This window comes from Cucumis sativus, chromosome 4 (assembly GCF_000004075.3).
Source record: "Cucumis sativus cultivar 9930 chromosome 4, Cucumber_9930_V3, whole genome shotgun sequence".
In the NCBI taxonomy this organism is placed as follows: domain Eukaryota; kingdom Viridiplantae; phylum Streptophyta; class Magnoliopsida; order Cucurbitales; family Cucurbitaceae; genus Cucumis; species Cucumis sativus.
Genome location: NC_026658.2, coordinates 7,388,191 through 7,439,656, shown reverse-complemented (window position 1 = coordinate 7,439,656; position 51,466 = coordinate 7,388,191). Strand labels below are relative to the sequence as shown.

Below are 51,466 nucleotides of genomic sequence, written 5' to 3'. Positions count from 1 at the left end.
AATTATTAATAAAATAGGGATTCATTTCATAGAAAACAACGAAAAGAATATCGGTCATGTGTGTTTTTGTATAGTGTAAACTTTGTTCGTTTTTGAAATTGTTGGGTGGGAATATTTGATGGTTTGTTATATTTTAAAAACGACTCCTCCCAAAGCAGAATTTAAAAACCAACCCAAAATGTTCCCTCCCAACATGGGTTCCTATTTTGGTTAATTTTCTAGTGAACTTCGACTCTCAGCATCGTTCTCTCTTCCCTCTGTCTTTCGCATTTGGTGTCCCACTCAGCTGCCGTCGCCGTCGACTTCTCAGCTACCACTGCCGTTGACTCCTACTACCTCGGTTGAAGCTTTTGTTGGTAATTTTTTCAGATTTGTATTGTTTACCTTTTTCCCTTTAGTAACAATGATGAATTTATACGCTTATCGCATCACTCTACTTCCCCTCAACCTTTTTCCTTTTGTATTATTACTATTCGCTCTTGTATCTATCTATTCATCTATCAGACATCTTCTGCTTATTTCGTTTGCTGTAGCTTCTTCAAGTAGACAATTTAATTCCTAGATTGTAGGGTTTATTTATTTTTTTTAATTTCTAATAATATCGCTTCATTTTTTTAATGGCTAGATAGGGTATGTGATGAACTGGATGATTTTTCATGGCATGGTTTGTAATTTCTGAAGGAGTGAAGATTTGGGAATTTAATTCTGTAGGAGCACTAGGGTGCTGGTTCGTTTAAGTGTGAAAATGTTAAGCGTAGATGTTTAATTTAACTGGAGAGTTTGAAAACATGAGTTCAAGAACATGTGTTGGGTGCAAAATTTGGAAGCTTGGATTTAGAAAATGAAAAATGATGTGAAGAGATGGGTTTACGCTACTGTCTTTTTATTTTTTGAATATCTGTTGGTGTTCAAGCCAACTTCTGTGAACCTTGATTAATCTTACGAGACAACCTGCCTGACCTTACAACATCTTCGGTGCCAATGAAACTCATAGGATATTAATTCTTAGATAGGTGACTGTCATGAATTGAACCTATTCACTCTAAGTCAATTATTATATCTATGATGAATGACCCTTATTGACTACTAGACCAACCTATGATGGTTGGGCTTAGGATATTGTTAAAGCCATGAATTTGTCTGACAAATCCACATACTAGGCCTGAAAAACCCAGATGTCTCGAGCATCTTCCATCAAACACACCCAAATCCAAACCGTCTCCTTAAGCACTTTTGTAGAATGGGGGGGGGGGGGGGGGGGGGGGGGGTTAAGGCTTTTAAGTTTTCAGTGAATCAAATTGGTCTAGTATCACAATTCAAAATTTGTGAGAACGAAATTTAATCTTTCTGTCTATAGTTATCCGTATCAAGACTGAAACTGGTATTTTATATATGAATAACCTTATTTCCTTCTAACAGAAATGGCTGGTCAATCAGATCCTCACCTGAACCTATTTTCTGCAGAAGAGGTATCCCCTTCTTGCTCTGTTCAAATGATTAAGTCATCGCTAAATGACATTGATCAGAATTCTTTTGGAAATTCTTGTCCAGGTGGAGTTTGTAGCTGAAGATGAAATGGTGGAGATTATTCCCAATATGAGAATGGATTCTCTGCATTTGATCTGTGTATGTCTTCGGTTCATGTTGGCTTTATTGCAATTATATTTTGTTGTGTGTTTTCGGTCTTTTCTTCTTGCTAAAGTGCTTAGCGTTATTGATTTTCTTGTATTTTCAATAGGGGGATTATGGTCCATTCTATCCCCAAATAGCAACTGAAGTTCCATTGTGGCTAGCGATTGCTCTGAAAAAAAGAGGGAAATGTGCAATTAGGACTCCAGAGTGGATGTCAGTGGGTAAGTTTTGTTTGTTAAATAGGTTGAAGCTTCTTTTCTGTGTGTCATAATCCTTGAGCTTTTCATAGATAAATAAATAAATGAACAAAATCTTAATCTAATGCCATTTCAAGTCTGCATACCCACTTGAAGGTTGTAAGATCTATAGATGTAGAATTTGTGTTTTTCTTTAAAGAGAACTCATACAAAGTCCAGAAAGCAACCATACAAAACAAATATTTAAATTTAGAGATCTAGGAGTCAATACGTGCACCTAATCATCTCAACTAGATTGACACCCGATAGCATCTTCATAATTTTCGTTTACAAGATGAAGCTATTACACCAATAGACAAAAGACAAATTAGCTTGGTTACGATGAATTTTTTTTCCTTTTTATTAATGAGTGAGACAAATGCTTAAAGTACAAGAAAAATAAACTAAGAGTGAAAAGTACCAAAAGGACTAAAAAAACGATCAATACAAAAGACGAAACCAGTTCAAAAACTTCTATACCCTGAACAAACAAGAGAAAACACAATACAGAGGAAACTTAATTAATTATTCAAAACAAAGCCCCAATTCAGGTGAGAACTTGCACACTGAAAGCATCAAAATGGAAGAACAGGAGACACCAAGAAAAGGGAGGCAACCAAGCTACTCCAAGTGTTACACAACTGAGGAACCAACATCAGAATCTTGAGTCCTTCAGCTTTGCAAGAAAACAACCTCCAGATTACCACGTGCAAAAAGATCATGAAAATTTTGAGAGACTCATAATCTGCTGGGAAGCATCAACCAAACACTAACCTGCCATCAGCTACAAACGTTTTCAGGAGATCCAAAATTTTGGTGGGCTGAATTGATGATGGGCAAACCGAACACTTTTTGTCTACTTTTAGTTCATCTTTCATTTTTTCATTGATGTGAAATATAGTATTTAGGTCTGTTTCTAAGGGCTCCATTTGCAACTTCTCCTCCATTACTTCTGTTTTTTCAAAGGGTTCATATTTTTCACTACTCACGCTGAAAGGAGAATCAAAATTTGTCTCCCACTTCTTTTTGGATGGAATGACCAGAGTATGTCAACGAGTACCTCTCAGGAATTTCACCTTTGAATTAGGCAATGAGAAAACAGAGTACTTAAGTTGAGGAGAGTGAGATTTTTGGGAATCTGATTTGGTACCTTGGCTGAGAACCTGAACTTGGGCACAATTTTCTTCTAATAAATCTGGATTAACTTCTGGAATCAGCTTTGCCTTGGATATTTTCTTCTTAGTGATCACCTTTTTTCTCTTTCTTCAGACCAAATGTTTTGGAAATGGCTCGAAAGGAAGTGAAGCTATGTGTGCTTTTGACCTTTGCTTAACCCCAGATTTAGACCTAGCTCTGATCGAATAAGAGATGGTTGATGATGAAGTTGAATGAGAAGAAGAGGAACTACTTGAACACTTGCCTGCGGGATTATTAATGGGCTCTGAGACTGCAACTAAAGGAGGTGCTAATTGATCAGAAGAAACAGGGTGTAGTGATTAGCTGCTGAACGAATTTGGATTGGTTCGGTTGGACCCGCTTACCTTTTTGGGCTTCTTTCTTTTTCCTCAATGAGAGAGACTTCTTGACTTCCTTAGTGGTGCTTACGATTGAATTACACCTCATCTCCATCATTTTGTCTAAGGGATGAGATTCCTTCCCTTTTAGTGACTTCATCATGGTTTTGAATGTACAAAGATAAAAAAGCCCATTTAGTTTTTGAAAAATTCAACTCTTCCCCTTTGTCGATAAGAACTTTATTCAGTCTTGCTAGGTCAATCGGGTTGAAGAAATTTTTAAGAAACAATGCTTCTTTAATAGCTTCAGGATCTTCAGAAGCTCAGTGACCACGAAATTGAGAAATATATTACCACAATTTTTATTAGTTCAACCGTTGCTGGCAAAACCCAAAGAGGTTTTGATTAACCTTGATTTTAGTTGTCAAGCAATTTATTGAAAGGAGAGACAAAGAGCACACATCAATTTACGTGGAAATCCGAGTATCAGAAGAAAAACCACGATCTTTTGTTATTATTGTTTTCTAATGAATAATACAAAAGGGTACAAGAGAGAATAAATAGAGTATACAATGGAATAAAAATGGAAAAGATTTAGGAAATAAGGAAAACATTTCCATAATCTTCCTATAAATATTCTAGGATTCTAATAAGGAAAATATCTAGAAAAAAAGAAAAGGATCCAATACTCCCCCTCAAGTTGGGACGTAAATATCAATGAGGCCCAACTTGCTAACACAAAAGTCGAAGTTTGGTATGAGAAGCTCCTTGGTAAGAACATCAGCAACCTGTTGACTCGAAGGGATGTACGAAATTCATATGCTCCCACTGTCCGGTTTTTCTTTGATGAAATGTCGATCAATTTCAACATGTTTAGTTCTATCATGTTGAATATGGTTATTAGCAATACTAATAGCAGCTTTATTATCACAGAAAAGCTTGAATGGTGTTTCACATTCTTGATGAAAGATCTGACAGGACTTTTTAAAGCCAAATTTTCTCACATATTCCCAAACTCATAGCTCTGTATTTGGTCCCAGCGCTACTTCTGGCCACAACACTTTGCTTCTTACTCCTCCAAGTTACAAGATTGCCCCAAACAAAGGTACAATAACCAGAGGTAGTTTTTCTGTCAATAACATATCCTGCCCAATCCAAGTCAGTATATGCCTCAATGGTCTTTTTGTCTATTTTTCTAAACATCAGCTCTTTACCAGGTGTTGATTTCAAGTATCTCAAAATTCTGTTGACAGCTTTCATGTGTTCACAACAAAGGAAATATCAGGACGAGTAAGGGATAAGTAAATTAATTTACCCACGAGGCGCTGATATTGTTCATTATCAACTGGAACTTGATCGTTAGAGTTTCCTAGTTTACAGTTGAATTCCATAGGAGTGTCAGCGGGACGACATCCCAACATACCTGTCTCGATTAGCAAATCAAGGGTGTATTTTTTCTGAGACACGGAGTTACCTTCTTTAAATCTGGCCACCTCCATTCCAAGGAAATATTTCTGATTTCCCAGATCCTTGATTTCAAATTCATCACCCATTCTCTACTTTAGTTGACTGATTTCTGCCTGATCATCTCCAGTCGAAACACTGTCATCCGCATAAACTATTAGAACAACAATATTTCCAGTCTTGGAAACCTTTGTAAATAAAGTATGATCAGAGTGTCCTTGACTATACCCTTGGGACTTGACAAAGGTATTAAATTTTTCAAACCATGCTCTAGGAGATTGTTTTAGACCATATAGGGATTTATGGAGTTTACACACCTGCTGACCAAACTAGGCTTCAAATCCAGGCAGGGGCTCATGTAGACTTCCTCTACAAGGTCTCAATTCAAAAAGGCATTCTTAACATCCAACTGGTATAGAGGTCAATCTTTGTTCACAGCAACAAATAACAGAACTCTAACAGTATTCAATTTAGCAATTGGAGAAAAAGTTTCTGAATAGTCAATACCATAGGTTTGAGTTAATCCCTTTGCAACTAACCTTGCCTTGTGTCTGTCAAGTGTTCCATCTGCTTTGTATTTGAGAGTGAACATCCATTTGCATCCCACAGGCTTGTGTCCCTTGGGTAGAGCACAAATCTCCCAAGTGTTATTCTTTTCAAGAGCTTTCATTTCTTCCATGACAACATTCTTCCATTCAGGACACTCTAGTCTAACGTAGTGTGAATATTTTTCAGTATTGTGGTAGAGTCAAAGGCTGACAGTAAAAGCTCTGAACTGTGGTGAGAGATTCTTGTATGACACATAATTACATATGGAGTGCTTTGTGCAGGACCTTGTACATTTCCTCGATGCAATAGGAAGATCAAGAGATGAATCATACCTGCTACTATTTTCAGTATGTTCAACAACAACCTCGTTTCCAATAATTCTGTCCTCTTTGTCTATAATGGCCTCATCAATATTGCCCTGCTCACCCATATCTTCCAGAATAGTTGTCTCAGACCTGTCATTCTCACATGTTTTGTTATTAACTGAATCAGTCATACCTTGATCTCTTATTGGTTCAGAAACCTGCATTGGAGCCGTCTGAACAACAGGAGACTCAACTTCCTTTATGAGATTCCTCCTATAGTAGGTTTTCCAAGAAACTTGATTTGTAGGTAAGACTGTACTGTGAGGGCTATGGTCAGGTAAGGTAACCATAGTAGGATAAGAAGACTCTAAGGGAAGTATATAGTTAGACTCTTCACTCACATTCTCCCCCTAAAATAGGCTAACGGAAAAAAAAGGACGATCTTCAATAAAGGTGACATCCATGGTAACAAAGTACTTACGTGAAGAAGGATGAAAGCATTTATAGCCTCGTTGGTGTAGAGGATATCCAACAAACACGCAAGTCTGAACCCTAGGAGTAAATTTAGTTTGGTTAGGACCATGGCTATGGACATAGGCAGTGCAACCGAACACCCGAAGGGGAACATCAAGGATGAGATGAGTGGAGGGATAGGATTCTTTGAGGCAATCTAACGGTGTCTAGAAGTGAAGGACACGAGAAGGCATGCGTTATGAGATGAGCTACAGTAAGAATGGCATCACCCAAAAGATAGGAAGGAAGAGAAGTGGACAACATAAGGGAACGAGCAACTTTCAAAAGGTGACAATTTTTTAGTTCGGTAACTCCACTTTGTTGGGAGGTGTAAGCACAGGAACTTTGGTGAACAATTCCATTAGAGGATAAGAACTCATTAAGAGAGTGGTTTTAAAACTCACGACCATTATCACTTCGCAGAATTGCAATCTTTGAATTGAATTGCGTTTCTATGGTGTGATAGAAGTCTCAGAATGTGGAGGTAGCTTCAGATTTTTCGGAGATCAGGAAAACCCAAGTAAGACGAGTATGGTCATCAATAAAGGTCACAAACCATCATTTTCCAGAGGAGGTAGTGACCTTGGATGGTCCCCAAACATCACTATGGACAAGAGTAAAAGGTCAAGTTGGCTTATAGGGTTGCGAAGGAAAAGTGACTCGGTGGTGTTTAGCTTTTATGCATACATCACAAGAATAAGGAAGAAACATCAACTTTGGAGAAAAGATGAGGAAATAGGTATTTCATATATTTAAAGTTGGGATGGCCTTAATGGAAATGCCACAACATAAGGTATTTTTCAGAGGTTGTAAAGTAGGATGATAAAAGACTAGTCCTAGAAATACTACTAGAGGGGGCATCATCATCAAATAAATACCCCTTTTGTGTTGGGTAGTGCCAATCATCTTCCCCAAACTCAAGTCTTGAAAAGAAACAGAATCAGGTAAGAATGTTGCTTTGCAGTTTAGTTCACGAGTAATCTTGCTAATCGACAAAAGATTATATGAAATTCGTGGCACATGCAACACATTGTGTAATGAGAACCCGTCAAAAAGCGAAATCTGTCCTTTCCCGGCAATGGGAGCGAAGGAGCCATCAACAATTTTTATCTTCTCATTTCCAGCACACGGAATGTAGGACACAACGTGTTCAGAGTTGTGACATCTTCATTCTCATTACTATCACTACTATCAGCAATAGGATTGATTTATGCTTTATATTCTTGCTTTCGACATTCTTAAGTTCACAACAGGAAAGAGTCTTGGTTCCAATTGTCACAACTCAAACCTTATTATTTTCGAAGAATTAGACAAATCACTTGGTGCATAGAGATTTTAAGCCTCTGTGCATTTTCACGAAGGCGCAAGCCTCATTTATTAGAGGCGTAACCCTTTTCAGTCTTGAGGCTAAAACTTAGAGCATTGCTTCGAGGCGAGCCTCAATAGTTTTTTAAAACATTGGCACCGTAGTAAGTGGTTTAGGAAGTCCTATGTTTAATCTCCTCTCATGTTATTTCTTCTTCAATCAATATTAACTTCCACTTGTTGGGTCTTTTACATATTTCAAGCCCACAAGTGAAGAGTGTTAGATGATGTAATACTAAAATTTCTTTCACCCATTAGAGTTTTTGGGCCAATCATTGATTTAAGATTTAAAAAATGTCATAATAATATTATGGTGTCTCATAAGGGAGAAAGTGTTGTAGTTTGGTTGGACATAGAGAGCTGAATGGTTTATGGTGGCTTGGAGCACACAACTACTTTCTTGCAACTTGATTACGTATTTGTATAGGATGGATTGTTCAATAGTACATTAGAACAACATGATATTTTCTCACAATTTATTGCTTGTCCAAATATTTTGGATTCCTTCCTTCCAATGGGTGCATTTTAGGCATTTTTCCTCTTTTTTCTTTTTTGATTGATGATAAAGAGACTACAAGAAATATGGGGTAGTAAAAAGACTGAAAAAGAAGATAAGTATTGATATTTTGCAATCTCACTGTTTTTCACTTTGTGGACAGAAAAGTTGACACAAATTTTGGAGGCAGAACGAGATTCTCAAGGATCTTTCCAGATATTACCCTTTCATTACGTGGAAATATCAAAACTTCTTTTTGACCAGTAAGTATTGAAATCTTCAACATTATAAATTCTCTGTTTGGTTCTTAAAATAGTTGATGTTAGCTTAATGTTGTGGATGATAGTGCACGAGATGACGTTCCTGACATGTATTTGGTGAGTTAGGAGCTTTTCTGTTGAGTTCTGGCATGTAGTTCCAAACTTACAATAGTTTTCTGAGTAATATGATTGAGTTACTTTTCACAGGTGAGGTCTCTTATTGAAGATATCAGAGATGTTAGGTTTCACAAAGTTGAAACCAGCTTGGAGTCAATCGATACGCGCACATCTGCAGTGAAGGTAGATATATTTTTGTTTCCTTATATAATAACCAAATTGTTGACGCCACGGTGCTTTATTGTATATTATTTTAACTTCTATTAGTTCCTCCCCACTAGTTAGTCTTTTTGATTATGTGCTGATGTGATGGGGTCTTCTGGTTGTTCAATCCTAGATTAAAGATCTATCTGCTATGGAAGTGAATATAGTTCGACCTTTCGTCGTTAGAGCACTGCAAGCAATTTACAAGCATGGAAATCCAGAATTGGTCCCAGATCAAGATAGGATGACCAATATGCAGACACAAGGACAAGATCATGGACAAAGAGTATGTGCCTCTTTCGTAACTCTATGCATCAACCATTTCTTTTTAAGTTTGCAAGTGAAGCGATATGAAAATAATGATAAACTGAACTGGTTAACTACTTTGTTCCTACCTACTGGTAACACACTCCTTTTTACCAATATCTAAGTATTTGCCTAACATGATATTTTCTGATATTCTGTCTATTTCCTTTTCTTCAGCGGCGGCCTCTTCGAAGACGGTAGAATTTGAGTTGCTCTTAACAGGTACAATCTGATTTTACTCAGCAGTGTCAAATGAAAGCCAGGATGGATTCTACTTCGATATCAGTTAAAGGTTTCACTTTTTTCTTTTCTTATTTTAGTTAAACTCTCTTCTAGATCATTACTTTATTACTAGAAGGTGCAGAGATATAATGCTAATGGTAGATTTATTAGCATAATATGCGTACATGGGTTCATATAGTGATATTTATTTACAGTAGATAAAAGGTCAAAGATTCTATTGTTTTCTCCCTCTCTCCTTCCCCTCCAAAATTCCACTTTTCTATTTTGTAAGTCTCTAATTAACCTCAAATTATTTCTCTTGCTGATCTATTTTTCTGCTAAAGCAAGTATAACTCAACTGGCAAACGAGAATGTTATTGACCACGAGGTCTATGTTTCAAATTCATCTACATCTAATCACTTGAGAAGTTAGTTGGTGAGGCTGCCAAAATGTGGCTTACACATTTTTACGATTGAATTACGAGATAGTACCTTTAATTTAGATCCAATGCTTATTAAAGGGCAGTCTTTTAGAGGCAACTACATTGTGGCGGCCTCATTAGATAATTCACCCATCCACATTTCCTCTCCTACCTATTCATTTTTTCCTTTCAGTTGATGCACTCTCTTTCGTTGATGCACTCTTTCATTAATTGTCAACTCTTTCTCGCTCAACTCATCAAATTCATCCATCCCTAATGCTTTTGTTTTCCATATAGAATATAATATAAAGTCCTTTATATTATCTCCTTCATGTTCACAACAAAAGGTTAAAAGGTGAAAATGATATCACAATAGTTGCTCAAGCGAAAACAGGTGTGACATGATTGATTATAGAAAGAGATGATTCAAGGAACATTGTTATATAGTAAAATTGGTATTAGTCGACTAGGAGAAGAGATGATAAAAGATTGAATGGTTTACAAGGACAAGATATGAGCAGAACATGAGATGTAAATAGATTAGAAGATTTGAAGCAAACATTCAAATGATAAGGAAGAAGAAGAAGAGATGTGAATAAAGGTTAGAAGATGTTGATTATTGTATTGTATTGGTTGTATTATATTTTATTGTATTAGTTGTATATTTGCCAAATTTATATTTTCCTTCTTTATAATGGGCTGTTCTTCTATTCAAAAGAACTTTTTTTTTTCTTTTTTGTGAAATATAGAAAATAACATTATTTGGCATGGTACCAGAGAAGGTTTTTGAAAACCTAAAAAGAAACCTAATTTTTTTGAAAACATACAAAACCCTATTTTTCTGGAAACCTAAAAACCCCAAAACTCTTATAGCTTGCCAATGCCACCCATGTGCCTTGGTTGCCTCGAGGTTTGTCGTTGGTTGGCTCTACTCCTATTGATTGCTGGTGTTGGCCATAACTCGTTGGAAGCGCGTTTTTCTTACAATTTTTGTTGTATGTTGGCGGATTTTTTGTCTTTGCCATCATTTGTGACTGGTCCTTGCTGGTTGCGACTTAGTATCTAATGAGTTTGGTTTGCCTTTTCAGATATGTTTTCTCCGTTTTGTACCTTTGTTGCTTCAGGCATGTCAAATACTAAGTCATCTATGGCTAACATCAACATTTATATCCATTACGATAGCTCTACTATCCAAATAACCACGATCCGACTTAATGTAGACAAATTTCTTCGTTGGTTACAAAATGTTGAACTGTATTTTGTGGCCAATGGAAAATTGGCTATATTACTAGAGAGGACTGCCTCAAAACTAGATGACCCTTTGTTTGCTGCATGGGATGTCGAAAATTTCATGCTTATGACTTGACTTGTAAACTCCATGGTTGATGACATCAGTTGTAATTACAAGTGCTACTCCACTACCAATGAATTCTAAAGATAGTGTGACACATGTACTTTTATTTGGGCAATCAATCACATGTATTTGAGCGAATATCAAATTTGGAGATATACGATGAGGTAACTCGATGATGCTATACTTTCACTCCTTTAAAAAGATTTGGCAAGTTCTGGATCTCTTTGATTCATGAGTGTGAAAGTCTACAAATGATTAAAAGCATTACAGGAAAATTTAAGGTTATATTTACAAGTTCCTTGTCTACCTCAATATTGAATTTGATGAGGTTAGAGGTCAAATACTTGGGAAAACCACTCTTTGATCTATTAATGACGGTTTTTTGTGACGTTTGCAGAGAAGAAAGCCCAAGAATGCTATGGTTGGAAAAAAAAGTCTATTGATTTAGTAGAACTACGTTGGTCATCAAACAAACAACCATAAAGGTCTCTAACCACTCTAACAAGAGTGTTAAAAGCCTTGAATCTGGTGTGACCATTACAATAAACCCTGACATACATGTGAAACTTGTTGGAAGATTAATGAAAAACTTATGAATTGGAAAAATTATAAGCAAGAGGAGAGAAATTTCCACCTACACACCTTTGAATGCAAATGCTGGTGATTCCAACTCATCTAGCAAAGAGCAAATTACTAAAGAATACTTTCCAAAAACATTCTATGTGATGAAGTGGAGACGTGATCGCCTAGACATTCTACGCAAGATTCTTCGCAAAATAATGCGCATAATGCTTAGTAAGCGGAAATAAAGATAACCGTGAAAATTTTAGCAGAGAATGTGGACTTGGGTGAAATACGAAAACTTCACTAACAATTCAACTAACGAGGTACATTCAATACTTTATCCAACATGCACTAACACACTTAAACAACATTTAGACTCTCTTCTAAATATATCTCGTCTGACCACGCTTAGTCACTTGTATCCCGATAGGTAACCATTTGTGGCATTTAATGACTCCGAGAGGAGCAAGTCTTAATCATAAGTTGATTAAGCAAGTTATATCGCATCAAAGCTCTCGCATTGCTCAATCACCTTATAATGCATAGATCTTCCTTTGCAAGTTAGTTTGCAATTCCATCTCGCCATCTTTTAATCCTCTTTACAGAAGTCTCTAAGTGTACATAAGTAGTTATAGTTCGTGCTTACATTCTTTTATATTTTTTTTTTATATAAATCTTAATGTCTGCTGATAAGTAGACCCTAGAAATAAGCTTTGATATCAATTCTTTGTGTTCGACCTGGGATTATCTGGGTAAACCTACTGCTTCCTTATACTACTTAGTATTTATTTGATGAAGTGAGACATAATGATTATCTCGCAAGCTATGATCATGTTCAATGACTCATTGTATAGAATTAATTAATTGTGTACATAAACAACATTGAGTTCCGTTTAAGCACCTAACAAGCAAGAATCAACATGTGTATCTCCTTCACATTATCGATTTTTGTATCTTAATATTAATTTTGAAGTGTTAGATTACAATATATATTAAATAATATTTTATTTAAAATAAAGTTTGGTTCTAGTGAGATGGCGTGCCATCACTTCATAACCAAAAAGTCAAAGTGTTTGAATTTTGTATTTTGCAACTATTTTCATGAAATAGTTTTTGTTTCAAATATCAATAATTTTTTATACCAAAATATCATATTTCTTTATAAATTTCAATAATTTATTTTTCTCAAATATTAATTTTCTTTCCAAATTCTAGACTCCAAATTTGAATAATTTATTTTTCCAAATATTCCAAATGTCAATTTTATTGGCAAATTTCAACAATGTCATAAAAATCATTTTTTAAAAAGAGGTAAAAAACCTAACTAAAATAAAATCCTAACTTATTTCCTAGCTATGGGTAATTTAAACTTTCACTCTCTCAACAATATTTCATGAAAAATATATTATATTTTTTTTCGTGGAAATTGTCAAATTTTTCTTTATTACTACAAATGAAGTGAATGGTATTGGAGCATGAATGTGAGACGTTAAAATATTTTTTAATATTTTTTAGTGATTTATTATATAGAGTATATGTTTGATACACTATCTAAAATGTATGGATCCACCAGTAGTGACCCATCCCATTATTATTGGAATGTTCAATAATACTTGCATTATCAAACGGTGGCTTTAGAAATTGTTTTGTTTTCAAAATATACAATAAAGTTATGTTGCTTTTATTTATTTAATTATTTCATTTTGACAGCTTTTTTAATCATATATTATAATCATGATCTTTACCACGAGGACCATATATTATAAGAATTATGATCGTTTCAGGTGTGCAAAAGAAAAAAGAAAAATTGGCCTAATTTTACTTTATAAATAGGTACTGCACAAATCACATGGAAATTAAGTTTGTTTAATCCCACTAAATGATCTGTTTTTTTCTTCTATCCTTCAAAGTTTTCCCTTTTAGTATCTAATAACAAAAAGTGTAGATTACAAATGAGTATGATAGATTCTTAATGAGTGGGATTTCACATGTTTTTGTTTTCTTCTTTCAAATTCCTCAACATCTTTTGTTACTATATATATAAAACAATTGACGATGGACTATTATTATTTTATGTCAAGTTTATAGGTGTAATGAATTCAACATGATGTTTGTTTTTTTCTCCTTGAGTTTTATGTTGGGACTTTTCTTAGTAAGGAAGAATCTTAATTGAGACTAAAGAAAAATGAGAAAAAATGATCTCAACAAACTTTCCATCTAAGCAAACTAGAAGCATGGAGAGAGGATCGGATGTTAAATCACCCCAACATTGAAAGCCAAATCAACTAAAGACCTTTTACATATATAGCTTTTTCGTACCTTTATTTTTATTTAGTTTTGTTTTCTCCTCCCTTCAATTCAAACTTCAAAATATTCAATTTGTTAGTATTTTATTTAGTTCTTAAAATTTTGAATTTTACTTTCAAAATATATTACAATTTTATCCTTTTATACTTTTACCCTTTACTTTCTATCAATACTCACTTTCAATCAATTACATTAATATCTATTAATTAATTGAAAAGATTATAAAGTGAAATTTTAAATTTAGTTTTAATAGTGACGTGAAATAGTGAAATTTATTAATTAATTTTCTTTTAATTTTTAATTAATTAATGGACATTAATACTAAAGAAAAAATGTGAGTATTGAGTGAAAATTGAGATAAGAAGTGTAAGTCTGGAATACAAGAACCAAATTTAAACAAAACTCAAGGATAAAAGTGTAATGTTTGAAACTTAGGGGAGTAAATTGAAATCAAACTCAAAACTTAAAAACTGAATGTATAATATTTTGTAACTTTGAAACCAAATAAAAAATAGCCAAAATTGAGTCACTACAAGTTTTTTCTAAACTTTTCTTTGCTTTAAAAGGATTAGGTAAAATTACAAGTTTAAGTCTCTAAAGCCCTTAGCATTTTTCATTTGGTTTTTGTTTTTTGTTTTGAAAATGAAGTTTATGAAAGTTTTTAAAAACTTGTTTTTGTTTTAAAATCTTGCTAAAAATCCAACTCTTTGATTTAAGAAATGTGCCAATCATTATAGGTTTGTTTGATGCACAAAGTTGAGTTGAGTTGGTGATGAAATACCTTGAATTTGTTATGTGGCACTACGAACAACCCAGTGTGAGAATCTCGTTGTCCGATTTGGGAGTGAGTCAAGGTGTAGAAGTGTAATTGAGTATACAATTTTGACCTTAGGGTTTAGAGAAGTGTAATATATAAACTCTTTAAATTAGTGACACCGTATTATATTTTGAAACATTTTCTTTGTTAGTAAACCACATATATCTATTTGTCGATCTTTACATTTTTCGCATTGCTTAACTTTGTTTAAGAAGTTGCGATTAGAGTGTATAGTTGAGTTAAGTTAAATTATGTATATATTGTGCAGTTTTTTTATAACCTAAAAAAACATGTAGTTTGAAGTCTAAAGGTCATTCTCATTTGATTTTTGTTTTAGAAATATTGAACATATAACACTTCTTTCCACCTTTAAATTTATTGTTGTTGGAATTTATGTCACACCTCCTCTCAGATCAACTGCACTAGATCCGAAAGGTGACTTGATGTCAACTAAAATCATTCTCCTCTGAAACAATTTCAACTGATCCTAAACTTGAAAACATAAAACGTTTGCAAGCGAAAGTCTTTATACTTAGAAATAACTTAAAACTCTAGTGTAACCCTTTAGAACATGAAAGTTTCTAGTGTAACCCTTTAGAACATGAAAGTATAAACTTTTATAAAACACGACGATATTTTTAATAAATCGTTTCCTTTCATGACTGAAAACTAATTTCTTCTGGCAGCAGCACGTTCAACACACGGAGACTCACAATCTATAACTGGAAAGAGGAAAAACATTTTTAAAGAGAAAGTCAAAAAACTTAGTGAGCAACAATTTTGTAAAACAAGTTTTCAATAACAATTTAACATAAAATTGAAGCTTAAATAACATTAACATTAAATAGTCAATTCATAACATGATTCTTGAAACATTGAACTTTTGCATAACTTTTGGAAGACATGATCCATAGCCATATTGAGTATTAAATCTCTTCGTCCTAAGACGGAACATTCAATGGGAAATAGCTTTCACTCTAATCCTGCTAGCTCCTTCAAGGCTTAAAAATATACTCTTTTTGATGGCTCATAAACTATAGGCTCATCAACCCCTACCATCAATATGGAGTTAACCACATGTATACAATAGATCTCATAGAATATTCGGGCTAGGAGAAAACATATTGGAAAACATTGAAAATTTTATTTTGCTTTCATAACATGTCAATATATTAGTAAACATAGTATAGTTGTAAAACATCATTTGAATAAACAGTTTCATAAAACATATCTCGAACAATAACTTGAAAATCATGCTTTATAAATAACTTTTAAATCAATGTGTCACTCACTGTACTTAAGTTGATCTTTAGTTGGAAATTTCCTTCACAGTCTCATTGATCTGAAAAGTCCACATTAAATCCTTAATTAATCCATTGTTAATAAAAATATCCAAAAATTTTCTTAAAATTTCAAAAAATAACAAAATAGTCCAAAACAGCCTAAAAATGACCTTCTGGCGCTCAATGGCATGGTGGCTAGGCTTGGTTCACGTGCATTGCCTGGGGGGCCTTGCCGCATTTTAATTTTGTCGACGGGTGTCGTGCAACACGTGTTAATCTCACAATGAGGTGTCACATGTGTTTTGGCTGCAACCTAGAGAGCCCTTTACCGTGTGCCTTGTGCTCGTTGTGCAACGCCATGCCCATCCTTGCATGCTAACATCTCTGTGCATGGTCATGCGTGCAACATAAGCGCATCCCTTGCTGTACGGATGTGCCATGGTCTTTCTGTGTGTCTCAAAACTAGCTCAATAACCTCTATAAAATATAAAGTCACGTTCATCTCACCTAGACATGGATCAATGTTCACTTTGTATTTGAGACATACAAGGATCAACTTAAAGGGTCTATAAGTATAAGAATAAGGTTGGGTACCTTATCCTGGTAACACTATGGATACAAACGCAATGATATCTAACGTGTTCATGTAGGTGACATGTGATTGAGGATATCCTATGTAATGAATTTGCATAAGATCGGACCACGAAATAGTAACCACTAGATGTAACTCTGCTAACTAGTTAGAATTCTATTTCATTAGAATGACCTAGGTAACATAGTCTTAATCCTGAGTGTATTATGAACTCTTGTTCGCGACGGATTGTCCTTTAATTTTTACGGGTAAGAGTGACTAGACCACTAACTCAATAAGCTTATCATTTTGGAGACAAAAACGAGTGGGGAGGTGGGAACATAATTACACACGATGAAATTCACTCTTCCAGTACTTTAGGGTAAGTACATGGGTGTTCCCTTAAATGATGTCTCCACAACATGAACAAAGGATCCTACCCTCTCTATGACACGAGGTGAGGTTTCTGTTTATTGTTAGGACCATAAACATGTTGTTCATTAAAGAAACACTTGTATTTAAGGATAAGAGATAGCCTATGGGTAAAACGATAATTTAACCCAATTGGTGTTACGAACACTCGTGAATGACTAACTTACTGTTATTGCTCTATATTCGTGGACACAAAAATATATATATAGTGAGAAGACACACAATTAACAAATATTCATTAATGTGAATGAGTTTAGCCAATTAATCTCATATCGTTGTAGCTTCTAGCTCGTAAAGGGTAATAAGGTTTATTTATATTGGTTGTAATTTGAAATGTTCAAAATTACTTTGGAAATTAGTTTAATGTATAGTGATACATTATAATATAAATCTTATCAAACTTTATTATATAAATTTAATTTTGGATATGATTCAAAATTAATTTATGAGAGATAAAATATTTGAATGAGTTCAAATATCAATTGAATGTGAATTGGATTCATGTTAATATTATTGGTTATGAGAGAAATTTATATTTGAATATGTTTCAAATTTAATTTAAGTTCAATATAAGATATTTAATTTAACTATTAATTAATAATTTAGTTTTATTTTATTTAATTGATATAAAACTATAAGATATTAGAGAGATATTCGTTAAATAAGTTTTAAATGAAATATTAATTAAATATGATTTAATTAATTATTAACTAATTGATTAATGGTTAATTAATTAATAGATTTGAAGTTTCTATTAATTTAATGTTTTTTAAATTAGTAGAATCTCATGATTCTCTCGTACTCTTTTTTCTACACCAAGAAGGAAAAAGAGTTATAAATACCTAGAAGAAAACAGTTTTCTTTAATTAATTAATAAAAAAAAAGTCAATGTTTTTGCTCTCTGCAAAAAGAAAATGGTTTATCTCTAAACATTTTTTCCAACTCAATTGATCTCACAAATTAATCTCATCCTAGAGGATAGAAATATCTCTTACGGGTGGTGTCCCAATTTGGAGTTTTACTTTGTAGATTAAGAGACATAAACAAATAAGTTTTTTTTTTCTCTAATCTATAATTAGAAATCATGCTTATCCTTTGAAGTCTTAATAAGAAAACTAGTTTCTTAATTGTTTTTGCCAATGTACTGATATTTTAAGATTTGCAAATTAATTTGAGTAATAGTTCTGTAAAATCTTCCGATGTCATGGGCTTTTATCCCTTCATTCGTATGGTATAACAAGTATATTGACTTTATTATGCTAAAGATGAAGCTTGAAACTAATTTTTCTTTTAAAAAAAATGTTTGGATAAAACCATCACTCACTGATCTATTTTAACTCACTCTTTTCAAATGTTTTTCCTAGTTTCTAGGTAGAGATCGTGATATGAGGACCTGATCGTTGTCTTCAAATCTGTTGTGCAAAAGTTGTGATTTGTTTAGTTGCTAAGCGTCAGTTTTAGTTTAAACCTTATCATGTACATGGTTTTGCATAGGGTTAAGTGCAATTGTTTAATTTATGTTGGGTTTCTAAGTATAGTTTGTAATCAATGGCAACTAGCCTCGACTACTTGTTAAGAAGTTTGTTAAAGTTTGTTTCTCTTAGTTTTCGCTATGTAAGTCATAGTTTACTTAAGTTGCTTAGCATTATAAAAGATCAGTAGTCAAGGTCAATTGGTGTTATTTAGGAAATGAGCAATGTCGGTTGGCTTCATGCCACATCTTGAACCAAGCAAGTAAGTGCTCAGGGTGGGGCATGACACCTCACACTTACTATGTGTTCTAGTGTGAGATGTCTTATCTTTACTGTGAGATCTGGGATAAGTTGTCTTATTCTTGTTGTTTGGAATAAAATGCCTCATACTTGCTGTGTGATCTGGTATATATACAGCCTATATAGGATGTCATTTGCTTGTTGTGTGATCTGGCATTGAAAAATGTATTATGTATAATACGTAATGGAATTGGTGGTGGATTGTTATTGCATTGAGATCACTTTGCACAATCACAACCTAACAAAAGAGTGTGGTAAACATTTGAGCTAAGGAAAGGTACAATGATGAAATTAGATATAGAAAATGAGTTATACAATGTGATTATATAATGACTTATTGTCACACCCTAAATCGCACTATGAGTGAAAATGTTGAAGTAGTAGGAATATGATGTGAGTTTGTTACAACTTTGAAATTTTCTTATCGCAAAATATTATTCTCAACTCTTTTTATACTATCAACAAAATTTAAAACGCAACGGTGGTTAACCTAAATGCCAAATATAATAAATACTTACCAAAACGTTTACTAATAACCGGCGTTTGATACATAGTTACAATACTTCGACCAAACAACCAATGCTTTATTTTCAAATGTTTGGAGTCATCTCGCCGCAAATCCTTCAATTTTCTCTACTTGGCCTAAACATTTGATCCTAGAAGATGAATTTTTGAAAGAATGTCTGAAAGACTGAGGTTTTATGAGATCCTTTTCGCAACACTTTTTCATAAACATCATTTCGCATAAATAACATCAAATAATTCCTTTCACCAACTTCTTATCACCATGTGATCCGTACACCCCATGGTAGCCTTGACTATTTATGTGCACATTAAAGTTAGCATCATCTTAAGGAATCATTAAATCAAGCTTTAACATGATTTTTATAATGCTGGAATACACAAACTTCTCATTGAAATCTCTTTTTGAAACTCTCATTTGAAATCATATTTCAAAATAGTAAAGGGAACCACAAAACACTTAAGAAGAAAACCACTCACGACACTTTAACAAAAAATTCTCCTCTTCCTTTTGTTCTCGTAGAGAGGGAATAGACATTTTCTTAATCTAACACGTTAACCCTTGTTGAATTAGATTTGACATTTTCTTAGCCAGATCTCACTTCTCGTCTAACTCTATACCACAAATAACTTTAACGACAACAACTTTCATGAATAACTTTATTGCATAGCTATATATGTTTACAAGAAACCTTCCTCACGAACTAACCAACTTTTACTCGCTTACAACACTTATCACGAGTTTAAACTTCAAGGCTTCCTCACAGACTTCTTCATCACAAAACTCTTGGTTCTTATCGCGAAGACTACCCAAACCCCTAGTCATTTTAAAACTTACGGACTTTCTTCTAAGAGTGTTTAGACTTATAGATTATACTGCAAACTCTTCTTTTCTCAAAACTACCTCGCAAATTAAATTTTTAATCGCAAAACTTATTATACCAATAAAAGATTTTATCGCTTAATCCTTTTCATGCATATATTCAAAGGCCAATTTCCATAGTAGTTTTAGCCGAAATTTTACTTCATATACTAGAATTAAAAACGGGTCCCACACTTATGAAGAACATGTTTTTACACGAGAAGAGCTTTTATGCATGATTTAACAAGGAAATGATTTCCATATGGTTTGTAAGTGTTTAATGATGAGATTTGAATTGTGTTGATCGCCTAACACATTGAAATGGTTTACTTTAAACTCAATGTTTTTAATATTGAGACAAATACTATTTGTTAAATGATTTATAGTGTGTTAAGTTAGAAGTTGACTTATCAAATGTGTTGATAAAAGGCCCCCACTCACTAGACAATGTCGTATAATCTTTCAAATGTTTTGTTTTATCTCTCCCTCTCTCACCCCCTCCTTTAGGTAGCGAAGAACATCCAACGTTGGACTTGTAGCCTTGTTGCCTCTCGTGCTAGTGGCCACTTTCATCCCACATAACATGTAGAAGCTAGGCGAGGAGTGTCAAACTATTGTCCTAGAATTTTTTACTTCTGAAATTGAGGAAACATGTACTTGTATTTAATGTACTCTTGATCCACATTATCAACGAAGTCTTTGTCATTCCAATTGATTTCTCATTTCACATAAAATTTGATGTTCATTCATTCTGCTTACTAGACGTTGTGCGTTTTATCTCGCAGAGAGATTTGGGTAGAATGTCTAGACGATCATGTTTCCACTTGGTCGTATAGAGTGACTTTTAGGGCAGGGCATGACAGGATCTTTGACACGTACAATTGAGTTGAGTCGGTAATAATTGTATATGTTTAAACAGTTAGGAAATTGAACTTGAAGTGCATAGTTGAGTTGAATTAAATGATGGATATTTGGTGCACTTTTTTCATAGCCTAAAAAACATGCATTTTAATGGGTTATTTTTTTTTTTCATTTTTTCCTTTTTCTTTCATTAGTTTTTAGTTTATTCGTTTAAGTTTTGTTTGTTATTGCTTAACTTTTTATTCGTAGACACACACTAGTGTGTGAGTTAATCATCAAAGGTTGGCATAGAAGGTGGTCGTTAGAGTTGGTTGTTGAGATTCTTTGCAGATGGTTACTGAATGCAAAGGTGGTTGATGAAGCTTGGAATTAGTGTCCGTGTTTGTTATGGAAAAATGATCTTCAGAGTTGGTCACCAAATTTTAGTAATGGAAATTGTAGACGATGTTTGAGAGAGGTAGAATCATTGTACACATTAGAGAGTGAGTTCCCATTATTCTTAATACTTTTGTATTTTTTCACATTCTCCAAAATCATACTACAAAATTTGCTATATCCATACCATTTTCTCTTTCTTCTAGGGATATTTGACTCACCAACATGAGTTGAGTAAAATTCACATTTCAAAATTTCAACAAAGTCCTCTTTGAAATTATGCAACTTTTCATAAATGAATAATATTTTTAAGTCATAAAATTTTGTTTTAATTATCTACTTTGTTTTGTTTTTATACTTTTAAAACTTTCATGTTAACTCCTATATGCTTCTATAAAACTTAACTCAATACACGTTCTTATGCTTTGAAACTATTAATTTAGATATATAATAAAGTATATACATATTCTCAATATCTACAATTTTTCTTTTGAGTCATTTAAAAATATAATGGAGTCTTTTAAAAAAATATATATAATAAAGTGATAAAATATTTACTAGAACAATTTTGAAAATAGAAAAAACTTACAGACCCCCAATGAAAAATACAAAAAAATGTCTCACGATTAATAGACACCTAACGCGCAATATAGGTAAATGGTCATTTAGACTTAATCGTTTAAATTTGACTAAATTTTTTTTTTTTGTAGAAATCGTTTAAATTTGGTACACGATCATTTAGATTTGATTGTTTAAACTTGGATAGTCAAATCTAAATGATTTTTGTCAAAAAAATAAAAAAAAAAATTGGTACAGGATTGTTTAAATTTGGATAGCCAAATCTAAATGATTTTTTTTCAAAACTTTTTGGTATACGATCATTTAGATTTGATACACGATGTTTATAGTTGGTACATGATCGTTGTTTTTGGTATCGTTTGATGGTTATCCAATATCAACGATTTTTTTTCTCACAATCTTTTATTTTTAAGAGGAAGGGAAGAAAAAGCAATGAGAAGGAAGAGAAGAAGGACGATGAAAATAAGAACAAACCTATAATATTTTTAAAAACTAGCCAGCTTACTAACTTTTCCATTTTGTTAGACTGTAAATATTTTGTCGGTTTTTTATACTTATGAAAATAAACCAAATATAATAAGATTTGTTTTTTCATATCTCATATTATCTAATTTTAAAATGTAAATATAGATTAAGAAATACATTTGAGTTAGTGGTTTGATGGAGGAAGATTTGGGTGGTGACATAGAAAAATTTAAAGAATACATAAGAAGATTAGGAAAAATGAAGCAAATAATGATAATCAAAGGAACATGAACTATATGGAGCCAAAACCAAAGAAGAAGAAAGGGAAAGAAAGGATGAAAGGATATCTATGACTTGAAATTCATAATAAGCAAAATATATATACATATAAATAGTAAATTTAGGGTATTTTCTAACTTCAAACTCCACCTCCAAAAACTAAAATTTTAAGCCAAACTTCTCTTTAACATATTTGATATCAATTGTCTTATACATAAATTGTATTTAAAAATTATTGTAATTAAGTTATGTTTTGAACTTTATAAACACATATGTACAATAGTATCAAATTAATTTCAACTATAAGTTTTGTCTTTAATGAATCATCTCATTTCAGTTGTTTTTTCTTTTCTTTTATGGTAGGTTCTTGAGTTATAGGAAAAATTTCTTTTAAGATTTCATCCATCTTTGAAAGTTCTATTGCTATGGGATAATTTGGATCGATAGGTAAAATGAAAGTTTATTTATTAAGGCTTGGTAGGTCATCTTGCTCGGGCCTGCCTAAGCCCAAGCCTAAAGGAATGGTCGTAGTTTGGTTCGACCCAACTCAAGTCGAGCATAAGTTCATAAGAATAGGCTCGACTTAGTCGAGTTTGAGTCCAAAGAAACAGTTGCAATCTAGCTCAGCCCAACTCAAGTGGAGCATGAGCCAAGAAAAATAGGTCGACTTGGCTGAGGTCGAGCCCGAAGGAACAGTTGCAATTTGGGCGATCCAACTGGAGTTAAGCATGAGCCGAGAAGAATGCAAAAAAAAAAAAAAAAAGCATACATTGTCCTGTTCAAGATATCCCAAAATCGAGACCCGACAAAAAATAACATGAGATCCTAAGTCAACGAGGGAGAATAAGAAAATCCTACCAATTAAAAAGGAAAAAAGTGAGCTTAAAAAAAGTGAGCATAGGATAAGGTAACTTAAAAGTTTTAATTTCTTTTCTACATTTCATAAGTATTTCTTTTTACGTCCAGTACAATTGTTGTCAGGTGGAGATTTTTTCTTGACCAAAATTTGGCATGAACATGTATTATCCCAAAATGCAGATGCATTAATTTTTTTAAAAAACGTTGAATATACCCATTGTCTTTTAAAACAAAATTTGAAGGGAAAATGCGAAAAGAAATTGCAAAATTGACAAAATATAGCAAAATTCTAAATTATATTAATAAGAGACATTGATTGAATCGATAGACTTGACATTGACAGAAACTTAGAAGCCTATCAACTTTTATCATGGATAGAATATGCAAGTTTGCTATATTTTGGTTCATTTTGCAAAAATATATTAACTTTAAGAGGGTTTTTGAAAAAATAAATTAACGAAGCGGGAAAATATATACACCGTATAGAACAATTTTGAAAAAGAAAAAAACCTATAAGCTCACAACGTGAAATAACAAAAATACCCCGTGATTAATCTGTCACACACGCGTGAAGAAACAATTAAATACGATTTTGTACCCAGTCTAAATGATTTTGTACTCTCGTACCTAGTCTGAACGATCTTAATTGGTACACGATTGTCGTGCCTCACCCTGCACGCATCCTAAACCTTGCAATGCGACATGCAACACAACTTGAGTAGTCCTGACGCCTCAGATGAAACACGAGATGGTCAACTTAAAATCTTGAACTTAAGCTTAATCGCCTAGTTCAAATTTAATTAACTCGGTCATTAGGCAATAAGAGAATAAATGATACAAAACATTAGTAGCAAAGACTTCTTTTATTCCTAAATAATAAGCAACCCAAATATAAATATTACACACTTCCTTAAATACATAAACTACGAAGAAAAACTAGAACGCCTTGCTCAGCTTCCCCTTCCACACGTAGTAGTTCGCTTTCCTTATCCAAATTGGCCTTAATGCCTGAAAACTTGAGAGAGTGAAAACTTAAAACATATAAGTCAAACCTTAGTGAGGTGTGATAGTTTTGAAAACCTTTTTGGCATAAATCATTTTTAAAACATAGCTTTTATTGCTTTTTTCCATAAAACAGAAATCACCTATTAGCCTTTTGTATTCTTTTCTTCCAAGAACATGAACCATTCCCACACATAGACTACTGTGATGTCATTTCGATAAAAAAAACATCCCTTGGATAATTTCTTGATTCAAGTTTTCGTTGCTTAGACCGCTAAGCTCAGTAGGCTCCTTTTATGTATTGGTCGACTTCACTCCACCATCGATGGTTGTCTTTACTCCTTATGTGCACATAATAATTAGCTCATTGATAATAATAAAACTAATAGTTTATTCACAACATATCATACAATCGTTGAACATAACACAAGCATTCTTTCGAAATCATTTTTTTTCTAAATATTAATAACATATAAACAACGTTACAAATTAACAAGAAATTTAGAAGAAAAGCTTGAAAATCTTTATTTGGATAATCATTCAATACATCATTTCCCTTCGTCAGAACGTCTAGTTCCTCAAATGATCTTTTTCTCGACCTAGTGGGTCTTTCTTTTAGTAGAGTAACCTCAAGAATTTCAGCATAACCACGTGTTCTACTAACCCTTCATCTTCATTATACTAATTGGATTAGTCATTCTAATTAATTTTTCTTTAGCTTGCTAGCTCCTACTTAAAGTAATACAAGTGTAAGTCTAATAATTTTCCAAATAATGCTTAGCTTAATCCCTTGCACGTGGTTAAGGAAATTTTCAACTCTCAACGCCCAACTTCAGCTTGTGTTAAACCTCAAGCCGCCCAGTTAATCTTAATAACCTTCTCCTTTACCTCGCGTTGCCATAACCCAATGCCCAACATCAAAATTCCTAAATCGTCGTAACTCTTTCTTCAAAATTCTTTACTTAGCTTCTTATTTCCCAAAATAAACCTTCTATATTTAGATATGAGTCTCACAACGGTCTTGCATCTTTATACCCAGTCTAAATAATCTTGTACCCCAGTACCTAATCTAAATAATCTTGTACCCTTGTACCCAGTATAAACGATCTTGTACCTAATTTAAACAATCTTGTACCAAATCTAAATAATCTATATGTGATAGTGATCTATCTATGTTTATCTGGAATAGACAACTGATAATTTAAATATTGGTGCTCGATCGTTTATATCCTGTACCAAGAAGAAAAAATGAAAATGAAAGTTGAAGAAGAGGGAAGAAATTTTGGAAGAGGAAATGAAGAAATTGCAAACAAGAAGAAGTGAGAATACGAAGAAGGAGAAGTAATAATATGAAGAATTTAATAATATGAAAAGAAAGAACTATAAATCGCAAAAAAGAAGAAAAAGAAGTGAAGTAAAGAATGGTCCCCCAATATAGTCGTAAATATTTTTTGGTTTGTTACATTTATGTAAGTTATCCTAAATTTAAACTTTGATATTTTCAAAATTAAATAACTTTATTAAAAAAACAAAAATGTAAGAACTGATTTGAGGGTTTTTAAAAAATATAACAAAACGACAAAATATTTACTTAACTCTATATAGAACAATTTTGAAAACGACAAAAGGCCACATACCCACAATAGAAAATACCAAAAATGCCTTTGTCATCATACGATTAATTGACTACACTCATGCGATCGTACATGCGATCGTATAGGAAATTATACACGATTGCCTACCAAATCTAAATGATATTGGTTTAAGATTGTGTACCAAAATCTTTCGTATTTGGTACATTATCTTGTAGTAATATTATTTAGATTTGATACAAGATCGTATACCAATATTCCAATGATTTTTATTCAAGATGTGTACCAAATACATATAATATGGGTTAGAAAAATTCATATAATATGGGTTAGAAAAATTCGAAAAGATAGTGGAAGGGCAAAAATGTAAATGAAATTGTTTGTGGAAGGGTAAAACTGTCATGTAGTGTCTATAAAGTGTTGTATTTGATTGTCATTCCATTACTTTTAAACTTTACTCTGTTCTTCGACTCCTTTAGATCTGACCCATCTTCCCAAATCTGCCTCTCTCTGGTAATTCTCTTCCGATTTTGCTGTAAGATTCTTTCTCATTTTCTCACAATTTCATTTCTTAATTAATTCCTGCTTCTCTCTCTCTCTAATGTAATTTTGCCTTCCCCCCTCTTTCATTTCTGTTGACTGGCAAAGGTTTCTGAGAATCTGTAGAAAATGAATGGACATGGAAAATTGTTGTTCAGATCAAAGCCTTTGAAAATAGAAAACGCCGATTGATTCTGTCGGTTCTGTTGCTCATTACTGGGAAATTTTGATTTGATTGTCTTGGGAACTAAGCTGGAAGGGTTTTGTTTCAATTTATGTTTTATTTTCTTTATTTTAGATCAAACGCTTCTAATTTGGCTTGAAATGCTACTTTACAATGTCCCTCTTGTTTCAATTTCTTAAAACACTTTTGGGGGTTTGATTTTATGTTCTGTAGACTTTGATTTATCATTTTGCAGATTACAAAAAGCTTTCGTATTTTTTCCCCAAATTGTTGGAATATTGCCCTTTCTTATCTCAAATATTTGAATGAATGTTCGATTGTTTTTATTCTTTACTTTATCTATTCAATGCATAGCATCGCTTACTTGTTTTCATGTTTACATTTTTCTTTCACTTTATTTTTAATCGTTAACTATTTATCATCTGTTTGGAAATTTATATTATTTTTCATGTTTTCGCAGGGTTGGTATTATCAGTTGTGGATGTGTTACCCTTACGTATTGGGAGAATAATATGCTTTGGTTGAGCCTATCAATTGATGTGTTTCGTAAAGTTGTGCATTTGAACCTCTATTGCAGGGTTATTTTGTAAATCACTTTTTGTATAGATAACACTGAATTATTCCTCCCTGAGTTCCTTCTTTCAATCAGCCATGGGTTCCAATCACTTCTTTATCATTTCCTGTGATATCTACATTAGCTGAAAAGCTTCCTGTCCCTAATCACTATTTTTCTGCCCCTTTGTCAAGGAATCTAGATACCTCAGAGAATTTCTCGTTTATTTTTATAACCTTTGTTCTCCAGTTAAATAGTTCTTTCTGCAGGGAATATTCTCCTATTATCTCCCCTTTCTCTGTTATTGGTATTTCTCTCGTGCCTTCTGGTATAGAAGAATAGTTGTTCGTTTAAGGTTCAGAAGTAGTTATGGTGTGCCAAGCTGCAACCCAGACAAGATTTCGGGCATTAAAACACGAGAATGGAATTGCAGGAAAACCAACAATTATAGTTAGAGTGATTGCATGCTTTCAACCTTTGCAGAATTGTCAGGTTTGTCAACTCAGTTCTTGCCTTGTGATTTTACTCGTTGATTAACAACTGGATTAATTACACATTTATTTTATTGGAATCCTTTTGTATATTTTTCCTCTGGAACTTGCTGTGATGAAACTTTTGGCATTTTTTCTGTTCCAGGCCAAGTATTTTCGACAGTTGCTTAAGCCAGTCACGTAGATTGAATATGATTTATTTCTCTTAAGCTGTACTCCGCGAACTTCTTTTTGTCTTTGTTCCTGAAAGCATTTAGCAGATAATTCCCATAGTAGACCAGTGCACAAAATTTTGAGGTAATTTTTTATGCTTGCTAAGTTTATTCTCCCTTTCATTATTTTAATTGTAACGGAGTAGTTATATTTCAAAATATTGATTAGGTGGTTGTTTTCCTGAATGGTTGGGACTGATAATTCTCGCCTTGATTTTGAGCATTTTGCTTGGCAACTGCACAATTATAATTCCATGAATGCATCAATAGAGACCAAGCAACAGGAAAGCTGCCAAACGAGTATCAACCATGAAAATTGCATATTTTCCAAATGTATGGGAAGGATGCAACGGTTTGCAATTCCACCATTACCCAGTTTTGAAGTGGAACAGCTAAATGTCATTCAGGGATCACGTCATTGCTTATCCCCTCATTTCCAGAACTCACGTGGTACTTTCATATCTTATCAGAATGAAAAGGAATCTATGCATTATGCTCATGCTGGACCTAGTGGGATGCCTGTGTCAAAATCAAATAATGGGTCCTATCCAAAAGGATTTCTTATCTTTGATCAATCTGGAAACCAAAAGAGATTGATGTATGCTCCTATGTGTCCTGTTTATTTTCCCTCAATTGTTACTGAAAATAAGTGTTGTGGTTGGCTTGAAGAAAAAGGGGCAGTTAGAGACATTAATTCGGTCAAGTATTCTCCAAATACTCTGTCCAATGAGAATTATGTAGCTGATGGAGAGAGTAGTGAAATGCATGAAAACACGGAAGAAATAGATGCATTGCTTTACTCAGACTACGATGGCACTGGTTGTAGTAGTGATGATGAAGTGACCAGCACAGGACATTCTCCAGAGATGATCAATGAGCATTGTGAGAAGGAAGAACAATGTCAAGAAACTACTACAGAAGTTGCTAGTTCTGATGTCCCAAGGAAAAGGCAGAGACTGCATGATGGGGGATACATAAAATCACTACCAATTGCTACCGGTTCTTGTGCAAGAGTTGAATCACAGAACTATGCCAATGATGCGGAATCAAGCTGTGGCATGGTCCATAAGGAAGAGGCTGGAGCAGATATTGATTTTTGCTATTGTTCTTGCAAAAAAGATAGGATTGAGGAGACGTTGAGAGTACTTGAGAGTTTAGTTCCTGGTGCAAAGGGTAAGGACCCATTGTTGGTTATTGATGAAGCTATCAATTACTTTGAAGTCCTTAAAACACGAAGCTTACTGCTTTAGGTGTGAGCTGCTATTAAATCGCATGCCCCCTATATAGATATTGGTTAATTGGTTAAAATTAGGGCATCGTGGTGTGGTAACTTTGAATTTTGATGGATGCAAGATCAGTTTGTTTGCTAAGTCCGAGCCACTTCCTTTCTCTTACAAGGAAAATGTGATGACTATGAGTTATCAAACGGAGGTTCAACATCGTGATAACATTGAACCTAGCTAGAAAATGGGTGAATAAGTACTATTTTTATTCGTTGACTAGACATGATTATGTTTGATGCTTTTAAGGGACTAAAGATCAGCAGAGGAAAGCCACAAAGATTTGAACGCATGGGATGTGATAGTGGTGGGTTATGCTGAGAAGTTAAAGACCCCACTTTTTCCAGCAATTTGAAGAATCCCCCAAGGATTTGGTGCATGCGCGTTAGGTAACCAAGGTCCCACTTTCCACATTCTTTTTCCTTTCCTTTTTCTCTTTCTGTATTACAATGCCCTTACCCCCTCACTTTGGAGGTTATACCATAAAAGTAGAGCTTCTCCCTTGTGATATTAGGTAGATGTTGCGCGGTAAAACTTTTGTGGGGAGTCTTGATTATGAGAGGTGTAGGAAACTTTTGACTGAGCTCAGCTTTGGAGATGGATTTCACTTTTTGCTACTAGGCTTTGTGTGGATGTAATAACTGAGTTGTGAATGCTTTTCTTCAGTCTTTTTTATGTTATGTACTGCTTTCTTTTATGTGTGTACTTGACCTAAGGCTTGAGAATACTGGCCGTACAATTATATATATGGTTGATGAAGTATATAATGCAAGTTTGTTAACAAAAAGTATGTTCTCTTCTGTTTTAATATCAAATTTTTTCCATGCTTTCTTGGTCAAGCGTATTGGGTCGTTGATGATCCAACAAAGTTGAAGTGGGGTGTTCTAAACTTTTGTGACAGGTATTTTGAATTAATGACTACTATTGACCCACTGGATAATGGACATTGTTGGTATTACAACAGCTTTCTTTCCTTTATAGCCTGCTTAATACAAATTTCATTCCGAACACTAAAATAGATAAACAGTTTATTCCATCACAGTTTGTCATGCAATTTTGTTTATTTTTCTTTAGAATATATATATATTTTTTATATTTTAATATTTTTAGGTACATGATCGTTTAATTTGAGTTGTCAAATCTCAACGATTTTTTTTTCCAGATTTTTTGGTACTCGTTTATGTTTGAAAATCGATCATTTAAATTTGGTTTATGATCGTTTATATTTAGAATATGATAGTTTAAATTTGATCCTATTTTGGTTATTCAATATCCAATTTTTTTATGATATTTTATATTTGAAATGGTCAAATAACCGTTTGGAATTTTTTTTTTAAAAAATAGATCTTTTATATTTTCTATATGAAGAAGAGGAAAAGACGATGGAAAGAATAAAAACAAAGAAAGAAGAGAAAAAGACGATGGAAAGAAGAAATAATAGAAAAAAGAAAGAAAAGAAAAAGACAGAAAGAAAAGAGGAAGAGAAGAAGGAAAGAAAAAATAATTGCAAGAGAGGAAGAGAAAAAAGACGATGAAAAGGAACAAATCTGGAATATTTAAGAAAATAACTAGTTTCATGAGTTTCTTCATTTTGTCACGGAGTTGTAAATATGAAATACGACCGTAAATATTTTGTCAGTTTGTTATATTTATGAAAATTAATCAATTAAATAATCATGGTAAAACTAAAATGTCTAAGATATGATTTTTTATTTAAAAAATTTAGGGATTGACTTAATATTCACCATCAAATTTGTAAACTTACCACAATGTTAATAACAATAATTTAAATAAACATACCAAACTTACCACATTCGCTTCCATGCAGACTTCTTCTCTATGAAACACTTGGTTCTTCTACCGAAGACCACCCAAAACTCCTATTCTAACACTCAAAATTTTCATTTCTTTACTTACGCGAATATTTTTTCTCTTCTTATCGCACAACTTCTTTCGCGAATTATCCATTTAATTGCAAAAACGTATATTTAACCATAAAAGATTTTATCGTTTAATCATTTTTGCGGATTTATTCAAACGTCAACTTCTTAATACTTAGCCGAATTTTACTTCCTTATTCAAATTAGAAATGGGTCTCACAAGGTGGTGATCCCGAAGAACACAAAATGGGTACGACCCTAATGGACAAAGTTAACAGAGCATCATAGTCCATAGCATGTAGCATAACATAAACATCATAACATGACATGAATATCAATCATAATATGACATGAATATCAATCATAACATCTTTATCATGTGATTAATATATCATGCATCATAACATAGTCATATCAGTCAAATCATAAAGAATAACAATATGCATAGAATCTTTAGCAGAAACCAAAGGTTAAACTCATCCATTGATTTGTTTAATATATCCAAACAGGCAGAAAACAAAGATGACCAACAATAATTATATTTTCAGAAAAAAGAATAATATATTTCTACCAAATAAATGGAATATATTTGACTAATTATAAATTCCAAAATAAATAAATAATTACCTAGTTGGGAATGGTAGAACTATTGAAGAAGATGGAGAAATTTCAAGCAATAACTCCATGAAAAGACCTCTCTAAAATGATCTAATTTAAACCTCTCCAAATAGAAAGACAAAGAAAACCCTATTTGTTTTTCAAAATAATTGAGAGAAAGAGAGAAATATATATATTTTTTCTTTTTTACAGTGTGTTTTTTTAGAAGAAAGAAAAAATGGAGAACATTCATGAGAGTTATATAACTGTTGATTTTCTAGATGATCTGTGTCATTCCATTAACTGTTGATTATTCATGCATGTTTCTATTACTTGGGTATTCGAAAATTTGTACTCTTTAACGTTGCTTGTAAAGTATTTGACTCTAATGAAAGTGGAAATCAATTGGGTAAAGTTAAAGTGTTTGATAGAGAGCGGGATTTACTTAGAATTCAATTGGGTGAAGTGTTTCAATGGTTTAAGTGAGAGAATTCAGCTTGGTGAAGATAGAAATGTTGTTAATGGTAGCTATGATATGACTAATATTAAACAAAGGGAAATGAATTTGGTGTCTCATCTCATTTACTTATAAAATATTTTTCATTCTATATCTTATGGCTAAATTATTTTTTAAAAAAATATTAGCTGTCCATTTTGTTTAAAAATGTCCCCTACTTTTAAAAGTCACAACATTTCACAATATTTTATGCATATTAACCACTAACATTGAACAATTTTATAGATTCTTGATGTATTTTCAAGTTGTTACTCATCTGCTAATAAGGTCGTACAACTGTGTTTTTCAACACTAATTCTCAAGTAAATCTAGACAAATCCATCTTTTTGTTTCCAATTGAAACTAATCTACTAACTTTTTTAAAAAATATTATGTGTTGCATTTAGAATGGTTATATTTGTTGTCTTGGTTTGATACCAAACTCATACAAACACTTTGAGCTTGGTTGAGAAGCATGTCAACATGAAAATGTGAGTTGACGAAAACTTTTCAAGTGTGAGATCTCTCTAATTGTTTTTGTATTTCTTTGGTTCTAAGTCTATATTGGTTTCCACTTGTATAGACATAGGTTTGATGTTTTCTTCCTTTGTCAAGAGTTGTTGAATTATATAAATTAAACTAAGTTGCTATTTTTGCTCACTTATATTAAATATATATATCTCTCTAGTATTGCCTTTGTCAACTTCTTTTTTCTTGTGGTGCAACAAAAAACTAATTATACCACATATGAGGTATTAATTTTGTCTATTTAGTTAAGTTATGAGTTACATATATTAGGGTTACAGAGATGGAAGGAATTAATTTATGTCATCATGTATGATATCCTCCTAGGGCAGGTATGTTATTCACACATTCATCTTAGCTTAAGACGACGTTGATAACCCTCTCCTGAAGCCTAAATTGGCTTCCTTTTCCTCCATTTTTGGGCTCAACCTGCTTCATTTCCAAATGGAGTTTCTTCATTCTTCTGAGAATGATCATAGTTAGGTTCTTTCTCTAGACTTTTGTTGTTTTTATTCCACTTTTTTTCTTCTTTATTTACATTGTTCTCTACATCTTTGACTGGATTAGCTAGATTGTTATTGTCTAATCAATGTAGCCATATAAAAAAGAACCTTGGTAAATTTTCACGATATAGAGATAAATTATTCAGTTTGTTTCAAGTTTCACTGTTTGTTCATCACTGTTTAGTATGGATAAAAAGCTTCTTCCTGTTTGTTCTGTTGAAGCTTCTGAACTTGCTGCAGCTTGTATCTTCCAAACATGCTGAAGAGAACTTCAAGTTGTGAATAAAAATTCATACTATATGGCCAAATTCCCCCCCCTTTTTTTTTTCTTTAAGTTTATGTGAAGTTCATGAACCAGGTGTCTGGATTTCTGGGATGAACTGGTGGCATTGTCTGACCATTTTGATAAGAAAAAGGTGAACTTTATTCTATATTTAGGTATGATAATTCATTCATTCCCATGGTTTCATACACAGGAATTAAATGCCGATTTCCCCTTTGGGATTTCTGAGTTTGTGCTCATGTCAATCACCATCTGAAACAAAGAAAGAAAAAGAGAGAGAGAGAGGAGGAGGAAGAAAAGAATAAAAAAGGAGAAGAAAGAAAGAAGGAAAAAAAGAGCCGATTGATCCATTTTGACCCAACCAGAATTCGGTTTAGGTCGAATCATGACAGTAAGGAACTCATACATTTCGGGTTGGAAGGAAAACCGACCCGACCCAACCCAGCCCAATTACACCCCTAATTAAATTTGTAACAGTCAAATGGTTACAAGATCTAGATAACAAAATTCTGTATTTAGTGATTCAAAGGGTCATAACATAATCAATGCATACCAACAAAAGACTAAGATTTGTAATTAATAGTAGTTTTGTAGAATGAAAAGCATTGTTTATGAGTAGAAACAAAATCATAGGGATTAACATAGATAAAGGCACAAAATTATAATATTGGTTTCTGGGATTGGACACAAACTGATGGTACATTGGCAGATTGGTTGAGTACAGTTTTGAAGTAATAAGTATTTGGGACAGTTTAGAAACTTTTGTACTTAGCTTCTCATTATTAGATTGTACAAACTGAACACGCCTCTAGATTTTCTCATCTTTGCTCTATGGGTCCCTTTTCTACTCAATACTGTTCTACAATCCTCCACCCCATTTAAAATATTTTAGTAAAATGCAAACATTATCTACGTTTTTAAAAGTATGGTTTCAAACTCAACAACTTTATGTAACGTTTCAAAAATTAAAGTAATTTTAAAACTTGATTACCTTGGTTTAAGTTAGTTATGTTGGAACTATTGTGTTATTTGAGAAAATTTGTGATAATTGTTTGATTTGGTTGAAATTAGAATTAATTAAATATTTATTGGAAGAATATTTAATTAATGTGAAGATTTGAAATTTTGGTGTTGTTAAAGATTTTGTTATGGGTTTATTTAAATTGGTGAAGATTAGAGAATTATGAGTATTTATCACTACAACAAAAATGATCTACGACGACAGTTATTCTCTATCGCGAATAAAATGTGTGACAGTTATTTACAGGGATAGAAGCGTGAGTCATGGAAAGTCCTTCTATGACAGTTTTTGATAAGTTTTTTTATGACAAAAAGTAAATGTCATTAATTACTACTTTATGACAACAAATAAGTGTCATATTTTATATTATGACAACAAATAACTGTCATCATTTGCGTATTAACGATAGTTTAAAAAATGTCGCAAGTTCATTTATTATGACATTTTTTAAATGTCAAGGATATGTCAATCGTGACAGTTTTTAAAATAATTGTCATTGTTTTGCTATTCACGACATTTTTTTCCTGTCCAATATAGGACAATCGTGACGGTTTTTTTTTTAAAATTAAATGTCATTATTTCGCTATTGACGAACTTTTTTTCTAGTCAAATATAGGGCAATCGTGACCGTTTTTTTAAAAAATTAAATGTCATTGTTTCGCTATTGACGACATTTTTTCTATTAAATACAGGGTAATCGTGACAATTTTGTTAAAAAATTAATTGTCATTGTTTCGCTATTGACGACATTTTTTTCCATCAAAGATAGGCTAACTGTGACAGTTACTTTATCAAAAATTTGTCAATGTTTTGATATTGATGACAACTAATTAATGTCACAAATTCATATATTATGATATTTATTTTCTGTTGCAAATTCCTCAATTACTATAGTTTTTTCATGTTCTTATTGTCACTCCGTCATTACACGAACCATTTGAATGACAATAATGTTATAATACATCACACTCATATAAAAAAAATTAGCCGACACTTTAATATATATTCGCTATAATACACTTTGTAATATTCGTACATTTCCAATCAAGTTTCAACAATTTACAAGTACGGAATTCCAGCCATTAATCAAAACCAGTGTAAATACCATCAGAATACATTTAACATGATTTTCTACACAAGCATAAACAACCAACCGATAAGCCTTAATCTCTGAAAATATTCTTTGTTGCTTGAAGCATGCTAGCCAGTGTATTTTGATGGTCCAGATAAACTTCTTTGAAAGAAAACTCATGAAGTTGTTGACTCCCGTTGAACCTACAAAGACAACATTAATATAAGCATCCATCACAAGACAAAAGAGTACAACTCTTAAAGAAAGTTTCAACATTGAGCATTACCTATCACTCATGCATCGATAACACTATATGCATGACAAGATTACAAAACCGGAAAGCATTACCTATCACTATTTCGTTCACAAGCATTAGATATTAAGAAATATTTCAACATTGAGCACTACTTGAACCTGAAGCAATTATATCATATGCATCAACGAGCTTCGTTGACCAGGAACCAGAAGTCGGTAAACAAAATACATCGTTCACTATTGCATTAAAAACCATGTTTGAACTAAATAGTATTCAACACCTAAACCCATCTTTTAAGTTGTAATCGTGACTTTTATCTTTGTGGCTTCTAAAGTATGTTTAATACTACAATAGAAAACATCATCATCGATTATACAAGCCCTAAGGCAACTTAAACTGTGGACTACGAAACCAGAACTCCAATAGAAACTGTAAAAATAAAAAATCACTGCATTTTGTCCAATTAGTGAACAATTTGTTCTGTCCTCGCTTATAAGAAAAAACATTATAATATTTTATGTTTATTACGTCATAAGAACAAAAGTGAGAAAAGCTACGTACCACAACAATGATAATTATAAGATCATCCCAATGCTTCTTATCCACAAGTTGAACTCCAAGACTATCACTTCCATCATTTTCCTTTAGAGGTGGGGGAAAACAAAGTGTTTACCTTCTAAAGAATCTTCTTTCCCACCTTGCAGTTCGAGGGTGATCAATCTTTGAGAAGGGTTGAGAAAGATGGAACCTTCATTTACAATCTAGAGTATATTAAGATAGCATAATTACACAATTTCGACAAAATACTGCAGCTATACAATTTGATCTGTCAAATGAAATTTCCAGAGGAAAAAGAAGCAAAAAAAAAGGTAGCGTTCTTACGGTAAACTGGGTCTTAAGCTTCCTCCTTAGTAACTGCTCGATCATTCCTCCAACAACTATTTTAGTAAGTATTCCCATAAATTGGTTAAGAAGCCAAAGAAAGAGTTTAGAGTAAAAAAATGAAGATAAAGAAACATTTCAGGCATAGCTCAAAATAACCATGCTTCATAAATAGCCTTATTTTAAAAGAACACTTATGTTTTCTTCCATGGGAGCATGTGGTTCCAATACACATATATTACATTACCAACCTCCAGAAGGCCAATTATACAAACACAGATTCAAAATAAATAAATAAAAAAAATGAAAAACTTTGGAGTTTAAAAAGAAGTAATAATAATAATTGTTATTATTATTGTTTTATAGAGACTTGGAACGCTTGCACATCCTCACTATTCATCTTATTCTTCACGTTGGAAACCCTAGCCACCGCTCAAGAACATCGCCGCCCTTCAACCATTTTCGTTCACCGTCGCGAATAGCATGCCATAAGTCGCGAAGCGTCGCCATCCGGTTGTATCTTCGTTCGTGAGGCCTTTCGTTTCCACTTAAAATGGATTATTTTTCCTTTAGGTTCATTTGGCTAAAACAGTTGGAGTATTTATGTGTGGAATTCTACCTACAGATTGAATTGGTTTCAATCTCTTTTGTTGGTAAGTTTGGAAGTCTAGGTAATTAATTGTTGGATGTCAAAGTATTAAATTAAACTTTTGTTTATGTTTAGGATTTGTCTATTTGGAAACTTAATCTCTCACTAGTTGTTATTAATCTCTCATGTATGAGATTCTACTACTAGACCTTCGAACCTAAAAATAAGAGCGTGCATGTATTTTCCATTATGCATTGATGTATCTAATTAAGATGCATAAGGTGACTAATATGGATGATTGATATGTTAAGATGCATAAGGTGACTAATATGGATGATTGATATGTTATGATGCATGATATATTAATCACATAATAAGGATGTTATGATTGATATTCATGTCATGTTATGATATACTACATACATGTTATATAAATTGTGGTGTTTTGTTAACCTTGTCTATTAAGGTCATACCCACATGGATGTTCCTCAGGATCATCACCTTTTTATGATTGTGTGGTTCGACGAGACCACTAGTTTGTCATGATAACTTTTATGAGTGATTCGATAGGGTCACTTATAGTTCGATTCTCTTAGGCTTTCCTTTGGGTTTGTAAAAGACAATTTCTCTTAAGTGTTTCCTTTGAGTTCATCGAAGACCATATGTGTTCCTACGGGATCACTAGATAGCGTGTGTTCGGGTGCATGTTAGTTTTGGAGTACTTTCCTACATAACTTTAATGGAAAATTAAGAGACATCTAGTGGGACTAGTAATGGGTCCCTTACTGTCACACCTTAAACCACAATGCGACGATTCGTCGAAGTAGTAAAAATAGGATGCAAGTTTGTTAGAACCTTAAAAATTTTTTATCAAAAGATCTTATTCTCAACTCCTTTTAAACTATTAACAACACTCAAAACGTAACGATGGTCAATGTAATGTCAGGCAAAATAAATATAAATTAAACCAAAATGTATACTTTATTAATAATATGTGTTTCATACATTATTACAAGACTTTGACCAAATAACCAAGGCTTAACCATTTCCAAAATGTCTTGAATCACCTGAAATGTCTGATCGATCCTGAATGCCTAAACGTCTGATCCTGAAAGATAGATTTTTAAAATGTAAGTCTAAAAGACTTAGTGAAGTTTTATGAAAACCTTTTGCAATACCTTTTCATAATCATTTTGCAAAAAATAATATCAAATCATTTAAATATATCGACAAATCATTTCATTTTACATAAATATTTCTTTATGCTTAACAAATCATTTCATTTTTTCAAGGATCTCGAATCGTTCTCTACGCTCGGTCTCATTAGCTCGCATTTTGACTACTATATCAACAGCATCCGAGAACATACAGATTCATCCTTGTTGCTCAGGCCGCTAAGCTTTTATATGACCCTTTCAAATCATAAGCCAACTTTTTATCACCATGTAGTCCGTACACCCCATGGTGGCCTAGACTCTTTAAGTGTATATAAAAGTTAGCATCATCTCAAAGAAACATAGTATTGAAATCATAATCATCAAATCAAGCTTTAACATTATAAATCATGCTTGAAAACATAACTTTTCATAGAAATCTCTTTGAAACATTCTCATTCAAATTCTTTTTTCAAATCAGTAAAGAGAAATCATAATAAAATTTTTTAACATAAATTCATTTGAGAGAAAGACACTCACCAAACTTTACTAAAGAAGTCGTTCTTCTTCTCGCAAGCATCTCTTTGTGTGGCTAAACGAACAACACTTTAACGTTTCAACAAAACGCTCATCACCCCCTCCTTAGTTACCCAAATTCTCTTATGTATAGAGTCCTTAAACTAACTTAGACATGCAAAAACTCTTCTCAGTTTGTTTGCTCCTACTGAAAACTTCACACGTGTAAATTTAATATTCAACCTAGCCATGCTTAAATCCTTAATCTTACATGTTAACCTCTGTCAAATCTAATTTAATATTTTCTTCTACAGACCTTGCTTTCCACCTAACCCAAACCATAAATAACTTCAACCACTTAACATTTCTTGCAGATAACTTTATCGGGTGATTATATTTTTACTATAAGAAATCTTCCACATGAACGAACCAACTTTTACTCGCATAGAACTCTTATCGTGAACTTAACTAAGGCTTCCTCACAAACTTTCTCCACAAAACACTCGGTTTTTCTTACGAAGACCACCTAAAACTCCTAGTCTAACACTCAAAACTTTCACTTCTTAACTTACGCGAATATTTTTTCTCTTCTTATCGCACAACTTCTTTCGCGAACTACCCACAGATTTATTCAAACGTCAACTTCTTAATATTTAGCCGAATTTTACTTCCTTACTCAAATTAGAAATGGGTCTCACACTTACTAAATATACGTGTATATTCACTCTTTCTATGTTTAATTTTTTAGGTAAAGGTAGAGGTAGAGAAAAGCTGGTGAAAGATAAGAAGTGACTATGACTTGCCAAATAGAATATCTTATGTTGCTTCTGCCTTTCATGTTTTCAGTATGTGATTTTTATATTTTATTTAAAATTGTTGTGTAACGACACAACTTTTTATACTAAGCTAAGGTCATTACTAATAAAATAAATAAAGACTTTTATCAAAACCCAAATAAGACACTAAATTTTCAATAAAAACTTCAAATAATCATTTAAATCATAACTAATGTATGTAGAGATAAAATAGTAGATAAAATTCTAGTTCGGGCCCTATTCACTCTTTCTATGTTTGATAAATTTAACAAAAATACTATAAAAAAAAAAGTCAAAACACTGTAAACATAAAGCGGAAGCAACATAAACTTTATCCTATGGCAAGCCACGATCACTTCTTGTCATTCGCCAACTTTCCTCTACCTTTACCTTTGCCTAAAAAATTAAACATAGAAAGAGTGAATATAAATATATACTCAATAAGGGACTCGCTACTAGTCTCGCTTGTTAACTTCCCATTAGGATATTGTAAGGAAGTATCCCATGACTATAATTAAATTAAATCTTTCACAAAACTCAACATCCAAAAAATTGAACAATTAATTAAACATTCTTCCACTAAATATTTAACTAATCCTAACTTTCAAAAAATCAAATAATTTTCATCAAATAACACCCAACAAATTAAATATAGCTAAAATAATTATCTCCAAAAAAATATCTTAAATTTTGGAACGTTACATGTTGAACTTATGAATTATTTTTATGTTACTATTCTTTAAAAGTTAGATAGTGCCCGAATTAGGATTTTATCTTCTACTTTTATTTCTATATTTTTATTTACGATTTATTTCATAATCTCATGTTTTTTATAAAATTATTTTAAACCAATATCAAACACCTCAATTCATTTTAAAATGAATTATTTTAAAAATTAAAGACTTCAAAATCAAACCAAACACGTGAACTTATCAAATCTTTATATTTTAACATTTCCCTCTAAAATCAAATAATGATTTTAACATTTATATTTTAACATACGAGCATAGATGTATGATGAGAACTCGGAATATTCACATTCAGAATTTACCTCTAAATCCCATGTGAGTTAAGAAGGCATAACTTTTTATTTCGGGAATTGATATCCATAATTATTTCATATTAAAATGTGAGCTAAAATATGAATGTTGATGTAATGTTAAGAAAATATCAGTGATTTTTAAATCTAAAATTTGAGTACGAGGGTCACAGAAGATAGATCAATAGGTCAACTCAAATTAATTATGATAGCATTCTTCATTTTCATTATACTCAATAAATTACAAATTGCAGATATTTTGCTTAATATTATCTGTCTCCATCTTAATTAATATATCTTCATTTAACCCATAGATATTATATAATCAGGACAGCTAGTTTTAAATGAGAAGGTCAAAATGGATGTGCTATATTTAATTATAGTTGTTTTATCTATTAAAGAAAATAGGAAAAACATTTATTATCATATACCCCGCCCTGCGGACGTTCTTGCTTGGTACGTAAGACGTCGCATGATTTTGAGTATCCTTGACGCGTTAAGGTTAAAGACACTTGATTGATCTTAAGGTTTTTAAGTTTTGTTTAATTGCTTGGATTATTCTTCTTAGAAAAACTAAAGTCATACTTTAGGCGATAAAAACATAACTTAACAGAGGAAGCAATCAAAACAAACTTTATTAAACCAGGATGAGTGTTTTACAACACATTTTACAATTTCATACAATAATACAACTCTTAAACTTTGAAAGTAAAATGTCTTGGCAACCTTCTCGTCTAGTGAGCATTTCAACCCTCCTTACTTGGGCATAACATTTGGTTCTTGGAAGATGAGATTTAAACAAGTCTAATAGACTAATCAGTGAGGTTTTAAGAAATTCTTTTTCTCATTCGCATAAAATAGAAATATATTAGTTCATATAAACATATCATTAGTTACCAAACATTCATTTAGCCGAGGATCCCAAATTATTCTCTACGCTTAGTTTCATTAATTATTTCGTGTTTAGACTACTGTTAATATAGCATTCGAGAATATACAGATTCATCATTGTTGTTCAAGTCAAGACGCAATGCACATCTTTTATACATTATTGTCCTGCATCAATTCACCATGTAGCCCCTTTTCACCCACAATGGTTTTTTACTCCTTATGTGCACATAACAGTTATCTCATTAAATGACGTAACTAATGGTTTGAACAATATTATTAATAAACTTTTGAAAACTCAATAGACATACTTTGAAATACGCATAAGCTTTTCATAGAAGTCTCTTTTAGAAATCATTTGAATTGAAATCATTACCTCAAACATCATAGAACTACTAAGGAAAACTTTTAATATTAACATTAAAAAAAAAACACTCACAATACTCAAATACTTAAATCGAAAATGCTTCTCTTCTTCCTCTTCTCACGTAGGCAAAATGACAGCACTAATATATAGATTAGTCTCGTGCACATGAAAAAGTTATACATCAATAGCGAGTTTTTAAGCAAATTTTTTCTCTTTGGTTTTCCCTTGCTAATCCCTGCTATTAGATTAATCTAATATACACATGAGAAAGATATATGTAAATTGATATTTATGTACTCATATAACTTAACCCAAATCAAATATTTACCATCAACCTCAAGTTTAAAAGTTTGATATGAAAAGTTTGGTTTAACGACACAACAACATGAAAATATCTACATATTTAAATTACATATTTAAGTTAAATAAATGAAGACAAATTTAATATTGGTAATTATATTATCTACTTTTTATTTAACCACCTGAATGAATGCAATATTTGATTTTAGTTTTCATATATATCTTAGAAAAAAGGGTGTGTTTTCTTTTTCATAAGGCTGATTGATATAACACATCTTTTCTTTTTATCTCACTGAATTTTGGTTGGCCAAAAGTAAAGAGAGATTTTGGTGTTTGAAGACTGTTTTAGGGTTGGATTCAATGTCTCTTTGTCTCCCTTTTATATTGTTTTATTTATGAACCAACCAACCCATGATGTCATAATTTCTCAACTTTTATATCTTACATATACTAAATTTTATATATGAGTCAATTTTATTAATAAATTTGTAAGTTATATGTCTTCAAGTTGATGGAAAATGATTGAAGCTATGTTATTCCTTTAGCTAAGACACATCACTTTGAAAGCATATATATATATATAAAACTTTATCCTTCATGTGGAGTATGTGGAGTGGGACTCTCCTTTCTCTCCTTTCAATTATTGGTTTATGGATTTTTCTTAAATCCACTTATTATGTTTTCTATTAGCTTCTTAAACTCAATTCAACGATCACTTTTGAATATTTTATTTTTTACTATTATAATTTATTTCTTGAAATTTCGAGATTTTAGTAACTTTTAAATTTAAGCAACGTAAAATTTCAATTTCCATTTTGAAAATATTATTTCAAAAAATTTCAAGAAACTTTCATTTAGAAAGGAAATCGAGTTTGAAAAAACCCACAAACAAAACCTATATATATTTACATTTTATGTACGATTATGTATTTACTTTTTTCATTTCTTTTTAATTTTCAGCTATTCCATCCAACGTTTAAGAAAAATAGTTACAAATATAGTTTTAAATGTTATCTTATACCATAAAAATGATTAATTCTAGTCTAAAGTTAAACTATAACTAAAGTTTTATTAACTAGTTATAACCATTTTCATTAATTTTCTTAAAGTTTTGTAAAATTTTCTATCAATATCCATATTTCAATAAAATTAAAATCATGATATTTCCATCAAACATGGATGTTATTTAAGATATAAAATCGAAATAAAAATTAAAAAAAATACAAAATTGATTTGAACAAGAAACTTAGAAAATAGAGATGTTTTAACATATTGAGTTTGTTTAAAGGGATATTTATAATAAAAAAAAATAGTAAAAAAAATTATGGTAGTAGAATTCGGGTCCGTTTGGATTGCCTTTTAAAAAAAAATGTTTTCGTAAGAATACACTTTTTAAAAAGTCTTTTTTTGTAAAATGAATTTAAAATCTAAACACTTACATGTTTGGTTTGACCTATTTATAAACGTTTACGTGCAAAAATGTATTTTGTTTGTCATATACTAATAGTGTTTTATACGTAGGTTAAACTACTATAAAAGACTATTAAATATTATAAATTAATTTCATAACGAAATACACCCATTTTAAATCTTTTTTCTAAAATATTTTTTAAAAGTAATTGCACGTTATCTTGAAATTATTAAAATTTTAAATTCTTGAAACTAAATATTAATTTCGTTATTATTATTTTGGATAATTAATTTTTAAAAGCACAAATATCTTGAAATGTAATACATAACCTATATAAAAAAAATTAATTGATTTCCAACAACAAAATATAAATAAGATAAATAACGTTCTTAATTCATTTTCATGTCACGAACAATCATGTTCTTCATTGACGTCCTCATAATTTTTTTCATAGATGTGAAGACGAAGTAGATTTAGCTTAAAGAGAAACATTTGCAAATTTCTATATTTAAATATATATGAACACGTTGAAAAATTATTGAAAGTATTTAAGAAAAAAGAGTGAAAAATAGATAGTAAAAAGAAATAAAATAAATAGGCAGAGAAAAATACATATTTAGAAGAAATTTCTCATTAAACACCGAATAAACATTTATTCTAAAATTTGGTTGTATGCATTTTCTCTAAAATGATTTATTTCATAATCTCATTTTTCCAAAATTTATTTTAAACAAATGTCAAGACACCTCAATTTATCTTAAAATGAATTATTTTAAAAATTAAACACTCCAAAAATCAATTCAAACACACCTTTTATGTCATTACATTTTCTAAATTGCAAAAGTAACAAATTTAAAAATCGATAACCCTCTAATAGTCTTCTAATAGTCGTCTGATATCACTAATTACTCATCATATTCGTAATATGAAAAAAAAAAGGTGTGATTGGGTGTTTTCTAAATGTTTTGAAAATGAACTAACATTTTTCACTCAACAGAGTTTAATAAAAAATAATAAAAAAATCATTAAATTATAATAATAATAATAATAATCTTATAATTATAACAAAAAGAAGAGTTGATTAATTAAATTATGTGAGGACATTCTATGTGATCCTAACTATATATATATATCATTCTATTTCAAATCATGTAATAAACACAATAGAATATTTTTGGTATACCTTATCTTATATGAAAGGAGATATTCTTTTGGTTTCTGTTTAGACTAAAACTGATATTAAAAACCCAATTGATGGATACCCAAAACCATATCTATTTTGTGAAGAATGATAATGATGTTGAAATAAAGTAAATATTATATGTATTATATGTATTATATGTATTAATTGTGTTGGGGCAACAAAGAAGTTGATAAGGAAAGAGGGACCCTCTGATAGATGGCCTTTGTGGACGACAATGTGCTTCCCATTCCTTACTCAAATTCATCCTCTTTTTTTCGACTCATTCTTAATCATTTTCATTTTTAACATTTCTCCATTATTTATATCTTTTGTTTTTATTGTTCCCATTATACTTCACCACCTCCAATTATTTTCTTTTGCTTTTATAATAATATTACTCTTTCTACGCTAAACAAACCTATAAATCAATCATAATATAATATAAAAAAAGTCAGTTCCATCTAATTTGCTTTGTTTTTTTTTAAAAAAAAAAATTATTTTATAATCAAACAATCATATCAATATGTATCATATTTACTTTTACCATTTTGTTTTCTAAAACTAAGTCTATAAACCATACAACCATACTTCTAATTTCAACTTTCTTTTTTTTCTTTTTTATCTACATATTACCGATAGTTTAAACAACCAAACAAAAATTTGAAAATGAAAGAAGAAATTAATTTTTAAAAGTTTGTTTTTGTTTTTAAAATTTGACACTATTGTTGTACTTCTGTACTTAGAAATATGCAAATCATTTCATCATCCCAAAAATTTATAGGAGAGGTAGTGTAACAGAATAAAAACTCGAAAAGTCTACAAAAGTTACCTGAGAAATTATTTGAAACAGTGGCACAAAACTCATTAGAAATGAAAAGAAAACACTTACAAATTTGGGAAACATGAATTATATCAAAGTCTATTCCAACCAGCATAAAGTGATTTTGATTGCTGGGAAAAAGAAAGTAAAATGTTGTGTTCTTCTCTGACCCAATGGAAAAGGAAAAGAGAGAAAGGAAAAGAAAAAAGATAAGGAAAAAAGAAAAAAGGAAGACAGAACCCAAATGTTGAAATATGAAAGTGATATGCCATTTGCATCCTATGATATTGAATTCCTCCATCTTCTGTGTACTTTCTTAGTCTGTTCTGCAATGCCTGGATGTTGGAATTCATTTTCTGGGGTTTCCAAAGTTGAAATTTTAGTCAATTTGCTCAGTTTTTTCCACCCACTACTCCAGGCAGAGCTTTGCTTTTGCTTTGTAACCTTCTCACATTGTCTTTGCAAGCTCTCCATTTCAGTTTGAAGTTCAAGATACTTGGTCTTCATACTCTCAAGCTCAAATTTCAGTGTGTTAATGTCTTTCTTGGCAGTTGCCCATCCTTCTTGGAATGATTGTGGTGTGGCTTCCAGCAATGTCTTACGGTTTGTTACGAGTGGTTGGAATTGCGAATCGTTTGCTTCTTTTAGTGACGAATTGGCAATTGCATTGCTTATCTTTACTTGCTCCGAGAACAGGACTTGGACCACCACTCGTAACGGGAGCCTTTCGTTTTGTGCTGCGTGCATACATGCATCAATGGAGAGCTTCTGGCAGTCCATTACTCGGCATAGTCGCTTCCTCTCGTGCTCTGTGAGCGTAGGGTGCGCCTGTCATTACCAGTTCACTTAGAGAACACATCATGTTTGGAAACTCTCTGATCTTGAAGGCAGATTTAACAGACATGTTCACGTAATTAAAACAGCCTTAGTGGAAAAACAATACAAGTTTGTAAGATATTTACCTTAAGATAGGAATCGATAGCTCGGTAAAGCCCATCGTCACATGTTCGAGCAGATTCTGGCAGAGCTTCAGCCAGTACTTGAAATTTTGTCAAGGAAAGGTTTCTGTCTCTGGCTACCTCTGTTAGATAGCTATCAACAAGCCTTGCCACCCTCATCTTGGCATTTGGAACAGTCCCTCTTTGAGATCCATCATACATGTGTTTATCAGAAAATGATTGTCGGCTTGGACTCGAAATCTCAGTCTGTTCCTGGACTAGGAAATGCTCAAGCAGCCTCTGAATAAGATCGACATCATACATTGTATCACTCTTGCTGTAAGATGGGATCAAAAGATCCACAAGTGTGGCTTGTTCAAACTGCATTCCAACTCTTTTCTCCAATTCAGTGACCAATGCCGGTGCAACTTTCAACATATTTGCCATTCTCAACAATTTTAGAAGGAAGCTACATGAGACACAATCTTTCTGTGGAGGAATGATGCTGATCAAGCTCTCAATGATCATTCGTTGATCTTTCGCCTGAATGGCCGAGTGATCTTCCTTGTTGCCAGCCACAATCATATGAAGCCCACCTTTCCAACTGTTGCTGCCACTGCTTGTGTTACTCGTAGTGCTGGTACTTCCTTCATCACCGGCATTTGTTGTATCGGTTACCAAACCAGGAAGCCATTTTGATGAATAATGCATAATCGACGATCCAATCAATTCAAACCTCATACCCTTTACTTTGATTGCTGTGATTACTCTAACAAAGTGATCAATCCTGAGGATTGAGACATCCTCAAACCACCAATCAGGTGGAACGAGCTGATTCCTACTAGGACTTGAATCCTTCAAATCATTCCATTTGGGACTAGAAACTTTTGGGGGTTTGCCAGTGTATGCCCATCTAATTCCTTTAGGATTAGCACAAGCTTTCCAAGCAATAGACTCGCTGCATCGTCGAACAATTTGTAGGTTCTCAGCCCACGGCGAGAGCTTCTCACAGCTTTTCAACACAACTATGGAGTCCCTCCATGAAGAAAGTACCACGTAGCTAAGAAATGCCTCAGTTTTGAAAATCAAATTACCTTCTTCCAAATCTTCTGTCATTTCAAGATACTCAGCAGCACACCTAAGGCCAGAAATATTGGCTGCAGTCAAATCAACAGCTATTCCGTAACAAAATTTGGCTGCAAGTTCAAAAGCCTCAGCCCCACCAGGAAGATCATCCAAAACAACCTTATTCAAATCTGGGTCTCTGGATTCGTATATGCATCTGTTCATCTTCCCACTTCTAGAAAGAAGAGGATACTTCACAGTTCATAAACAGCCAAAAACGAAACAACCCCATTAAGGAAAGCAAAACACAAACCAAAAAAAAAAAAAAGAAAAAAGAAAAAACCCCAAGTTCAAAGTTCAAGTTCATCCATCTATGATCTATCCAAACAGAGGAGATTATACAACACCTTATGCAAATGGAAATTGACACCCTCAACTTGTACTAAAAGGTCACTTGGGATATCAGTAGCAACATACCTACAATAACAACACAAAAAGGAGGAGGAGTACAATGACAGACATCAGTGCAACACAATGAAACCAAATCAACAAATTCACAAAAAAAAAAAAAAAAAAAAAAAAAAAAACATGAGAAAAGAAGAAAAGGGTTAGTTTAAAAAGGAGCCAAAAATTGCAGAGTTAAAAGAAAAGGCCAAAGGGTACCATGAGTTTCCTCTGAGTTCGAAACCGTCAGTTTTGAGTGCGTGTTTAGCGGAAGGGGGAACGCCATTGGCGTAATGTCGAGCAACAGCAATAGAATCATTCTCAGATTCCCACATGATGGACAAAAATGGGGAAATTGAGAGTGGAAAAGAAAGGGGGTAAATGGGAGAGAATATGAAGAAGAAGAAGAAGAAGAAAGAGAGATAGAGGAGGGGGAAATGGGAGAAACCCACATGGGATGATTGGAATTATATTGTTGAATTGTCGGCTTTCTTCCTTGATGCTGATTTTTCAGTGACTGAAGAAGTTGGAACTTGAAACTTTGAAAAAAAATTCCACAGGGTGCGTGTGTGTGTGTATGAAAGTAATGGGGTCATGGGTAGGTGATGATGGATCATTCTGATTGCATCCTCTTTGCCTTTGGTTTTGCATTAATAACGCCTCTTTCAGTTGCTGCTGTCCTTCTCTTTCTCTCTTCTCCAAAATGAAAAAAGTTGCTATTTACATTACATCACTACATTCTATCTTTAGATGATGAGCTATAGCATTCAACTCCTCTCATATACACTACAATTATCCTTCTTTCTTCTTTTTTTAATACATAAATATCTTTTTCACTTCCAGATTTTTTAATCTCATTTTCATCTGAGTTGATAATGATTATTTGTGGAGAGTTGAGTTGAATTAGAAAGTTTGTATTTGATTCCGATTGTTTGTTCGTAATCTAAACAAGTTTGATTTTTGCATAATGTTTTTATTTGTTTAACATTTGTTCAAACATTCAATTACATAACTATTTTTTCAAAATTCGAGATCATTTCAATTTCAACAAATATTTTTGTTTCATTATAATATATTACGTATGCTTGGAATATTTACTTCAAAAGATAGGTAGGTCAATATTTTTGTATATAGTATCTTATATTATATTAAATTGTAGGTTATGTTTATCATCACAATTAGTTTGTTATAAAACATTTGTATGTATCACTATTTGTAAATCTTACATGGAATTTTTTTAACTAATATTATGTCCATGATTGTGAATGCATGTGTTCAAAGAAATGCATATATATATTTGTTTGAGGAAAAAATGAATCTCAAATTTTAAAACTCTAACGGTTGAGCTTTTTTGTTTTAGAATATGATCGATCTAGTTAGGCTTTAGAGTTAGTGGTTAGATATGATCGATAAGGTTGGTTTTTTTTTTTTAAAGTGACCATTGGAGTTTAACAATGAAGGGTAGTGATTGGAAGGGTTTGTGAAAGTTGATCAGTAGAGGTCTATATTTGTGGAGTTGAGTGAGGGAGATGGTTGTTGATGTGGTGGAAGGGGGAGGCAATGAGTTAGTTGTTATTTGTAGCCAACACCTAAAGGCATTAGAAACATTGAAGGTAGAAAGAAGGAAGGTGAGTAACTTGGTAGATGAAAGATAGTTGTAATATTTTTTTTCCCCTTTTATTTAGAGTAGTAATGAAATTAGAAACCCAATTGAGAGGCATAGCTAATTTGTGAAAGAATGGAAAAGAAGTTGAAAATAATAGTATCTATTGATTTAAATAAAAGATATAATTGTGTTGGGGCAAGAAGGATGTGGATAAGGAAGGAAGGGCCCATTGATAGATGGCTTTTGTGGATGAGAATGTGAATCCCATTCCTCACTCAATATATATATTTTCTTTATTTTTCAACTCGATTGTGAATTATTTTCACATTTTAAAATAGACCATTATTTTTGTTTTTGTTCTTTTATATTTCTATATAGGAATCATGCATGCAATAATTTCTTTTTCTTTTTTTTTCTTTTCTTTCTTTTTATTTTTAGAGTAGTTGTGATTGATGGTCATTCTAGAAAGAATAATTAAAGATATAACAACATTTTAAAAAAAATTACAAATATAACAAAACTATCGCTGATAGACTTGTATCGTTCATGAATTCGTATGATCTATTAGTGATATATCAATATTTAGAACATGGTCATAAAATCTTAAAGAGTTAAGTAATAAGTGGCGATAAGAGTTACAGTTAAAGATAGAAACAGACTCATAGAGTGCCTATGATTTCTACTCAACGCCAAATCTAATGTAAATATAATATAAAAAAAAACATTCTTTCTCCAAATAAAAGGATTTGAATTTTTTTTTTAAAAATTAGTTATTTATAAGGTTGAAAATAAGATTTACTGTAGGGAATGAGTAAGGGTATTTTGAGTATTAATCTTGCTACATTCTGAACTTAGAAATACTTTCATAGCAAGAAGTACACAACGAGAGTCAACCTTGAATAAAGAATAAAATTTGCCCGCATTTTGAGAAATGTAGAAACGTAAAATAGGAAGGTGAGTCGTCGAAGAGGAATGTTGCTTAAGGACAAGCATGATATAGACTGATGCTTGAGGACAAACATTATTCTAAATTTTGAGGGTGTGATAACGTGTATTGCTGTTATTATACCTTCTTTTATTAGAATAATGAGACCAAAACGCATAAGAAGATGATCAAAGATAAGTGGACAAGATGAAAGGAGCAAATCACAAAGGACTTCTTGGGCAAAGGCTACATGAGGGAACCTACCTATTGATTAACAACCTCAGGCGAGGAACCATGTCATCATGCGAGAAAAGCTCAATAGAAGACAAGGATGGTAGTTGGAGTAATGTGACTTCATAGGGCCAGAGTACACGCTCAGAGAAATAGAAGTTTCTCGCTCAAAAGCGACCTATACAAGCATGCACTTCATTTTCATCAAGAAAAGGAGGCCTGCATGAGCCAAGTAAGATAGCTTGTAGCTGGGTGTTGACAAGAAGGCTATTCCATTCGGTTCCCTAATTTGTAACATTG

At 32.3% G+C, this 51,466-nt stretch overlaps 3 protein-coding genes across 6 annotated transcripts; 2 read left to right on the top strand and 1 right to left on the bottom strand.

Annotated features, from left to right (window-relative positions):
- The first annotated feature begins 161 nt into the window (after positions 1-161).
- LOC101212053 (DNA replication complex GINS protein PSF2) lies at positions 162-9,589 on the top strand. The gene is made up of 9 exons (XM_004137106.3): positions 162-356; positions 1,420-1,469; positions 1,552-1,626; positions 1,739-1,853; positions 8,238-8,337; positions 8,421-8,451; positions 8,542-8,634; positions 8,789-8,941; positions 9,139-9,589. Exons 2-9 carry the CDS (start codon positions 1,422-1,424, stop codon positions 9,160-9,162), a joined length of 639 nt encoding a protein of 212 aa, XP_004137154.1. The 5' UTR covers positions 162-356; positions 1,420-1,421; the 3' UTR covers positions 9,163-9,589.
- A 16,919-nt stretch (positions 9,590-26,508) lies between these two features.
- Positions 26,509-30,147, top strand: LOC101212296 (transcription factor bHLH143-like). 3 transcript variants are annotated; one of them, XM_011654596.2, is made up of 4 exons: positions 26,509-26,613; positions 27,285-27,869; positions 28,014-28,165; positions 28,250-30,147. In XM_011654596.2, the coding sequence occupies exon 4, from the start codon at positions 28,266-28,268 to the stop codon at positions 29,328-29,330; it is 1,065 nt and encodes a 354-aa protein (XP_011652898.1). In that variant the 5' UTR covers positions 26,509-26,613; positions 27,285-27,869; positions 28,014-28,165; positions 28,250-28,265; the 3' UTR covers positions 29,331-30,147.
- A 15,807-nt stretch (positions 30,148-45,954) lies between these two features.
- Positions 45,955-49,158, bottom strand: LOC101212541 (root phototropism protein 3). 2 transcript variants are annotated; one of them, XM_004137108.3, is made up of 4 exons: positions 48,624-49,158; positions 48,368-48,437; positions 46,920-48,212; positions 45,955-46,785 (listed from the first exon to the last, which is right to left on the bottom strand). In XM_004137108.3, the coding sequence occupies exons 1-4, from the start codon at positions 48,737-48,739 to the stop codon at positions 46,237-46,239; spliced, it is 2,028 nt and encodes a 675-aa protein (XP_004137156.1). In that variant the 5' UTR covers positions 48,740-49,158; the 3' UTR covers positions 45,955-46,236. The 2 variants fall into 2 exon arrangements, with proteins under 2 accessions (XP_004137156.1, XP_031740285.1); XM_031884425.1 differs by lacking the exon at positions 48,368-48,437 and having other exon boundaries at positions 48,624-48,753.
- Between the last annotated feature and the right edge of the window lie 2,308 nt (positions 49,159-51,466).

What these genes read in the sequence shown, in the direction of transcription:
- LOC101212053 (XM_004137106.3), top strand. Translation starts at nt 1,422, where the DNA reads ATGGCTGGTCAATCAGATCCTCACCTGAACCTATTTTCTGCAGAAGAG. An exon ending in TCCAGAGTGGATGTCAGTGG is followed by an intron (nt 1,854 to 8,237) that starts GTAAGTTTTGTT and finishes CTTTGTGGACAG; the next exon opens with AAAAGTTGACACAAATTTTG. An exon ending in TCAAAACTTCTTTTTGACCA is followed by an intron (nt 8,338 to 8,420) that starts GTAAGTATTGAA and finishes TGTGGATGATAG; the next exon opens with TGCACGAGATGACGTTCCTG.
- LOC101212296 (XM_011654596.2), top strand. Translation starts at nt 28,266, where the DNA reads ATGGTTGGGACTGATAATTCTCGCCTTGATTTTGAGCATTTTGCTTGG.
- LOC101212541 (XM_004137108.3), bottom strand. Translation starts at nt 48,739, where the DNA reads ATGTGGGAATCTGAGAATGATTCTATTGCTGTTGCTCGACATTACGCC. An exon ending in GAACTCAGAGGAAACTCATG is followed by an intron (nt 48,438 to 48,623) that starts GTACCCTTTGGC and finishes TTGTTATTGTAG; the next exon opens with GTATGTTGCTACTGATATCC. An exon ending in CTATCGATTCCTATCTTAAG is followed by an intron (nt 46,786 to 46,919) that starts GTAAATATCTTA and finishes TGGTAATGACAG; the next exon opens with GCGCACCCTACGCTCACAGA.